Source organism: Mustela putorius, unplaced genomic scaffold (genome assembly GCF_011764305.1).
Source record: "Mustela putorius furo isolate JIRA1106 unplaced genomic scaffold, ASM1176430v1.1 tig00001009_pilon_pilon_pilon, whole genome shotgun sequence".
In the NCBI taxonomy this organism is placed as follows: domain Eukaryota; kingdom Metazoa; phylum Chordata; class Mammalia; order Carnivora; family Mustelidae; genus Mustela; species Mustela putorius.
Genome location: NW_025421529.1, coordinates 1919755 through 1991843, shown reverse-complemented (window position 1 = coordinate 1991843; position 72089 = coordinate 1919755). Strand labels below are relative to the sequence as shown.

Here is a 72089-nt window from a genome sequence, read left to right as displayed (position 1 = left end):
GGTTCATAGGGAAACTCTATTTGCAATTTCTTTTTTTTTTTTACTTATTTTTAATTTACAGCATAACAGTATTCATTATTTTTGCACCAAGTCCAGTGCTTCATGAATCCGTGCCCTCTATAATTCCCAAAACCTGGTACCCCAACTTCCCACCCCCTCACCAATTCAAACCCCTCAGATTGTTTTTTAGAGTCCATAGTCTCTCATGGTTCACATCCCCTTCCAATTTCCCCCAACTCCCTTCACCCCTCTAACTCCCCATGTCCTCCATGCTATTTGTTATGCTCCACAAATAAGTGAAACTATATGATAACTGACTCTATTCTTGACTTATTTCACTCAGCATAATCTCTTCTAGTCCTGTCCATGTTGCTACAAAAGTTGAGTATTCATCCTTTCTGATGGAGGCATAATACTCCATAGTGTATATGGACCACATCTTCCTTATCCATTCATCCGTTGAAGGACATCTTGGTTCTTTCCACAGTTTGGCGACTGTGGCCATTGCTACGATAAACATTGGGGTACAGATGGCATTTCTTTTCACTACATCTGTATCTTTGGGGTAAATAACCAGGAGTGTAAAGGCAGGGTCATAGGGAAGTTCTATTTTTAATTTCTTGAGGAATATCCACACTGCTCTCCAAAGAGGCTGCACCAACTTGCACTCCCACCAACAGTGTAAGAGGATTCCCCTTTCTCCACATCCCCTTCAAAACACGTTGTTTCCTGTCTTGTTAATTTTGGCCATTCTAACAGGTGTAAGGTGATACCTCAATGTGGTTTTAATTTGAATCTCCCTGAGGGCTAGTGATGCTGAACATTTATTCATGTCTCTGATAGCCATTAGTATGTCTTCATTGGAGAAGTGTCTGTTCATATCTTCTTCCCATTTTTTGATATGATTATCTGTTTTGTGTGTGTTGAGTTTGAAGAGATCTTTATAGATCCTGGATATCAACCTTTTGTCTATACTATCATTTGCAAATATCTTCTCCAATTCCGTGGGTTACCTCTTTGTTTTCTTGACTGTTTCTTGGCTGTACAGAAGCTTTTGATTTTGATGAAGTCCTAAAAGTTCATTTTCGCTTTTGTTTCCTTTGCCTTTGGAGACATATCTTGAAAAAAGTTGCTGTGGCTGATATCGAAGAGGTTACTGCCTATGCTCTCCTCTAGGATTCTAATGGATTCCTGTCTCATGTTGAGGTCTTTTATCCATTTTGAGTTTATCTTTGTGTACGGTGTAAGAGAATGGTCGAGTTTCATTCTTCTACATACAGTGGTCCAGTTTTCCCAGCACAAGTCATTGAAGAGACTGTCTTTTTTCCACTGTATATTTATTCCTGTTTTGTCGAAGATTAATTGACCATAGAGTTGAGGGTCCATATCTGGGCTCTCTACTCTGTTCCACTGGTCTACGTGTCTGTTTTTATGCCAGTACCATGCTGTCTTGGTGATCACAGCTTTGTAGTAAAGCTTGAAATTAGGTAGTGTGATACCCCGCGTTTTATTTTTATTTTTCAACATTTCCTTAGTGATTCGGGGTCTCTTCTGATTCCATACAAATTTTTGGATTATTTGCTCCAGCTCTTTGAAGAATACTGGTGGAATTTTCATCGGAATGGCATTAAAAGTATAGATTGCTCTAGGCAGTATAGACATTTTAACAATGTTTTTTTCTTCCAATTCAAGAGCATGGAATGGTCTTCCAACTTTTTGTGTCTTCTTGAATTTCTTTCATGAGTGTTCTGTGGCTCCTCGAGTACAGATCCTTTACCTCTTTGGTTAAGTTTATTCCCAGGTATCTTATGGTTCTTGGTGCTATAGTAAATGGAATCGATTCTCTAATTTCCCTTTCTGTATTTTCATTGTTAGTGTATAAGAAAGCCACTGATTTCTGTACATTGACTTTGTATCCTGCCAGGTTGCTGAATTGTTGTATGAGTTCGAGACAAGATGGCTGGGAAGTAAGAGGAGGTGCCCCTTCAACCTGTACCCTAAGGTGAGCTGATTACCTTCCAAAGAACTCCAATCACACAGGAAATCAGCCTGAGATCATAATTATACACGTCTGGATCTTTACTGGAGCAGAAGACACCAGTGGGCAGGTAAAGCAGAGTGGGAAAGTTGGACAGATATCAGAAGATAAACAAAAGGGGGAGGGAGCCACTAGAGGTGACGCATTTAAAAGTAATATCCCAATATGAGAGTGCCCTGCGCCTGGGGACCAGCATTAACTCGGGAGTCTAGTAGAAAGCACTTAAAAAGAGAAAAGGATCACTGGGGGGCGGGGGCGGAATTGCAAGAATCTGGGTGAAAGGGTCAGGGGCTTAAATCCCCAGACCCAAGGCAGCCAACCCTGGCCAAGAGCCAGAGAGAGTGCAGCAGAGAAACAAGGTTTGGTCCCTGAACCACCAGCATGCCTGAAAGTGCTTGGCGCCTGGCTCCTGTGAGGGGCTAGGAGCCTCACAGCCAACAGTAGCACAGCCTTTTTGCAGTCCCCTTGTGAGTGCCTTGCCTTGCCATCAGAGTAGAGTCCTGCTCCCCACCCTCCCCTGAGAGAGGTGAACACAAGTGCCAGCCCGGTGCTCTCGGAAGGGACCAGAAAGACCAGGCACTCCCAGCCCGGCTAGTGGGAAACTCTCAGTGTGCGATCCCTGCTTGGAACTTCTCTGGCAGGCTGGAGCTTCCCAAACTGCCACTGCCATGGTTTGGGGTACAAGCAAACAATTCTGAGTCCCCAGGGACCGCTACTGGGAACCTGCTCTGCCAGCGGCCAAGGGGGGATTTATTTGGGCTCTGCAGCAAAACTGAGGTTTCTCTCTGAGAGGGAAGTCAGGGTGCAATTTACTTTCCTCTAAACCTACAAAAACCATCAAAAGTGGTCAAGGCAATAGAGAAAAACAAAAGTGAACAAATATAAAAACCTCCAGAGAACAAAAGCCTGAAAAAACCAGTTTCCTCAGAGCCCACTCCCTTGAGGGGGGCGAGAGGACTTAACTCAGAGAACATCATTGACTGAAAACCCACGTGGCAGGCCCCTCCCTGAGAAGACCAACCACGAAAGGAAAAAAAAAAGATGAAGACACTACAAGACAACAACCACCACTACCTCATAGGACAACTTTTATTATTAATTCAATCCCACTACTCTGGCTCATTTTTTTATATAGATAATTTTTTATTATTATATAGATAATTTTTTAACCTATTTACCGTCATAGTGAGATGTCCAATACATCAAATTCCATAATAACCTTCTAACCTGAAGTTTTGATACATACACCTGTGTATTCCTTTTGCATCTCTATTTTTTAAATTTCATTTTTTAATTTTAATTTACTTTAGTCGAGTTTATTCCTTTTTAAATTTTTATTTTCTAATATTCATATAGAGTTAAACTTCCCCAATCAATGCCACCCCTATAGGTAAACGAATTCCTAATCTCACTTTATCTTAGGAAAGTTGAGTCCTTTAATAAAGTTATCAAGATAAATCCAGGAAGAGCCAAAACAACCTTCCACACCCACACTGAGAATTTACAACCACTCTCCCATCTTTTTCTTCTACCAGCATTTCTATGTTTTTGTTTTTGTCCTGATAGTATAGAAATCTTAAACGCGGGGTTCCATTGAGGAATTTCTTCCATTATTTGAATATATATATATATATATATATATATATATATGCAAATATATATATATTTTTGTCTTTTGTTATATACTTTTTTTCATTTATTTATTTTCAGCTTAACAGTATCATTATTTTTTCACCACACCCAGTGCTCCATGCAATCCATGCCCTCTATAATACCCACCACCTAGTACCCTGACCTCCCACCCCCCCCCGCCACTTTTCAAACCCCTCTGATTGTTTGTCAAAGTCCATAGTCTCTCATGATTCACCTCCCCTTCAATTTACCACAACCCCCTTCTCTCTAACTCCCCATGTCCTCCATGCTTTTAGTTATGCTCCACAAATAAGTGAAACCATATGATAATTGATTCTCTCTGCTTGAATTATTTCACTCAGCATAATATCTTCCAGTCTCGTCCATGTTGCTACAAAAGTTGGGTATTCATCCTTTCTGATGGAGGCATAATACTCCATCATGTATATGGACCACATCTTCCTTATCCATTCATTCATTGAAGGGCCTCTTGGTTCTTTCTACAGTTTGGCGACCATGGCCATTGCTGCTATAAACAGTGGGGTACAGATGGCCCTTCTTTTCACTATATCTGTATCTTTGGGGTAAATACCCAGGAGTGCACTTACAGGGTCATAGGGAAGTTCTATTTTTAATTTCTTGAGGAATCTCCATACTGTTCTCCAAAGAGGCTGCACCAAGTTGCATTCCCCCCAACAGTGTAAGAGGGTTCCCCTTTCTCCACATCCCCTCGAACACATGTTGTTTCCTGTCTTGCTAATTTTGGCCATTCTAACTGGTGTAAGGTGATATCTCAATGCAGTTTTAATTTGAATCTCCTTGATGGCTAGTGATAATTAATATTTTTCATGTGTCTGATAGTACATCAATCTTAAACTCAGGGTTTCTTTATTGGAAAAGTGTCCATATCTTCTGCCCATTTTTTGATATGATTGTCTGTTTTGTGTGTGTTGAGTTTGAGGAGTTCATTATAGATCCTGAATATCAACCTTTTGTCTGTACTATCATTTGCAAATATCTTCTCCCATTCCATGGGTTGCCTCTTTGTTTTCTTGACTGTTTCCTTGGCTGTGCAGAAGCTTTTGATTTTGATGACGTCCCAAAAGTTCATCTTCGCTTTTGTTTCCTTTGCCTTTGGAGACCTATCTTGAAAGAATTTGCTGTGGCTGATATCAAAGAGATTAATGCCTACGTTCTCCTCTAAGATTCTAATGGATTCCTGTCTCACTTTGAGGTCTTTTATCCATTTTAAGTTTATCTTGGTGTACGGTGTAAGCGAATGGTCGAGTTTCATTCTTCTACATATAGCTGCCCAGTTTTCGCAGCACCATTTACTGAAGAGACTGTCTTTTTTCCACTCCGTATTTTTTCCTGTTTTGTTTAAGATTATTTGACCATAGAGTTGAAGGTCCATATCTGGGCTCTCTACTCTGTTCCACTGGTCTATGTGTCTGTTTTCATGCCAGTACCATGCTGTCTTGGTGATCACAGCTTTGTAGTAAAGCTTGAAATCAGGTAGGGTGATGCCCCCAGCTTTATTTTTGTTTTTCAACATTTCCTTAGCTATTCGAGGTCTCTTCTGATTCCATACAAATTTTTGGATTATTTGCTCCAGCTCTTTGAAGAATACCGGTGGAATTTTCATCGGAATGGCATTAATAGTATAGATTGCTCTATGCAGTATAAACATTTTAACAATGTTTATTCTTCCAATCCAAGAGCATGGAATGGTCTTCCATCTTTTTGTGTCTTCTTCGATTTCTTTCATGAGTGTTCTGTAGTTCCTTGAGTACAGATCCTTTACCTCTTTAGTTAGGTTTATTCCCAGGTATCTTATGGTTCTTGGTGCTGTAGTAAATGGAATCGATTCTCTAATTTCCTTTCTGTATTTTCATTGTTAGTGTATAAGAAAGTCACTGATTTCTGTACATTGACTTTGTATCCTGCCATGTTGCTGAATTGCTGTATGAGTTCTAGTAGTTTGGGGGTGGAGTCTTTTGGGTTTTCCATATAAAGAATCATGTCATCTGCAAAGAGAAAGAGTTTGACTTCTTCATAACCAATTTGGATACCTTTTATTTTCCTTTGTTGTCTGATAGCTGTTGCTAGGACTTCTAATACTATGTTGAACAAGAGTGGTGAGAGTGGGCATCCTTGTCGTGTTCTTGAACTCAACCGGAAGGATGCAAGTTTTATCCCATTGAGGATGATATTTCTTTCATAGATAGATTTGATGAAGATCAGGAATGTTCCCTCTATCTCTATACTTTGAAGCTTTTAATCAGGAACAGATGCCGGATTTTGTCAAATGCTTTTTCTGCATCCATTGAGAGGACCATGTGGTTCTTCTCTCTTCTCTTATTAATTTGTTCTATCACATTGATTGATTTGCGAATGTTGAACCATCCTTGTAGACCAGGGATGAATCCCACCTGGTCATGGTGGATAATCTTTTTAATGTGCTGTTGAATCCTGTAGGCTAGGATCTTGGTGAGAATCTTAGCGTCCATATTCATCAGTGATATTGGTCTGAAATTCTCCTTTTTGGTAGGGTCTTTGCCTGGTTTGGGGATCAGGGTAATGTTGGCTTCATAGAAAGAGTCAGGAAGTTTTCCTTCTGCTTCAATTTTTTGAAACAGCATCGTGATATAGGTGTTATTTCTTCTTTGAAATTTTGGAAGAATTCTCCAGGGAATCCATCAGGTCCTGGGCTCTTGTTTTTTGGGAGGGTTTTGGTCACCGCTTCAATCTCGTTACTAAATATTGGTCTATTCAGGTTGTCAATTTCTTCCTGATTCAATTTTAGGAGTTTGTAGTTTTCCAGGAATGCATCCATTTCATCTAGGTTGCTTAGCTTATTGGCATATAACTGTTGATAATAACTTCTGATGATTGTTTCTACTTCCTTGGTGTTCGTTGTGATATCTCCCTTTCATTCATAATTTTATGTATTTGAGATTTCTCTCTTGTCTTTTGGATTAGTGTCGTCAATGGTTTATAAATCTTATTGATTCTTTCAAAAAAACAGCTTCTACTTTCATTGATACGTTCTACTGTTTCTCTGGTTTCTACCTCATCGATCTCAACTCTAATCTTGATGATTTTCCTTCTTATGTGTGGAGTTGCTTTGATTTGTGTTGATTCTCCAGTTCTTTCAGGTGTACAGACAGCTGCTGTGTTCTGGATTTTTCAATTTTTCTGAGGGAGGCTTGGATGGCTATGTATTTCCCCCTTAGGACCTCCTTTGCTGTATCCCATATGTTTTGGGCCGAAGTGTCTACATTCTCATTGGTTTCCATGAATTGTTTCAGTTCTTCTTTGATCTCCTGGTTGATCCAAGCATTCTTAAGCAAGGTGGTCTTTAGCTTCCAGGTGTTTGAGTTCCTTCTGAACTTTTCCTTGTGATTGAGCTCCAGTTTCACAGCATTGTGATCTGAGAATATGCAGGGAATAATCTCAGTCTTTTGGTATTGGTTGAGTCCTGATTTGTGACCCAGTATGTGGTCTATTCTGGAGAAGGTTCCGTGTGCTCTTGAGAAGAATGAGTATTCTTTTGTTTTAGGGTGGAATGTTCTGTATATGTCCATGAGGTCCATCTGGTCCAATGTGTCATGCAATGCTCTTTTTTCTTTATTGATTTTCTGCTTCGATGATCTGTCCTTTTCTGAGAGAGGCATGTTAAGTTCTCCAATGATTCGTGTATTCATATCAATATGATTATTTATCTTGATTAACAGTTTTCTTATGTAATTGGCTCCTCCCATATTGGGGGCATAAATATTTACAATTGTTAGATCATTTTGGTGGATAGTCCCTTTAAGAATAATGTAGTGTCCTTCTGGATCTCTGACTACAGTCTTTAGTTTAAAATCTAATTCGTCTGATATGAGAATCTCTACCCCAGCCTTTTTTGAGGCCCATTGGCATGAAAGATGCTTCTCCATCCCTTCACTTTAGTCTGGCTGTATCTTTAGGTTCAAAATGGGTCTCTTATAGACAACATATGGATGGGTCCTGTTGTTTTATCCAGTCTGTAACCCTGTGCCGTTTTATGGGCGCATTTAGGCCATTCACATTGAGGGTGATTATTGATAGATACGTTTTTTTTGACATCGTGTTACATTTGAAGTCTTTCTTTCTGTAGATTGTCTCTATATTTCTGTTTAATGCTATTCTTGGGCTTTTTCATCCTTTAAAGAACCCCCCTTAATATTTCCTGCAGTATCAGCTTGGTTGTTGCATAGTCTTTTAAGCCTTGCCAGTGCTGCAAACTCTTTATCTCTCCACCCATTCTGAATGTCAGTCTTTTGGATAAAGTATTCTTGGCTGCATGTTCTTCTCATTCAGTGCCCTGAATATATCTTGCCAGCCCTTTCTGGCTTGCCAGGTCTCTGTGGATAGGTCTGACGTTTTTCTGATGGGCTTTCCTCTGTACGTAAGGATCTTCTTTGTCCTAGCTGCTTTCAAGAGGCTCTGCCTACAATTATAATTCTTCATTCTTACTATTAGGTTTCTCCAGGACTTTTGAGAATCTGTATTCTTGGGGGGGAAACCTTTCGGCCTCTAGTACATAAACGCTGGTTCCATTCACGAGATTGGGAAAAATTTTCATGAAGTACTTGTTCTACTATATCTTCTAGACTTTTTTCTTTCTCTTCCCCTTCAGGGATTCCAATAATTCTGACCTTGGAACCTTTCATGGCATCATTTATTTCCCTGATTCTGTTTTCATGGCTTCTAAGTTGTTTGTTGCAGGCTTCCTCCTGATCCTTTCTCTCTATCTGTTTGTCCTCCAGATCACTAATTCTATCTTCTGTCTCAGTTACTCTAGCATTGAGAGAATTTAGATGTGATTGGAACTCCTTGAGAGCATCGTGAAACCCATCCCTGGTAGCTTTCAGCTCTTCCCTAATATTGAAAACATGATTGCTGGTCGTTTTCAGTTCGGCCTTAATCCATTCCGTTTGGTCACCCGTGGCTTTCTCCAACCTAGCTACTGCTTGGATAATTGTTAGCCTGAATTCTCTTTCTGACATATTGTCTATGTTGATAGCCATTAGCTCTGTTGCAGAAGGTCCATCCTCTGTATTTTTCTTCTCTTGGGCATTCCTCCTCCTAGTCATTTTGGTGAGAGATGGCTGAATGGGTGTAGCTGGGTATATTGACTGTGGTGCATTCCAGGTGCACCCTGGAATGCTTCTGAGCAATCAGGGCTCCCCACCCAAATGAGAGGAAAAAGAAAAGTACAAGAAAAAAAAGAGAGAGTGAGAGAGACAGGAAAGAAAGGTGAGATAAAAGAGAAGGTTTAGCCCAAATGGGCCCCAAGGTACGATTTATGAAGTATACAAACAGACACAGACAAACAAAATTACTGATAAACGTATATGACAAGAGTATATATATATATATATATATATATATGCAAATAAAAGAAGAACCTCCTTAAAAAGAACCCTGAGTGTAAACAAACACAAAAACACAGAAATACTGGTGGAAGAAAAAGTTGGGAGAGTGGTTGTAAATTCTCAGTGTGGATGAGGAAGGTTGTTTTGATTCTTCCTGGATGTATCTTGATATCTTTGTTAAAGGACTCAACTTTCCTAAGATAAGAGGGGATTAGGAATTGATTGACCTATAGAGGTGGCATTGATTGGGGAAAGGGGATTACCTTGAAGTTTAACTCTATATGAATATTAGAAAATAAAAATTTAAAAAAGGAATAAACTAAAGTAAATTTTAAAAAAATAAAGAAATTTTAAAAATAGAAATGCAAAAAGAAAACACAGGTGTATGTATCAAAAAGTTCAGGTCAGAAGGTTATTATGGAATTTGATGTACTGGACATCTCATTGTGACGGTAAATAGGTTAAAAAAATCTATATAATAAAAAAAATCTATATAATAATAAATTAACTATGTAAAAAAAAATGAGCCAAATTAGTGGGATGAATTTATAATAAAAATTGTCCTATGAAGTAGTGGTGGTTGTTCTCTTGTCTTTTTTTTTTTTTTTCCTTTCCCGGTTGGTTTTCTGGGAGAGGGGTCTGCCATGTGGGTTTTCAGTCCCTGAAGTTCTCTCAGCTAAGTCCTCCTGCCCCCCTCAAGGGGGTGGGATCTGAGGAAACTGATTTTTTCAGGCTTTTGTTCTCTGGAGGTTTTTATATTTGTTCTCTTTTGTTTTTCTCTCTCCTTGACCGCTTTTGATGGTTTTTTTAGGTTTAGAGGAAAGCAAACTGCACCCTGACCTCCCTCTCAGAGAGAAGCCTCAGTCTGGCTGCAGAGCCCATATAAATCCCCCCTTCATCCCTGGCAGAGCAGGTTCCCAGTCGCGGTCCCTGGGGACTTAGGATTTTTTGCTTGTACCCAAAACCACAGCAGCAGCGCTGTCTGGGCAGCTCCAGACTGCCAGAGAGGTTCTAAGCACACGGAGATTTTCCCGCTGGCCTGGGCTGGGAGTGCCTGGTCTTTCTGGTCCAAGAGCACCCAGCTGGCATTTGTGTGCACCTCTCTCAGGGGAGGGGGGGTGGGCACGACTCGGACTCCGATGGCACAGCAGGGCACTTGCGTGGGGACTGCAAAAAGGCTGTGCTTCTGTTGGCTGGCAAGGTTCCCATCCCTCAAGGGAGCCGGGTCCAAGCACTCTCAGGCTCACTGGTGGTTCAGGGACCAAGACCTGGTTTCTCTGCCACACTCTCTCTGGCTCTGAGCCAGTGGTGGCTGTCCTGGGTCTGGGGACTTAAGCCCTGACCCTAACACCCCGATTCCCGCAATTTACCCCCTCGTGATCCTTTGCTCTTTTTGAGTGCTTTCTACCAGACTACCGAGTTAATGCTGGTCCCCAGGTGCAGAGCATTCTCGTATTGGGATATTATTTTCCAATGGGTCGCCTCTGGTGGCTCCCTCCCCCTTTTGTTTATCCTCCTATATCAGTCCGACTTTCCCACTCTGCTTTACCTGCCCACTGGTGTCTTCTGCTCCAGTAGAGATCCATAGGTGTATAATTCTGATCTCAGGCTGATTTTGTGGGTGATTGGAGATCTTTGGAAGGTAATCAGCTCACTTTAGGGTGCAGGTTGAACAAGCGCCTTCTCCTATTTCCCCGCCATCTTGTCTCTCCAGTATTGAGTATTCTTGAATGTTGATATATTTCACTAGGAAAGCCATCTATTCCTGAACTTTTGTTTACTGGGAGGTTTTTTATTCTAATCCAATCTTCTTATTAGTAATATGCATATTCAGATTTTCTTTCTTCATGATTCAATCTGGGAAGATTGGAAATTTCTATGGACTCATCTTTCTAGGTTGTCTATTTTATTGTCTGTAATTTTTCTTAGTGGTCTCCCATGAAATTTTGTATTTCTGTGGTATCACATGTGCCTTGTTTTGCATTCCTGATGTTACTTATTTGGATGCTTTTATTCTTAGTCTAGGTAAAGGTTTGTTAATTTTGTTTACATTATGAAGCAACTAGTTATTAGTGATTTTTTTGTGTATTTTCTCTATTTTTAAAAAATATTTTAATTTTAAGTAATCTTTACACCCAACATAGAGCTAAAAGTCACAACCTTGACATGAAAAAATACATATTCCACAGACTTAGCCAGACAGTTGTCCCTCTATTTTTTATTATCTTATTGTATTTATTTCCATCCAGATCTTCATTACTTATTTCCTTCTATTACTCATTCCTTCATTATTCTTCTAGTTTATTTAGTTTTAAATTTATATGAACTTTATAAATTAAAAAACACATACATTTTATACTATTATATAAAATATATAAATTTTATATATAAATATAAAATATGTGTGTATATATATCATTGTTGTTGGTTTTTAAATAATTTTTGTTGTGTAATGTTACTCACCATAAAATTTATCATTAGTTTTTGATGTGGTGTTCCAAGATTCAATTTTATGTCATTGTCTTTTTGAACCAAGTTTGAATTATTATTAAATTCCCTGTTAGATCCACTTTTATTGTACCCCATAAATTTTGACATGCCAGCTTTTCTGTTTTAAATTGCTTCTATTTTTAACTTATTATTTCTGTTTTTCCATGGAGTTTATTTATCCCTCATATAGTTTGCATATTAACCCCTGATAAGCTGATGGTTTGCAAGTGTTTTCTTATTTCATGTGTCGTCTTGTACTTTTCTTGGTTCTTTCCATTACTTCATAGAATATTTTAAGTTTCACATAGCATCACTTGTTTATTTTTGTTTTATGGCCTGTATTTTGCTGTCATATAAAAAAGAAAGCCATCAAGACCAATGCAAAAGAGATATTTCACCATTTTCTTCAATGAGCTTTATACTTTCAAATCTTACATTTAATTCTTCAACCCATTTCATTTCAATATTTATGAGTGGTCCAAGCTAAAAGTCTAGTTTCTTTCTTTCATATGTGACCATTTAGTTTTCCATTTACCAGGGTTTTTTTATTAATTAATTTATTTTCAGAAAAACAGTATTCATTATTTTTTCACCACACCCAGTGCTCCATGCAATCTGTGCCCTCTATAATACCCACCACCTGGTAACCCAACCTCCCAGCCCCTCCACGATTTCAAACACCTCAGATTCTTTTTCAGAGACAATAGTCTCTCATGGTTCACCTCCCCTTCCAATTTCCCCCAACTACCTTCTCCTCTCTAACTCCCCATGTCCTCCATGATATTTTTTATGCTTCACAAAAAAGAGAAACCATATGATAATTGATTATCTCTGCTTGACTTATTTCACTCAGCATAATCTCTTCCAGTCCCATCCATGTTGCTACAAAAGTTGGGTATTCATCCTTTCTGATGGAGGCATAAGACTCCATAGTGTATATGGACCACATTTTCCTTATCCATTCGTCTGTTGAAGGGCATCTTAGTTCTTTCCATAGTTTGGCGACCGTGGCCATTGCTGCTATAAACATTGGGGTACAGATGGCCCTTCTTTTCACGACATCTGTATCTTTGGGGTAAATACCCAGGAGTGCAATGATAGGGTCGTAGGGAAGTTCTATTTTTAATTTCTTGAGGAATATCCACACTGTTCTCCAAAGACGCTGCATTCCCACCAACAATATAAGAGGGTTCCCGTCTCTCCACATCCCCTCCTTGTTAATTTTGGCCATTCTAACTGGTGTAAAGTGATATCTCAATGTCGTTTTAATTTTAATCTCCCTGATGGCTAGTGATGATGAACATTTTTTCATGTGTCTGATATCCATTTGTATGTCTTGATTGGAGAAGTGTCTGTCCAGTCCATATCTTCTGCCCATTTTTTTTATATGATTGCCTGTTTCATGTGTGTTCAGTCTGAAGAGTTCATTATAGATCCTGGATATCAGCCTTTTGTCTGTACTGTCATTTGCAAATAACTTCTCCCATTCCGTGGGTTGCCTCTTTGTTTTCTTGACTGTTTACTTTGCTGTGCAGAAGCTTTTGATTTTGATGAACTCCCAAAAGTTTATTTTCGCTTTTGTTTCCTTTGCCTTTGGAGACATATCTTGAAAAAAGTTGCTGTGGCTGATATCAAAGAGATTAATGCCTATGCTCTCCTCTAGGATTCTGATGGATTCCTGTCTCACACTGAGGTCTTTTATCCATTTTGAGTTTATCTTTGTGTACGGTGTATGAGAATGGTCGAGTATCATTCCTCTACATATAGCTGTCCAGTTTTCCCAGCACCATTTGTTGAAGAGACTGTCTCTTTTCCAATGTATATTTTTTCCTGTTTTGTTGAAGATTAATTGACCATAGAGTTGACATAGAGTTGAGGGTCCATATCTGGACTCTCTACTCTGTTACACTGGTCTATGTGTCTGTTTTTATGCCAATACCATGCTGTCTTGGTGATCACAACTTTGTAATAAAGCTTGAAATCAGGTAACGTGATGCCCCCAGCTTTATTTTTATTATTCAACATTTCCTTAGCGATTTGGGGTCTCTTCTGATTCCATACAAATTTCTGGATTATTTGCTCCAGCTCTTTGAAGAATACTGGTGGAATTTTGATTGGAATAGCATTAAAAGTATAGATTGCTCTAGGCAGTATAGACATTTTAACAATGTTTATTCTTCCAATGCAAGAGCATGGAATGGTCTTCCATCTTTTTGTGTCTTCTTCAATTTCCTTCATGAGTGTTTTCTCATTCCTCGAATACAGATCCTTTACCACTTTAGTCAGGTTTATTCCCACGTATCTTATGATTCTTGGTGCTATAGTAAATGGAATTGATTCTCTAATTTCCCTTTCTGTATTTTCATTGTTAGTGTATAAGAAAGCCACTGATTTCAGCACATTGACTTTGTATCCTGCCCATCCTGCTGAATTGCTGTATGAGTTCTAGTAGTTTGGGGTGGAGTCTTTTGGGTTTTCCATATCAAGAATCATGTCATCTGCAAAGAGAAAGAGTTTAAAGTCTTCATTGCCAATTTGGATACTTTTTCTTTCTCTTTGTTGTCTGATTGCTGCTGCTAGGACTTCTAATACTATGTTGAACAAGAGTGGTGAAAGTAGGCATTCTTGTCGTGTTCCTGATCTCAACGGGAAGGCTGCAAGCTTTTTCCCATTGAGGATGATATTTGCTGTGGGTCTTTCATAGATAGATTTGATGAAGTTCAGGAATGTTCCCTCTATCCCTATACTTTTTAAGTGTTTTAATCAGGAATGGATGCTGGATTTTGTCAAATGCTTTTTCTGCATCCATTGAGAGGACCATGTGGTTCTTCTCTCTTCTCATATTAATTTGTTCTATCACATTGATTGATTTGCGAATGTTCAACCATCCCTGTAGCCCAGGGATGAATGCCACCTGGTCATGGTGGATAATCTTTTTAATGTGCTGTTGGATCCTGTAGGCTAGGATCTTGTTGAGAATCTTAAAATCCATATTCATCAGTGATATTGGTCTAAAATTCTCCATTTTGGTAGGGTATTTGCTGGGTTTGGGGCTCAGGGTAATTCTGGCTTCATAGAAAGAGTCTGGAAGTTTTCCTTCTGCTTCAATTTTTTGAAACAGCTTCGGGAGAATTGGTGTTATTTCTTCCTTGAAAGTTTGGTAGAATTCCCCAGGGAATCCATCAGGTCCCAGGCTCTTGTTTTTTGGGAGGTTTTTGATCACTGCTTCAATCTCGTTACTAGATATTGGTCTATTCAGGTTGTTGATTTCTTCCTGGTTTAATTTTGGGAGTTTATTGTTTTCCAGGAATGCATCCATTTCATCAAGGTTGCTAAGCTTATTGGCATATAACTGTTGATAATAACTTCTGATGATTGTTTCTATTTCCTTGATGTTCGTTGTGATCTCTCACTTTTCATTCATAATTTTATGAATTTGGGCTTTCTCTCTTTTCTTTTGGATTAGTGTGGCCAATGGCTTATCGATCTTATTGATTGTTTCAAAAAACCAGCTTCTAGTTTCATTGATACATTCTACTGTATCTCTGGTTTCTACTTCATAGATCTCAGCTCTAATCTTGATGATATCCTTTCTTATGTGTGGAGTTGCTTTGATTTGTGTTGGTTCTCCAGTTCTTTAAGGTGTAGAGACAGCTGGTGTGTTCTGGATTTTTCAATTTTTTTGAGGGAGGCTTGGATGGCTATGTATTTCCCCCTTAGGACCTCCCTTTGCTGTATCCCATAGGTTGTGGACCGAAGTGTCTTCATTCTCATTGGTTTCCATAAATTGCTTCAGTTCTTCCTTGAGTTCCTGGTTGTTCCAAGCATTCTTAAGCAAGGTGGTCTTTAGCTTCCAGGTATTTGAGTTCCTTCTGAACTTTTCCTTGTGATTGAGCTCCAGTTTCAAAGCACTGTGATCTGAAAATATGCAGGGAATAATCTCAGTCTTTTGGTATTGGTTGAGTCCTGATTTGTGACCCAGTATGTGGTCTATTCTGGAGAAGGATCCATGTGCACTTGAGAAGAATGAGTGTTCTGTTGTTTTAGGGTGGAATGTTCTGTATATAACTGTGAGGTCCATCTGGTCCAATGTGTCATTCAATGCTCTTGTTTCCTTACTGATTTTCTGCTTCAATGATCTGTCTATTTCTGAGAGAGGCGTGTTAAGATATCCTACTATTAATGTATTCATATCAATATGACTCTTTACCTTGATTAACAGTTTTCTGATGTAATTGGCTGCTCCCATGTTGGGGACATAGATATTTACAATTGTTAGATCATTTTGGTGGATAGTCCCTTTAAGAATGATGTAGTATCCTTCGGTATCTCTGACTACAGTCTTTAGTTTAAAATCTAATTTGTCTGAGGCGCCTGGGTGGCTCAGTGGTTTGGGCTGCTGCCTTCGGCTCGGGTCATGTCTCAGGGTCCTGGGATCGAGCCCCACATTGGGCTCCCTGCTCCGCAGGAAGCCTGCTTCCCTCTCTCTCTCTCTCTCTCTCTCTGCCTTCCTCTCTGCCTACTTGTGATCTCTGTCTGTCAAATAAATAAATACAATCTTTAAAAAAAATCTAATTTGTCTGATATGAGAATCTCTACCCCAGCCTTTTTTTTAGGCCCATTGACATGAAAGATGCTTCTCCATCCCTTCACTTTCAGTCTGGGTGTATCTTTAGGTTCAAAATGAGTCTCTTGTAGACAACATATGGATGGGTCCTGTCGTTTTACCCAATCTGCAACCCTGTGCTGTTTTATGGGCGCATTTAGGCCATTCACATTGAGAGTGATTATTGATAGAAAAAATATATATATATGCTAATAAAGGAAGAACCTCGTCAAAAAAAACCCCAAGTGTAAGATTTATATACTATCAGGACAAACACAAAAACACAGAAACACTTGTGGAAGAAAAAGATGGGAGAGTGGTTATAAATTCTCAGTGTGTGCGAGGAAGGTTGTTTTGATTCTTCCTGGATGTATCTTGATATCTTTGTTAAAGGACTCAACTTTCCTAAGATAAAGGGAGATTAAAAATTAGTTTACCTATAGGGATAGTATTGAGTGGGAAAAGGGGATTACTTTGAAGTTTAACTCTATATTAATATTAGAAGATAAAAATAAAAAGGTACTAACTAGGCTAAACTAAACTAAATTTTTTTTAAAAATGAATTCAAAAAATAGAAATGCAAAAGAAAAACATAGGTGTATGTATCAAAAAGTTCAGGTTAGAAGGTTATTATGGAATTTGATGTCTGGACAGCTCGCTGTGATGATTATTAGGTTAAAAAAATTACCTCTATATATTAAAAAAAAAATGAACCAGAATTGTGGGAATGAATGAAAAATAAAAGTTTTCCTATGAAGTAGTGGTTGTTCTCTTGTAGTCCCTTTTTTTTTTTTCCCTCTTTTTTTTTTTTTTCTCTCTTTTTTCCTCTCTTTTTTTCTGGGGGACAGGCCTACCACGTGGGTTTTCAGTCCATGATATTCCCTGACTTAAGTCCTCCTAGCCCCCTCAAGGGGTTAAAAAAAAAAAACTGGTTTTTTTTATTCAGGCTTTTGTTCTCTGGTGTTTTTACGTTTGTTCACTTTTTTTTCTCACTTTTAGTGCTTTTGATGGTTTTTGTAGTTTTAGAGGAAAAGAGACAGCACCCTGATCTCCCTCTCAGAGAGAAGCCTCAGTCTGGCTGCAGAGCCTAAATAAGTTCCCCCTTGGCTGCTGGCAGAGCAGGTTCCAATTCGCGGTCCCTAGGGACGCAGGATCCTTTGCTAGTACCCAAAGCCAAGGCAGTGGCGGCTGTCTGGGATGCTCCAGACAAAGGTTCCCTCCAGAGAGTTTCCAAGCAGTTACCCAACACTGAGATTTTCCCGCTGGCCTGGGCTGGAAGTGCCTAGTCTTTGTGGGTCTAAGAGCGCCCAGCTTGCGCGCACCAATTACAGGGGAGGCTGAGGTTCGCACCCAGGTCTCAGGCTCTGAGGAAGGGGTGCAGGTCTGAGAGCACCAGGCTGGGCCTTTGTGCACTTCTCTGAGGGGAGAGTTTGGAGCAGGCTCTAAAACAATGGCACATATCAAAGGGCACCAGCTTGGCCTTTATACCTCTCTCAGGGGAGTATCTCAGGCTCTACAGCAGGGCTCTCCTGTTCTGCCCCCAGGCGCCTGGCATGGCTCTCATTCCCTCACAGGAAACAGACCCCATGCATTCTTGGGCATGCTGGCGGCACTAGAACTCATACAGCAATTCAGCAAAGTGGCAGGATACAAAGTCAATGTGCAGAAATCAGTGGCTAACAATGAAAATACAGAAAGGGAAATTAGAGAATCGATTCCATTTACTATAGCACCAAGAACCATAAGATACCTGGGAATAAACCTAACAAAAGAGGTAAAGGATCTGTACTTGAGGAACTACAGAACACTCATGAAAGAAATTGAAGAAGACACAAAAAGATGGAAGACCATTCCATGCTCTTGGATCAGAAGAATAATCATTGTTAAAATGTCTATACTGCCTAGAGCAATCTATACTTTCAATGCCATTCCGTATCGCCCTCGACCCACAAGGACGACAAGAAGTCCCAGTTCAGATGTATCTTCTCTCTCTTTATTTCCGCAAGTCTACACACTTATATACATTTACATTACCAATCAGCGAGCAGGGTACAGGAGGGAGCAAATCAGGCTGTGCACCTAAATGAACAACTTCGCTAGCAAACCAATGCTGTTTACTTCCTCTTTGGGCGTTCCGCTTAGTCTCACGAGGCAATCCTAACCTGGCAACTAGCCAGGCGCCATCTTTTAATGGCAGAGGCCGCCCTGGCCAGGGGCCTGCCTCCGACATCTCCCCCTTTTTCTTTTATGGCAGGGATGGTGCCTGTCTTAGGTTGTCAGTGGCAGGGAATATCCTTACCTGTCATCAGACGACAGATATCAATGATCTGCGTCCTGTCTTAGGTTGGTATATTTTCCCCACCAATCTTACCCGTCATTGACTACCAATCCAGCATACTTAGCCACACTTGGGATGTCCCAGCCTCTATGGCTAACAAGGCCTGCACCATGGCTTGCTGTTGCCTAGGTTGCTGTCACCTCCAAATTTGCAGTTTCCTTACTAGTAGAATCAAGCCCACTACGAGGATTATCAGACCAATTACGCTAGCCCATTGTTTCATAAAGGTTAACACATCTTGCAATGTTTTGATTATCTCTGGGAGGGTTGCAAGCTCAACTCTGGTGTTATTTATCCTTGTTATGCCTAGTAGCAGGTGCTGAGTGTAGTTTTGGAATTCTGCGGACTAATTTCCCCGCAAGTATTGGGAGAGCTGTCGGGAGACATTCTGCAAGTCACTCATATTAGTATAGGCTATGGGAGTTACACAAATTGCCGGGAAGGGTAATATACACCCCAGTCCCAAAAGGGCCCCCAATATGTCCACTTGTTCTTGAACCAAATCTACTCTCTGATTGACTATCAGGATTCCTGCTTACAGATGTGCATTGATCTGAGTCTGTGTTTGAAGGGCAGCCACCATTCCTTCTGCAAGGGTGTTCACAGCTTCCGAAGTGGGTATAGTTGCAGCAAGCGAGACTGTTGCTGCCATGGCAGCTGCTGTAGATATAGCCAATGCTGTCACAACTGTGGCTGTGAAACCAAAATCTCTCTTCTTTCTGGATAGCACCACCGGTAACTTGTCCTCTGGAATGGAAACTGGGATAGGAACATGGGTAGGGATACGCATAATCACAGCCAGCTTGAAGGCCGTGACATTCCAGCAATTCTTAGTGCAATTCAACGTATCATTCAGCTCGCTAGCATTTGTTACGAGGAAAAGGAACGGTGGCGAGACGCATATGGGAGTGGGCTGATAAGTAATATTATTGGGACAAGACACATTAACTGTTATCTCAAAGGTACTAGAGTCATTTTGTTTATAAGAACAGTTGAGGAATTTGCCAACAATTCCGATAAAAATTCCACCGGTATTCTTCAAAGAGCTGGAGCAAATAATCCAAAAATTTGTATGGAATCAGAAGAGACCCTGAATTGCTAAGGAAATGTTGAAAAACAAAAATAAAGCTGGGGGCATCACGTTACCTGATTTCAAGCTTTATTTCAAAGTTGTGATCACCAACACAGCATGGTATTGGCATAAAAACAGACACATAGACCAGTGGAACAGAGTAGAGAGCCCAGATATGAACCCTCAACTCTATGGTCAATTAATCTTCGACAAAACAGGAAAAAATCTACAGTGGAAAAAAGACAGTCTCTTCAATGACTTGTGCTGGGAAAACTGGGCAGCTATATGTAGAGGAATGAAACTGGACCATTCTCTTACACTGTACACAAAGATAAACTCAAAATGGATAAAAGACCTCAATATGAGACAGGAATCCATCAGAATCCTAGAGGAGAATAGGCATTAATATCTTTGATATCAGCCACAGCAACTTCTTTCAAGATATGTCTCCAAAGGCAAAGGAAACAAAAGCGAAGATGCACTTTTGGGACTTCATCAAAATCAAAAGCTTCTGCACAGCTAAGGAAATAGTCAAGAAAACAAAGAGGCAACCCACGGAATGAGACAAGATATTTGCAAATGACAGTATAGACAAAAGGTTGATATGCAGGATCTATAATGAACTCCTCATACTCAACACACACAAAATGGACAATCATATAAAAAATGGGCAGAAGATATGGACAGACACTTCTCCAATAAAGACATACAAATGGCTATCAAACACATGAAAAAATGTTCATCATCACTAGCCCTCAGGGAGATTCAAATTAAAACTACATTGAGATATCACCTTACACAACTTAGAATGGCCAAAATTAGCAAGACAGGAAACAACATGTGTTGGAGGGGATGTGGAGAAAGGGGAACCCTCTTCCACTGTTGGTGGGAATGCAAGTTGGTGCAGCCTCTTTGGAGAACAGTGTGGGGATTCCTCAAGAAATTAAAAGTAGAACTTCCTTGTGACCCTGCCATTGCACTCCTGTGTATTTACCCCAAAGACACAGATGTCGTGAAAAGAAGTGCCATCTGTACCCCAATGTTTATAGCAGCAATGGCCACGGTCGCCAAACTATGGAAAGAACCAAGATGCCCTTCAATGGACGAATGGATAAGGAAGATGTGGTCCATATACACTATGGAGTATTATGCCTCCATCAGAAAGAATGAATACCTAACTTTTGTAGCAACATGGACGGGACTGGAAGAGATTATGCTGAGTGAAATAAGTCAAGCAGAGAGAGTCAATTATCATATGGTTTCACTTATTTGTGGAGCATAACAAATAGCATGGAGGACATGGGGAGTTAGAGAGGAGAAGGTAAATTGGAAGGGGAGGTGAATCACGAGAGACTATGGACTCTGAAAATCAATCTGAGGTGTCAGAAGTGGCGGGGGATGGAGATTGGGGTACCAGGTGGTGGGTATTATAGAGGGCATGGATTGCATGGAGCACTGCGTGTGGTGACAAAATAATGAATACTGTTTTTCTGAAAATAAATAAATTAATTTAATTTTTAAAAAAAATTGGTTTACCTATAGGAGTAGTATTGTTTGGGGAAAGGGATTACTTTGAAGTTTAACTCTATATGAATATTAGAAAATAAAAATAAAAAGGAATAAACTAGACTAAACTAAAATAAAATAAAAAAAAGAAATTCAAAAAACATAAATGCAAAAGAAAAACATAGGTGTATGTATCAAAAAGTTTAGGTTAGAAGGTTTTTATGGAATTTGATGTACTGGACAGCTCACTGTAATGGTAAATAGGTTAAAATATTATCCATATGGAAAAAAAAATAAACCAGAATAGTGGGAACAAGTTAAAAATAAAAGTTTTCCTATTAAGTAGTGCTGGTTGTTCTCTTGTCATTCTTTTTTTGTTTCCTTTCTTGGTTTGTTTTCTCTGGGAGGGGCCTGCCTCGTGGGTTTTCAGTCAATGATGTTCCCTGAGTTAAGTCCTCCCCCCCTCAATAGGGTGGGCTCTGAGAAAACTGGGTTTTTTTCAGGCTTTTGTTCTCTGGCGGTTTTTATGTTTGTTCACTTTTTTTTCCTCTCCCCTTGACCGCTTTTGATGGTTTTTATAGATTTAGAGGAAAACAAGCTGCACCCTGACCTCCCTCTCAGAGAGAAGCCTCAGTTTGGGTGCAGAGCCCAAATAAGTTCCCCGTTGGCAGTTGGCAAACCAGGTTCTGAGTCACGGTCCCTGGGCATGCAGGATCTTTTGGTTGTACCCAAAGCCACAGCAGCGGCAGCTGTCTGGGCAGCTCCAGACTTCCAGAGAGGTTCCAAGCAGCAATCGCACACTGAGATTTTCCTGCTGGCCTGTGCTGGGAGTGCCTAGTCTTTCTGGGTCTAAGAGCATCCGGCTTGCAGGAACCTCTTTCAGGGGAGGCTGTGGGCCGTGCATGGGTCTCAGGCTCTGAGAACAGGGCGTAGGTCCAAAAGCACCAGGCTGGGCCTTCGCACACCTCTCTTTGGGGAGAGTTTGGTGCATGCTGTCTTAGGCTCTGAAACAATGGCGCATATCAAAGGGCACTGGCTGGGCCTTTGTACCTCTCTCAGGGGAGCATGAGGAGCACGCACATCTCAGGCTTTGTAGCAGGGCTCAATTGTTCTGCCATCTGGCATGGCTCCCAGCCCCTCACAGGAGCTGGACCCCATAGTTCTCGGGTGCGCTGGCGGCTTAGGGACCAAGACCTGGTTTCTCTGCCACACTCTATCTGGCTCAGCACCAGGGGAGGCTGTTCTGGGACCAGGGACTTAAGCCCCTGTCCCTAGCCGCCCTGATTCCCCATCCTTTGCTCTTTTGGAGTGCTTTCAACCAGTCTCCAAGTTAATGCTGGTTCCCAGACGCAGGGCACTCTTGTTCCTATTAGGGTTATTACTTTCCAACTGGTCACCTCTGGTCACTCCCTCCCTCTTTGTTTATCTTCTGATATCAGTCCGCCATTCCCACTCCACTTTACCTGCCCTCTGGTGTCTTCTGCCCCTTTGGAGATCCAGATGTGTATAATTCTGACCTCAAGCTGATTTCATGGGTGATTGGAGTTCTTTGGTAGGTAATCAGCTCACTTTGGGGTACAGGTTGAAAAGGTGCCTCCTCCTACTTCCCCGCCCTCTTGTCCCCCACTCCTTTGCTCTTTTTGAGTGCTTTCTACCAGACTCCAAGTTTTTGCTGGCCCCCAGATTCAGGGTACTCTCAGACTGGGGTATTACTTTCCAATGGGTTGCCTCTGGTGGCTCCCTCCCCCTTTTGTTTATCTTCTGATATCAGTCAGATGTTCCCACTCTGCTTTACAAGGCCACAGGCATCTTCTGCTCCTGTAGAGATCCAGGCATGTATAATTCTGATCTCAGGCTGATTTCGTGGGTGATCGGAGTTCTTTGGTAGGTAATCAGCTCACTTTAGGGTACAGGTTGAAAGGGCACCTCCTCCTACTTCCCCACCATCTTGTCTCCCCCTCCTATTATCTCCCATCTTTTTTTTAGTGAAAGCTTCACTGTGTGATTTGTTCTGGCAAATGGAATATGAATAAGATATGAGTAAAAGTAAAATATCTCAAATTCAAACAAACTTTAAGAGCCATTACATAGTCCCTCTATTGTTCTTATTCCTCTGCTGTGGTATTAGTGGGCCAGATAGATTTCAACACATAAAAAAAAAAAAAAAAAAAGACATGACCTGTGTTTCGCTTTATTCAGACCCAACAGGTCATGTAAGAAAAAAGTTGATGAGAACATTGTGAGGCACTGACATTTGGAACTTGAAACCTAACTAATATAGAGTTTGGAGTCAATTACAGGGATGTGTGCTAATCACTAGATGAATAATAGTAACCCATTATTCATGATTATTTCAGAAACATGCATTCTATAAAATATTGTCCAATTTAGTCAGTTGTTATTTGGGGGAGGATTTCAAGAAAGGATTTTCCTTTCCTGTCCTATTAGACAACTTGAATTGCACGTTTGTCCTGCTTATGCTGTTTTCATATTTTCCAGCCATAACATCCATACTTACAATTAAGCTAAAAGTAATAAAAGCATTGGAAAAATAAATGATAAGAATTTAATGATCTTATAAATTCACTAAATAAAATCATGTTATAACTAGAACACCAAAATCAATCTTTAACAATCTTATAAGGTTGAATTGAATTTTTAAATTATTTATAAAAAAGCGAAATTTTAATTAAGTTTATAATACTGAGATTATATTCTTTTTTAAAGATTTTATTTATTTATTTGACAGACGGAGATCACAAGTAGGCAGAGAGGGAGGCAGAGAGAGAGATATGGAAGCAGGCTTCCTGCTGAGATTATATTCTGCTGCTGGTGGTAATATTGTAAGCCCATTCCAACATATGTGTAAATAATATAATACTTACTTAAATGTGCCTAGGTGAAATGTTGATCTATTTTGCAGGACATGACAGTAGGTCAAAGAGATATTACAGATATGTCCTATGAATGATACTCCAAATATCTATTATTTGTTCATATTCAACAAACTTAAATGTATCTCTGTACTTTTTACATCAAAAATCTATTCTACTTATATGAAGAAATCTATGACGTGTCTAGGCATTTATATTCTTTAATCTGGACATTGTTGGTAATAAATAAAGAAACATTAATATATTTTTAAAGTATTCCTTCAGTGATTTTTTTACTACATTTTAATTAAATGTCCTATTATTCTGGGTGAATCATAGCTGGCACAATATTTCAAATTGCCTTTACTTACTCTTTATCAGTAACCATGAAATGATCCAACTAAGTGTATTCCAATAGCTTTGCAACACAGCTCCCTTTAATGTAATTGCACAATAAAATTGAACACTATTCAACTTTGAGAGTTTTTAGTCCCTCCTTATTTCTCAAAAAAAAAAAAAAATCTTCAGTTGCTATCTAAAAACTTTTGCATGTATTTGTGTTCATACTTTTAAGTTCATTCCTTTGTCTCATGTTTACCCAAATCTTATTAAACTCCTTGCATTCTTCTCCAGGGGAATATTCAAGTATGTTCAAGGACTTTGTAACAATTTTACAGTTGTCTTCAATTAGGCAGTCCTGTTACCTACTCATTTCTCTATGACCAAAATCCTACTGGAGATGATTCAGAAGGACCAATCATCAGAAAATAATAAAAGTCCCATGTTTACACATCCTCAAGTTTAAATTACTTTCTTTAGTGTTTATTTTCTGGTGCCATATGCAAGTGAATGCACATTAAGACATTCTTTATTAAAAGGAATTCATATGAATGAAGTAGAAATCAAAAACCTCCCAAAAAACAAGAGCCCAGGAACTGAAAGATTCCCTGGGAAATTCTATCAAACAGTCAAATAAGAAATAATACCTATTCTCCTAAAGCTGTTTCAAAAAATTGAAGCAGAAAGAAAACTTCCAGACTCTTTTTATGAAGCCAGCATTACCCTGACCCCAAACCAAACAAAGACATCATCAAAAAGGAGAATTTCAGACCAAAATCCCTGATGAATATGGACGCTAAGATTCTCAACAAGATCCTAGGTAATAGAATTCAACAGTACATTAAAAAGATTATCCTCCATGCGCAGGTGGGAATTATCCAAGGGGTGCAGGGGTGGTTCAACATTCGCAAATCAATCAATGTGATAGAACGAATCAATAAGAGAAGAGAGAAGAACCACATGGTCCTCTCAATTGATGAAGAAAAGACATTTGACAAGACACAGCATCTGTTCCTGACTAAAATGCTCCAAAGTATAGGGATAGAGGGAACATTCCTCAGCTTCATAAAAACAATCTATGAAAAACCCACAGTGAATATCATCCTCAATGGGGAAAAGCTGACAGCCTTCCCTTTGAGATCAGGAACATGACAAAGATGTCTACTCTCACCAATCTGTTCAACGTAATATTGGCAGTCCTGGCAACAACAATCAGACAACAAAGAGAAATAAAAGGTATTCAAGGGATGCCTGGGTGCCTCAGTCTGTTAAGCCACTGACTTCAGCTCAGGTCATGATCCCAGGGTCCTGAGACCGAGTACCACATTGAACTCCTTGCTCACCAGGGAGACTGCTTTTCTCTCTGCCGCTACCTGCCACTCTGCCTGTTTGTGCACTCACTCTCTCTCTCTCTCCCTGATAAATAATATATTAAAAATAAATAAGTAAATAAATAAAATCTTTAAAAGGTATTCAAATTGGCAAGGAAGAAGTCAAACTCTCTTTGAAGATGACATGAGACTTTGGAAAACCCAATAGGCTCTACCTCCAGACTACTAGAACTCATACAGCAATACAGGAATGTGGCAGGATACAAAATCATAGTACAGAAATCAGTGGCTTTCTTATACACTAACAATGAAAATACAGAAAGGGAGATAGGAGAATTGATTCCATTCACTATAGAACCAAGAACCATAAGATACCTGGGAATAAACCTGGCTAAAGTGGTAAAGGATCTGTACTCGAGGAACTACAGAACACTCATGAAAGAAATCGAAGAAGACACAAAAAGATGGTAGACCATTCCATGCTCATGGATCAGAAGAATAAGCATTGTTAAATGTCTATACTACCTGGAGCAAGCTATACTTTCAGTACCATTCTGATCAAAATTCCACTGCTTTTTTTCAAAGAGCTGGAGCAAATAATTTTAAAATTTGTATGGAATCAGAAGAGATCCCGAATTGCTAAGGAAATGTTGAAAAACAAAAATAAAGCTGGGGGCATCACGTTACCTGATTTCAAGCTTTATTACAAAGTTGTGATCACCAAGACAGCATGGTACAGGCATAAAAACAGAAACATAGACCAGTGGAACAGAGTAGAGAGCCCAGATATTAACCCTCAACTCTATCGTCAAATCATATACGACAAAGCAAAAATATATATACAGTGGAAAAAAGACAGTCTCTACAATAAATGGTGCTGAGAAATTGGACAGCTATATATAGAAGAATGAAATTCGACTATTCTCTTACACCATACACAAAGATAAACTCAAAATGGATAAAAGACCTCAACGTGAGACAGGAATCCATCAGAATCCTAGAGGAGAACATAGGCAATAACCCTTCAATATCAGCTACAGCAACTTTTTTCAAGATATGTCTCCAAAGGCAAAGGAAACAAAAGCAAAAATGAACTTCTGGGAATTCATCAAGATCAAATGCTTCTGCACAGCAAAGTAAACAGTCAACAAAACAAAGAGGTAGCCCATGGAATAGGATAAGACATTCGCAAATGACAATACAGACAAAGGGCTGATATCCAGGATATATAAAGATCTCCTCAAACTCAACACACACAAAACAGAGGATCACATCAAAAAATGGGAAGAAGACATGAATAGACCCTTCTCCAAAGAAGACATATGAATGGATAACAGACACATGAAAAAATGTTCATCATCAAGAGCAAACAGGGAGATTCTAATCAAAACCACATTGAGATGCCACCGTACACCAGTTAGAATGGCCAAAAGTAACAAGACAGTAAACAACATGGGTTGGAGAGGGTGTGGAGAAACTGCAACCCTCTTATGCTGTTGGTGGGAATGCAAGTTGGTGCAGTCACTTTGGAAAACAGTGTGGAGATTCCTTAAGAAATTAAAAAGAGAGTTTCTACAGTCGCCAAACTGTGGAAAGAACCAAGATGCCCTTCAACGGATGAATGGATAAGGAAGATGTTGTCCATATACACTATGGAGTATTATGCCTCCATCAGAAAGGATGAATACCCAACTTTTGTAGCAACATGGATGGGACTGGAAGAGATTATGCTGAGTGAAATAAGTCAAGCAGAGAGAGTCAATTATCATATGGTTTAACTTATTTGTAGAGCATAACAAATAACATGAAGGACATGGGGAGATGGAGAGGAGAAGGGAGTTGGGGAAAATTGGAGGGGGAGACAAACCATGAGAGACTATGGACTCTGAAAAAACAATCTGAGTGTTTTGGACGGGCGGGTGGTGGGAGGTTGGGTGAGCCTGGTGGTGGGTATTATGCAGGGCACATATTCCATGGAGCCCTGTGTATGGTATATAAGCAATGAATTCTGGTACACTGAAAAGAAATTTTCAAAAAAAAAATAGAGTTTTCCTATCACCAAGCAATTACACTACTGGGTATTTACACCAAAGATATAGATGTAGTGAGAAGAAGGGCCATCTGTACCCCAATGTTCATATCAGCAAAGGCCATGGTTGCCAAACTGTGGAAAGGACCAAGATGTCCTTCAACAGACAAATGGATAAAGAAGATATGGTCCATATATATTATGGAGTATTATGCCTCCATCTGAAAGGATGAATACCCAACTTTAGTATCAACATGGATGGGACTGGAAGAGATTATGCTGAGTGAAATAAGGCAAGCAGAGAGAGTCAGTTATCATATGGTTTTGCTTATTTGTGGGGCATAAGGAATAACATGGAGGATATGGGGAGATGGAGAGGAGAAGTGAGTTGTAGAAAATTAGAGGGGGAAAACTCATGAGAGACTATGGGCTCTGAGAAACAAACTGAGGGTTTCAGAGGAGAGTGGGTAGGTGGCTGGGTGAGCCTGGTAGTGGGCATTATGGAGGGCATGTATTGGATGGAGCACCATGAGGTGCATAAACAATTACTTCGGGAACATTGAAAAGAAATGTTAAAACAAAACAAACAAAAAAAAAAAAGGTGGGGCCTCAGTGGCTCAGTGGGTTAAGCCTCCACCTCTGGATCAGGACCTGATCTCACAGTCGTGGGATCAAGCCCCGTATTGGGCTCAGTGCTCAGCAAGGAGCCTGCATCCCCCTCCCTCTCTCTGCCTGCCTCTCTGCCTACTTGTGATCTCTGTCAAATAAATAAATAAAATATTTTTTTAAGGGGACAAGATGGCGGGGAAGTAGGAGGAGGCACCTTTTCAACCTGTACCCCAAAGTGAACTGATTACCTACCAAAGACTCCGATCACCCATGAATTCAGTCTGAGATCAGAATTATACACGTCTGGATCTCCACAGGGGCAGAAGATGCCAGTGGGAAGGTAAAGTGGAGTGGGAATGGTGGACTGATATCAGAAGAAAACAAAAGGGGGAGGGAGCCACCAGAGGCGACCAGTTGGAAAGTAATACCCCCAATAGGAGCAAGAGTGCCCTGCATCTGGGGACCAGCATTAACTTGAAGACTGGTTGAAAGCACTCTAAAAGAGCAAAGGATTGCGGGGGGGGGGGGGGGAATTGTGGGAATCATGGGCGGCTAGGGACAGGGGCTTAAGTCCCTGGTCCCAGGACAGCCTCCCCTGGTGCTGAGCCAGAGAGAGTGTGGCGGAGAAACCAGGCCTTGGTCCCTAAGCCTCCAGTGCGCCCCAGAACATGTGGGGTCCATTTCCTGTGAGGGGATGGGAGCCATGCCTGGCAGCAGAACACGTGAGCCATGCTATAGAGCCTGAGATACTCCCCTGAAAGAGGTACAAAGGCCCAGCCAGTGCGCTTTGATATGTGCCATTGTTTCAGAGCCCAAGACGCCTGCACCAAACTCCCCCCCCCCCCAGAGAGGTGCAGAAAGTCCCAGCCTGGTGCTCTCAGACCTGCGCCCCTTTCTCAGAGCCTGAGACCCACGTGCAAACCTCAGTCTCCCCTGAAATCGGTGCACGCAAGCTGGGCGCTCTTAGACCCAGAAAGACCAGGCAATCCCAGCTGGGCCAACAGGAAAATCTCAGTGTGTGATTGCTGCTTGGAACCTCTCTGGCAGTCTGGTGCTGCCCAGACAACCACCACTGCCTTGGCTTTGGGTACAAGCAAAAGATCCTGCATCCCCAGGGACTGTGAATTGGAACCTGCTCTGCCAGCGGCCAAGGGGGAACTTATTTAGGCCCTGCAGACAGACACAGGATTCTCTCTGAGAGGGAGATCAGGGTGTGGTTTGTTTTCCTCTAAAACTACAAAAACCATCAAAAGCGGTCAAATTGAGGGAAAAAAAAGTGAAGAAACATAAAAACCGCCAGAGAACAAAAGCCTGAAAAAAAAAATGAGTTTCCTCAGAGCCCACCCCCTTGAGGGGGGTGGGAGGACTTAACTCAGGGAACATCATTGACTGACAACCCAGGTGGCAGGCCCCACCCCAGAAAACAAACCTATAAAGAAAAAAAAGAGAGAAAAAAAAAGGACTACAAGAGAACAACCACTACTTCATAGGAAAACTTTTATTTTTCATTCATTCCCAATAATCAGATTCATTTTTTTATATATATAGGTAATTTTTTTAACCTATATACCATGACAGCAAGCTGTCCAGTACATCAAATTCCATAATAACCTTCTAACCTGAACTTTTTGATACATACACCTATGTTTTTCTTTTGCATTTCTACATTTTGAATTCCTTTTTTTTTTTTTTTTTGTAAATAAGTGTATGTTTTATTGATTTTTTTCAGGTTATTTATTTTCAGAAAACCAGTATGCATTATTTTTTCACCACACCCAGTACTCCATGCAATCCGTGCCCTCTATAATGCCCACCACCTGGTACCGCAACCTTCCACCCCCCCACCACTACAAAACCCTCAGATTATTTTTCAGAGTCCATAGTCTCTCATGGTTCACCTCCCCTTCCAATTTATCCCAACTCCCTTCTCCTCTATAACACCCCTTGTCCTCCATGATATTTGTTATGCTCCACAAATAAGTGAAACCATATGATAATTGACTCTCTCTGCTTGACTTATTTCACTGAGCATAACAGTCCCGTCCATGTTACTACAAAAGTTGGGTATTCATCCTTTCTGATGGAGGCATAATACTCCATAGTGTATATGGACCACATCTTCCTTATCCATTTGTAGCATGGAAAGAACCAAGATGCCCTACAATGGACGAATTCCATTTCTTTTTTAATTTTAGTTTAGTTTAGTCTAGTTTATAGCTTTTTATTTTTATATTCTAATATTCATATAGAGTTAAACTTCAAAGTAATCTCCTTTCCCCAATAAATACTACCCCTATAGGGTAGTATTTTTAATCCCCCTTTATCTTTGCAAAGTTGAGTCCTTTAACAAAGATATCAAGATACATCCAGGAAGAATCAAAACAACCTTCTTCACAAACACTGAGAATTTATAACCACTCCCCCATCTTATTCTTCCACCAGTGCTTCTGTGTTTTTCTGTTTGTCGTGATAGTATATAAATCTTACACTTGGGGCTCTTTTTGACGAGGTTCTTCCTTTATTTGCATATTTTTTCTCTCATATACTTTTATCAGTCTTTTTGTTTGTCTGTTTTTGTTTGTCTACTTCATAAATCTTACCTTGCAGCCCATTTGGGCTGAAACTTCTCTTTCGTCTTCCCTTTCTTTCCTGTCTCTCTCTCTCTTTCTTTTATTTCATTTTCTTTTTCTTTTCTTTTGTCTCTCCTTTGGGTGGGGAATCCTGATTGCTCAGAAGTGTTCCAGGGTGCACCTTGACTGAACAAAGGTTGATACATCCATCTAAATCTGTTCATTCATCTCTCACCAAAATGACTAGGAGGAGGAATGCACAACAGAAGAAAAACACAGAGGATGGACCTACTGCAACAGAGCTAACGGCTATCAACATAGACAATATGTCAGAAAGAGAATTCAGGATAACAATTATCCAGGCAATAGCTACGTTGGAGAAAGCCATGGATGACCAAATGGAATTGATTAGGGCCGAGCTGTAAGTGATGAGAGATGATGTTCACAATATTAGGGCAGAGCTTAAAGCTATAAGGGAGGAGGTTAACAATGCTCTCAATGACTTCCAATCTAATCTAAACTCTCTCAAAGCTAGGGTAACTTAGACAGAAGATAGAATTAGTGATCTGGAGTACAAACAGGTAGAGAGAAAGGATCAGGAGGAAGCCTGGAACAAACAGCTTAGAAACCACGAAATAAATGATGCCATAAAACATTCCAATGTCAGAATTATTGGAATCCCTGAAGAGGATGAGAAAGAAAGAAGTCTAGAAGATATAGTGGAACAAGACCAACATAAAAATTTTCCCAATCTCGCAAAGGGAACCAGCGTTCATGTACTAGAGGCTAAATGGTCTCCACCCAAGATTATACATTCCAAAAAAACAACACGACACCTGATAGTCAAATTAAGGAATTATAATTGTAGGTATAATCTCTTGAAAGCTGCTAGGGAAAAGGGACTCCTTACTTACAGAGGAAAGCCTATCAGAATAATGTCAGACCTGTACGCAGAGACCTGGCAAGCCAGAAAGGGCTGGCAAGATATATTCAGGGCACTGAATGAGAAGAACATGCAGCCAAGAATACTTTATCCAGCAAGACTGACATTCAAAATGGATGGAGAGATAAAGAGTTTTCAAGACCGGCAAGGCTTAAAAGACTATGCAACCACCAAGCCAACACTGCAGGAAATATTATGGGGGGTTCTATAAAAGAGAAAAATTATAAGAATAGCATTGAGCAGAAATATAGAGACAATATACAGAAGAAGGACTTCAAAGGTAATTCGATGTCAATAAAAACGTTACTATTAATAATCACTCTCAATGTGAATGGCCTAAATGCGCCCATAAAATGGCACAGGGTTGCAGAATGGATAAAACGACAGGATCCATCCATATGTTGTCTACAAGAGACCCATTTTGAACCTAAAGATACACCCAGACTAAAAGTGAAGGGATGGAGAAGCATTTTTCATGCCAGTGGGCCTCAAAAGAAGGATGGGGTAGCGATTCTCATATCAGATAAGTTAGATTTTAAACTAAAGACTGTAGTCAGAGATCCAGAAGGACACTACATAATCCTTAAAGGAACTATCAACCAAGATTATCTAACAATTATAAATATCTATGCCCCCATTATGGGAGCAGCCAATTACATAAGAAACTGTTAATCAAGATAAAGAGTCATATCGATGTGAATACACTAATCATAGGAGATCTTAAAACACCTCGTTCAGAAATACAAAGATCATCGAAGCAGAAAATCAATAAAGAAACAAGAGCAATGAACGACACATTGGAACAGATGGACCTCATAGATATATACAGAACATTCCACCCTAAAACAACAGAACACTCATTCTTCTCAAGTGCACATGGAACCTTCTCAAGAATAGACCACATACTGGAAAATCCATCGGCAGATCGAAGAAAAGAAGAACAGCAATTCTGGAAACAGAAAAACAACCACTTTCTGAAAGGTAGGACCGGCGGAGAAGTAGATCCAAAGCGACGGGAAGATAGACCCCGGGGGGAGGGGCCGGCTCCCGGGAAGCAGCGGAGCAACCGCGCACAAAATCAGGACTTTTAAAAGTTTGTTCCACTGAGGGACATCGCTCCAGAGGCTAAACTGGGGCGAAGCCCACAAGGGGTCAGCGTGGCCTCAGGTCCCGCAGGGTCACAGAAGGATCAGGGGTGTCTGAGTGTCGCAGAGCTTGCGGGTATTGGAACGGGAAAGCCGGCTGCAGAGACAGAGCCGACAGTAAGCTCACAGCTCGGTGTTACCTTGAACCGGTCGCAGGCTCGGTGAGCTCGGAGTGCGGCCGGAGGTCAGGCAGACGGGAGTGACTGGGCGCTGTTCTCTGAGGGCGCACTGAGGAGTGGGGCCCTGGGCTCTCGGATCCTCCGGGCCGGAGACAAGGAGGCCGCCATTTGTATTCCCGTCCTCCGGAACTCTACGGAAAGTGCTCAGGGAACAAAAACTCCTGAAAGCAAACCCGAGCGGATTACTCACCCCAGCCCGGGTAAGGGCAGTGTAATTCCGCCTGGGGCAAAGACACTTGAGAATCACTACAACAGGCCCCTCCCCCAGAAGATCAACAAGAAATCCAGCCAAGACCAAGTTCACCTACCAAGGAGTGCGGTTTCAATACCAAGGAGAGCAGCAGAATTCCAGAGGAGGAGAAAGCCAAGCACGGAACTCATGGCTTTTTTCCTGTGATTTTTTTTAGTCTTGCAGTTAATTTAATTTTTTCTTTTTCATTTTTTGTTTTTTTTTTTTTTCTTCTCGCCTTCGGGTAAAGTTTTTTTTTTTTAACTATTACCTTTTTCTTTTTTAATGATTTTTTACTAGTTTATCTAATATATATAATTTTTCTTTTTTACATTTTTCTTAGGTGTTTTCTTTTTTAAAAAATTCTTTTCTTTTCTTCGTTTTTCATTTCTTTTTTCTTTTTTTTCTTTATTCCTTTTTGAACCTCTTTTTATCCCCTTTCTCCCCACTCACGATTTTGGATCTCTTCTAATTTGGTTAAAGCATATTTTCCTGGGGTTGTTGCCACCCTTTAAGTATTTTACTTGCCCCTTCATTTACTCTTATCTGGCCAAAATGACAAGACGTAAAAATTCAACACAAAAAAAAGAACAAGAGGCAGTACCGAAGGCTAGGGACCTAATCAATACAGACATCAGTAATATGTCAGATCTAGAGTTCAGAATGACAATTCTCAAGGTTCTAGCCGGGCTCGAAAAAGGCATCGAAGATATTAGAGAAACCCTCTCGAGAGATATAAAAGCCCTTTCTGGAGAAATAAAAGAACTAAAATCTAACCAAGTTGAAATCAAAAAAGCTATTAATGAGGTGCATTAAAAAATGGAGGCTCTAACTGCTAGGATAAATGAGGCAGAAGAAAGAATTAGTGATATAGAAGACCAAATGACAGAGAATAAAGAAGCTGAGCAAAAGAGGGACAAACAGCTACTGGACCACGAGGGGAGAATTCGAGAGATAAGTGACACCATAAGACGAAACAACATTAGAATAATTGGGATTCCAGAAGAAGAAGAAAGAGAGAGGGGAGCAGAAGGTATACTGGAGAGAATTATTGGGGAGAATTTCCCCAATATGGCAAAGGGAACGAGCATCAAAATTCAGAAGGTTCAGAGAATGCCCCTCAAAATCAATAAGAATAGGCCCACACCCTGTCACCTAATAGTAAAATTTACAAGTCTCAGTGACAAAGAGAAAATCCTGAAAGCAACCCGGGAAAAGAAGTCTGTAACATACAATGGTCAAAATATTAGATTGGCAGCTGACTTATCCACAGAGACCTGGCAGGCCAGAAAGAGCTGGCATGATATTTTCAGAGCACTAAACGAGAAAAACATGCAGCCAAGAATACTATATCCAGCTATGCTATCATTGAAAATAGAAGGAGAGATTAAAAGCTTCCAGGACAAACAACAACTGAATGAATTTGCAAATACCAAACCAGCTCTACAGGAAATATTGAAAGGGATCCTCTAAGCAAAGAGAGAGCTTACAAGTGGTAGATCAGAAAGGAACAGAGACCATATACAGTAACAGTCACCTTACAGGCAATACAATGGCACTAAATTCATATCTCTCAATAGTTACCCTGAATGTGAATGGGCTAAATGCCCCTGTCAAAAGACACAGGGTATCAGAATGGATAAAAAAACAAAACCCATCTATATGTTGCCTCCAAGAAACACATTTTAAGCCCGAAGACACCTCCAGATTTAAAGTGAGGGGGTGGAAAAGAATTTACCATGCTAATGGACATCAGAAGAAAGCAGGAGTGGCAATCCTTATATCAGATCAATTAGATTTTAAGCCAAAGACTATAATAAGAGATGATGAAGGACACTATATCATACTCAAAGGGTCTGTCCAACAAGAAGATTTAACAATTTTAAATATCTATGCCCCCAACGTGGGAGCAGCCAACTATATAAACCAATTAATAACAAAATCAAAGAAACACATCAACAATAATACAATAATAGTAGGGGACTTTAACACTCCCCTCACTGAAATGGACAGGTCATCCAAGCAAAAGATCAGCAAGGAAATAAAGGCCTTAAACGACACACTGGACCAGATGGACATCACAGATATATTCAGAATATTTCATCCCAAAGCTACAGAATACATATTCTTCTCTAGTGCACATGGAACATTCTCCAGAATAGATCACATCCTCGGTCCTAAATCAGGACTCAACCGGTATCAAAAGATTGGGATCATTCCCTGCATATTTTCAGACCACAATGCTCTAAAGCTAGAACTCAACCACAAAAGGAAGTTTGGAAAGAACCCAAATACATGGAGACTAAACAGTATCCTTCTAAAGAATGAATGGGTCAACCGGGAAATTAAAGAAGAATTGAAAAAAATCATGGAAACAAATAATAATGAAAATACAACGGTTCAAAATCTGTGGGACACAACAAAGGCAGTCCTGAGAGGAAAATATATAGCGGTACAAGCCTTTCTCAAGAAACAAGAAAGGTCTCAGGTACACAACCTAACCCTACACCTAAAGGAGCTGGAGAAAGGACAAGAAAGAAACCCTAAGCCCAGCAGGAGAAGAGAAATCATAAAGATCAGAGCAGAAATCAATGAAATAGAAACCAAAAAAACAATAGAACAAATCAACGAAACTAGGAGCTGGTTCTTTGAAAGAATTAATAAAATTGATAAACCCCCGGCCCGACTTATCAAAAAGAAAAGAGAAAGGACCCAAATAAATAAAATAATGAATGAAAGAGGAGAGATCACAACTAACACCAAAGAAATACAAACTATTATAAGAACATACTATGAGCAACTCTACACCAATAAATTTGACAATCTGGAAGAAATGGATGCATTCCTAGAAACATATAAACTACCACAACTGAACCAGGAAGAAATAGAAAGCCTGAACAGACCCATAACCAGTAAGGAGATTGAAACAGTCATTAAAAATCTCCAAACAAACAAAAGCCCCGGGCCAGACGGCTTCCCGGGGGAATTCTACCAAACATTTAAAGAAGAACTAATTCCTATTCTCCTGAAACTGTTCCAAAAAATAGAAATGGAAGGAAAACTTCCAAACTCATTTTATGAGGCCAGCATCACCTTGATCCCAAAACCAGACAAGGATCCCACCAAAAAAGAGAGCTATAGACCAATATCCTTGATGAAAACAGATGCGAAAATACTCAACAAAATACTAGCCAATAGGATTCAACAGTACATTAAAAAGATTATTCACCACGACCAAGTGGGATTTATTCCAGGGCTGCAAGGTTGGTTCAACATCCGCAAATCAGTCAATGTGATACAACACATCAATAAAAGAAAGAACAAGAACCATATGATACTCTCAATAGATGCTGAAAAAGCATTTGACAAAGTACAGCATCCCTTCCTGATCAAAACTCTTCAAAGTGTAGGGATAGAGGGCACATACCTCAATATCATCAAAGCCATCTATGAAAAACCCACCGCAAATATCATTCTCAATGGAGAAAAACTGAAAGCTTTTCCGCTAAGGTCAGGAACACGGCAGGGATGTCCATTATCACCACTGCTATTCAACATAGTACTAGAGGTCCTAGCCTCAGCAATCAGACAACAAAAGGAAATTAAAGGCATCCAAATCGGCAAAGAAGAAGTCAAATTATCACTCTTCGCAGATGATATGATACTATATGTGGAAAACCCAAAAGACTCCACTCCAAAACTGCTAGAACTTATACAGGAATTCAGTAAAGTGTCAGGATATAAAATCAATGCACAGAAATCAGTTGCATTTCTCTTCACCAACAGCAAGACAGAAGAAAGAGAAAATAAGGAGTCAATCCCATTTACAATTGCATCCAAAACCATAAGATACCTAGGAATAAACCTAACCAAAGAGACACAGAATCTATACTCAGAAAACTATAAAGTACTCATGAAAGAAATTGAGGAAGACACAAAGAAATGGAAAAATGTTCCATGCTCCTGGATTGGAAGAATAAATATTGTGAAAATGTCTATGCTACCTAAAGCAATCTACACATTTAATGCAATTCCTATCAAAGTACCATCCATCTTTTTCAAAGAAATGGAACAAATAATTCGAAAATTTATATGGAACCAGAAAAGACCTCGAATAGCCAAAGGGATATTGAAAAAGAAAGCCAACGTTGGTGGCATCACAATTCCGGACTTCAAGCTCTATTACAAAGCTGTCATCATCAAGACAGCATGGTACTGGCACAAAAACAGACACATAGATCAATGGAACAGAATATAGAGCCCAGAAATAGACCCTCAAATCTATGGTCAACTCATCTTCGACAAAGCAGGAAAGAATGTCCAATGGAAAAAAAACAGCCTCTTCAATAAATGGTGCTGGGAAAATTGGACAGCCACATGCAGAAAAATGAAATTGGACCATTTCCTTACACCACACACAAAAATAGACTCAAAATGGATGAAGGACCTCAATGTGCAAAAGGAATCCATCAAAATCCTTGAGGAGAACACAGGCAGCAACCTCTTCGACCTCTGCCGCAGCAACATATTCCTAGGAACAATGCAAAAGGCAAGGGAAGCAAGGGCAAAAATGAACTATTGGGATTTCATCAAGATCAAAAGCTTTTGCACAGCAAAGGAAACAGTTAACAAAATCAAAAGACAACTGACAGAATGGGAGAAGATATTTGCAAACGGCATATCAGATAAAGGACTAGTGTCCAGAATCTATAAAGAACTTAGCAAACTCAACACCCAAAGAACAAGTAATCCAATCAAGAAATGGGCAGAGGACATGAACAGACATTTCTGCAAAGAAGACATCCAGATGGCGAACAGACACATGAAAAAGTGCTCCATATCACTCGGCATCAGGGAAATACAAATCAAAACCACAATGCGATATCACCTCACACCAGTCAGAAGGGCTAAAATCAACAAGTCAGGAAATGACAGATGCTGGCGAGGATGTGGAGAAAGGGGAACCCTCCTACACTGTTGGTGGGAATGCAAGCTGGTGCAGCCACTCTGGAAAACAGCATGGAGGTTCCTCAGAATGTTGAAAATAGAACTGCCCTATGACCCAGCAATTGCACTATTGGGTATTTACCCTAAAGATACAAATGTAGTGATCTAAAGGGGCACATGCACCCAAATGTTTATAGCAGCAATGTCCACAATAGCCAAACTATGGAAAGAACCTAGATGTCCATCAACAGATGAATGGATCAAGAAGATGTGGTATATATACACAATGGAATACTATGCAGCCATCAAAAGAAATGAAATCTTGCCATTTGCGACAACATGGATGGAACTAGAGCGTATCATGCTTAGCGAAATAAGTCAAGCAGAGAAAGACAACTATCATATGATCTTACTGATATGAGGAAGTGGTGATGCAACATGGAGGCTTAAGTAGGTAGGAGAAGAATCAATGAAACAAGATGGGATTGGGAGGGAGACAAACCATAAGTGACTCTTAATCTCACAAAACAAACTGAGGGTTGCTGGGGGGAGGGGGTTTGGGAGAAGGGGGTGGGATTATGGACATTGGGGAGGCTATGTGCTTTGGTGAGTGCTGTGAAGTGTGTAAACCTGGTGATTCACAGACCTGTACCCCTGGGGATAAAAATATATGTTTATAAAAAATAAAAATTAAAAAAATAAATAAATAATAAATAAATAAATAAATAAAATTAAAAAAGAATAGACCACATACTGACTGGGTCACAAATCAGGACTAAACTGATACCAAAAGACTGAGATGATTCCCTGCATATTCTCAGATCACAATGCTTTGAAACTGAGGCTTAATCACAAGGAAAAGTTCAGAAGGAACTCAAACACCTGGAAACTAAAGGCCCCCTTGCTTAAGAATGCTTGGATCAACCAGGAGGTCAAAGAAGAACTGAAACAATTTGTGGAACCAATGAGAATGAAGACACTTCGGTCCAAATCCTATGGGATACAGCAAAGGAGGTCCTAAGGGGGAAATACATAGCCATCCAAGAGTCCCTCAGAAAAATTGAAAAATCCAGAACACAGCAGCTGTCTGTACACCTGAAAGAACTGGAGAATCAACACAAATCAAAGCAACTCCACACATAAGAAGGGAAATCATCAAGATTAGAGCTGAGATAAATGAGGTAGAAACCAGAGATACAGTAGAACGTATCAATAAAACTAGAAGTTGGTTTTTTGAAACAATCAATAAGATCAATAAGCCACAGGCCACACTAATCCAAAGGAAAAGAGAGAAAGCCTAAATTCATGAAATTATGAATGAAAAGGGAGAGATCACAACGAACACCGAGGAAGTAGAAACAATCATCAGAAGTTATTATCAACAATTATATGCCAATAAGCTTAGCAACCTAGATGAAATGGATGCATTCCTGGAAAACTATAAACTCCCAAAATTGAACCGGGAGAAATCGACAACTTGAATAGACTCATATCTAGTAATGAGATTGAAGCAGTGATCAAAAACCTCCCAAAAAACAAGTGCCCAGGACCTGATGGATTCCCTAGGGAATTCTACCAAACTTTCAAAGAAGAAATAACACCTATTCTCCTGAAGCTGTTTCAAAAAATTGAAGCAGAAGGAAAACTTCCAACTCTTTCTATGAAGCGAGCATTACCCTGATCCCCAAACTAGGCAAAGACCCTACCAAAAAGGAGAATTTCAGACCAATATCACTGATGAAAATGGATGCTAAGGTTCTTAACAAGATCCTAGCCAACAGGATCCAACAGCACATTAAAAAGATTATCCACCATGACCAGGTGGGATTCATCCCTGGTCTACCAGGATGGTTCAACATTCGCAAATCAATCAATGTGATAGAACAAATTAATATGAGAAGAGAGAACACCACGTGGTCCTCTCAATCGATGCAGAAAAAGCATTTGACAAAATCCATCCTCTTTTCCTTACTAAAACACTTCAAAGTATAGGGCTAGAGGGGGTATTCCTGAATTTCATCAAATCTATCTATGAAAGACCCACAGTAAATATTATCCTCAATGGGAAAAAGCTTGCTGCCTTCCCGTTGAGATCAAGAACACGACAAAGATCCCCACTCTCACCACTCTTGTTCAACATAGTAGTAGAAGACCTAGCAACAGCAATCAGACAACAAAGAGAAATAAAAGGTATCCAAATTGGCAATGAAGAAGTCAAACTCTCTCTATTCACAGATGACATGATTCTTTATATGGAAAGTTCAAAAGACTCCACTCCCAAACTACTAGAATTCATACAGCAATTCAGCAACATGGCAGGATACAAAGTCAATGTGCAGAAATCAGTGGCTTTCTTACACTAACAATGAAAATACAGAAAGGGAAATTAGAAAATTGATACCATTTTCCATAGCACTAAGAACCATAAGATACCTGGGAATAAACCTAACCAAAGAGGTAAAGGATCTGTACTTGAGGAACTACAGAACACTCATGAAAGAAATTGAAGAAGACACAAATAGATGGAAGTCCATTCCATGCTCTTGGATCGGAAGAATAAACATTATTAAAATGTCTATGCTGCCTAGAGCAATCTATACTTTTAATGCCATTCCAATCAAAATTCCACCAGTATTCTTCAAAGAGCTGGAACAAATAATCCAGAAATTTGTGTGGAATCAGAAGAGACCCCGAATGGCTAAGGAAATGTTGAAAAACAAAAATAAAACTGGGGGCATCACATTACCTGATTTCAAGCTTTATTACAAAGCTGTGGTCCCCAAGACAGCATGGTACTGGCATAAAAACAGACACATAGGCCAGTGGAACAGAATAGAGAGCCCAGATATCAATGTTCAACTCTATGGTCAATTAATCTTTGACAAAACAGGAAAAAATATACAGTGGAAAAAAGACAGTCTCTTCAATAAATGTTGCTGGGAAAATTGGACAGCAATAAGTAAAAGAAACTCGACCATTCTCTTACACCGTGCACAAAGATAAACTCAAAATGGATAAAAGACCTCAATGTGAGACAGGAATCCATCAAAATCCTAGAAGAGAACATAGGCAGTAATCTCTGTGATATCTGCCACAGCTACTTCTTTCAAGATATGTCTCCAAAGGCAAAGGAAACAAAAGCAAAGATGAACTTTTGGGACTTCATCAAAATCAAGAGCTTCCGCACAGGAAAGGAAGCAGTCAAGAAAACAAAGAGGCAACCCTTGGAATGGGAGAAGATATTTGCAAATGACAGTACAGACAAAAGGTTGATATCCAGGATCTATAATGAACTCCTCAAACTCAACACACACAAAACAGACAAGCTTATCAAAAAATGGGCAGAAGATATGAACAGACACTTCTCCATTGAAGACATACAAATGGCTATCAGACACATGATAAAAATGTTCATCATCATTAGCCCTCAGGGAGATTCAAATTAAAACCACATTGAGATATCACCTTACACCAGTTAGAATGGCCATAATTAACAAGACATGAAATAACATGTGTTGGAGGGGATGTGGAGAAAGGGGAAACCTCTTACACTGTTTGTGGGAATGCAAGTTGGTGCAGCCTCTTTGGAGAACAGTGTGGAGATTCCTCAAGAAATTAAAAATAGAACTTCCCTATGACCCTGCCATTGCACTCCTGGGTATTTACCCCAAAAATACAGATGTCGTGAAAAGAATGGCCATCTGTACCCCAATGCTTATAGCAGCAATGGCCACGGTCACCAAACTGTGGAAAGAACCAAGATGTCCTTCAACGGATGAATGGATAAGGAAGATGTGGTCCATATACACTATAAAGTATTATGCCTCCATCAGAAAGGATGAATACCCAACTTTTGTAGCAACATGGACGGGACTGGAAGAGATTATGCTGAGTGAAATAAGTCAAGCAGAGACAGTCAATTATCATATGGTTTCACCTATTTGTGGAGCATAACAAATAGCATGGAGGACATGGGGAATTAGAGAGGAGAAGGGAGTTGGGGGAAATTGGAAGGGGAGGTAAACCATGAGAGACTGTGGACTCTGAAAAACAATCTGATGTGTATGAAGTGGCGGGGAGGTGGGAGGTTTGGGTACTAGGTGGGGGTATTATAGAGGGCATGGATTGCATGGAGCACTGGGTGTGGTGAAAAAATAATGAATACTGTTTTGCTGAAAATAAATAAAAAATAAATTTAAAAAAATAAAAATTAAAAATATATATTATATGTTTATAAAAATTTTAAAAATTAAAAAATATAAAACACTATGAAATACCACTTACACAATTTAGACTAGCAATAATTTAGAAAAAGGGAAACAACAAATGTAAGGATGTGGAAAAAGAAGAACCTCAACACTCTTGGTGGTGATGCAAGCTCTTACAGGCAACCCTAGAAAACATATGAAAATTCCTCAAGACGTTGAAAATGGAGCCACCCTAAGTCCAAGTAATTGCACTGGTATATAGTTACCATAATGATACAGATTTTGTGAAAAGAAGAGGCACATGCACCCCAGTGTTCGTAGAGGCAATGCCCACAATAGCCAAACTGTGGAAGGAGTCAAGATGATCTTCAAAAGATGAATGGATTAAGAGGATGTACTTCACATATACAATGGAAATTACAGAATCACCCGACAGAACTGGAGGGGATTGTGTTAAATGAAATAAGTCAAACAGAGAAAAATAATTGTCATATAGTTTCACTCATATGTGGAACATGAGGAAATTTTGTGGAGGACCATAAGGGAAAGGAGGAAAACTAAAAGGGAAAAAATAAGAAATGGAATTAAACCATGAGAGACTATGGACTCTGGGAAACAAACTGAGGGTTACAGAATGGAGGGATGTGGTGGTAACCAGGTCATGAATATTAAGGAGGACATCTCTTGTGGTGATCCTTGGTTTTCATACACAATTAATGAATTGAACAGTATAACAAAAACGTGTGATATACTGCATATTGGTTAACAGAATAATAATAACATAATAATAAAAAATAAAAAGTGAGAGTCAATGTTTTTAACTAAGTGTTGCATGTTGAATAACTAGAAGAAATAAAAATAGGATATATGTACTCACTGTAGTAGGAACCCTCTAAAATACTTTATATTCAAACATGGCAAAGGTTAAATTACATAAGTGTATATTTTCTTTGAGCTCTAAACTAACTTACCTTGACTTTCTAGTTATTGTGATTCTCTTTTCCTTTTTTGAGTTTAAATTCAGTTAGCCAACATATAAAACATCAATGGTTTCTGAAATAGAGTTCAATAATTCATTGGTTGCATATAAGTCCCAGTGCTCATCACATCATGTGCCCTCCTTATAACCCATCCCCCAGCTTCCCAAACTCCACCCACTTCCACTCCAGCAACCTCAGGTTGTTTCCTATAGTTGAGAGTTTCTAATGGTTTGTCTCCCGCTCAGATTTTTTTCTCATTCAGTTTTCCCTCCCTTCCCCTATGATCTTCTGTGTTGTTTCTTATATTCATCATATGAGTGAATCCATATAATTTTCTTTCTCTGATCCTCTTATTTCACTCCGTTTTCTACCTTCCATTTCCATCCTCATTGATGTAAATGATAAGATTTCATACTTTCTGATCTGATGGCTGAGTAATATTCATATATATATAGAGAGAGAGAGAGAGTTATTTTTCTTCTTTTTTCATTTCTATGTCAATGGACATCTGGCTCTTTCTGGAGTTGGGCTATGTTAGACATTGCTACCAAAAAAACCGGAATTCTTCCTTTGGAACACTGCATTTCTATATTTGGAATAAATGCCTAGTAGTGTAATTGTTGGGTCATAGGATAGCTCTATTTTTAAAACCTTGAGGAACTTCCAAACTGTTTTCCAGAATGGCTGCACCAGCTTCTATTCCCTCCAACAGTGCAAGAAAGTTCCCTTTTTCTGATATCCTCAGCTATGTAATGTAGTTCCCAGTCTTGTTAATTTTAGCTTTCTGACTGGTATAATATGGTATCTCATTGTGGTTTTTGTTTGTATTTTCCTGACTTCTAGTGATGTTGGGGCTTTTTTTTTATGTGTTTGCTGCCCATACGCATGTCTTCTTTGGAGAAGTGTGTCTTCTGCCCATGTCTTCTGCCCATTTAATGTGTTCTGCCCATTTCTTGACTGGACTGTTTTTTTGGTGTTGAGATGGATAAGTGCTTTATAGATCTTGGATATAAGCCCTTTATCTGTCATGTCATTTGCAAATATTTTCTCCCATTCTGTGCCTTACCCTTTAATTTTGTTGACTATTTCCTTTATTGTCCAGAAGCACTTAATCTTGAAAACATCCTATAGTTCATTTTTGCTTTTGTTTCCCTTGCCTTTAGAAACATGTCTTGCAATAAGTTTCTTGGATGAAGTAGAGCAAGTTGCTACCTGTGTTCTCTTCTAGGATTTTGATGGATTCCTGAATCACATTGAGGTCTTTCATCCATTTTGAGTTTATCTTTGTGTATGGTGAAAGAGAATGTTTTCCTGCATGTGGCTCTGCAGTTTTCCTAAAGCCATTTGTGGAAGAGACTTTTTTTTTCCCCAATGTATACTCTTTTCTGTAGTAGAATTCTCTTTAGCCTTCAAGTATTTGAGTTCCTTCCACATCTCATCTTCTGATTGAGTTCCAGTTTCAAAGCATTGTGCTCTGAAAACATGCAGGGAACAATCCCAATATTTTGGTACTGGTTGAGACTTGATTTATGACCCTGTATGTGACCTTTTCTGGGGAATATTCCATGTGCACTTGAGAAGAATGTGCATTCTGTTGCTTTTAGGATAGAATGTTCCATATATATCTGTGAAGTCCATCTCACCCACTATTTCATTCTAAGTACTTGTTTCCTTGTTGATTTTCTGCTTAGATAACCTGCCCATTGCTGTCAGCAGGCTTTTAAAGTCTTTTGCTATCACTGTGTCATTATCAATGTTTTTCTTTAATTTGGTTATCAATTGGCTGATATAATTGGCTGTTCCCAAGTTAGGAGTGTATTTAGAATTGTTATATCTTCTTGGATAGTTCCTTTAAGTATGATGCCATGTCCCACATCATTTCTTATTACAGGCTTTGTTTTAAAATCTAATTTTTCTGTTATAAGGATTGCTATCCCAGCTTTCTTTTGATGTCCATTAGTATGATAAATGGTTATCCACTCACTTTCAATCTGGAGGTGTCTTTGGGTTTAAAATGATACTCTGGTAGACAGTAAATGGACAGGGTTTTTTTTGTTGTTGCTGTTGTTTTGGTTTGTTTTGTTTTGCTTTTAATCCAGTATGATACCCTGTGTCTCTTGATTGGAGCATTTAGCCCATTTACATTCAGAATAAATATTGAAATATATGAATTTCGTGCATTGTATTAAGTATAAATTCCATTATCACTGTTCGTTTCTGGTCTATGTTAATTTTGGGCTCTGTTTTTGCTTAAAGGAACTCCTTTTATATTTCTTGCAGGGCAGGTTTATTGATCATTATTTAGTTAATTAGTTTCTGTTTTTCCTGAAAGCTCTTTAGATCTCTCCTTCTTTTCTGTAAGTTATCCTTGCTGGGTAAAGTACTGTTGGTTGCATGTTTTTCTCATTTAGCACCCTGAATATATCATGCCAGTCCTCTCTGACTGGGTATCTGTGGTTAGGCCTTCTGCCATGTCTAATGTTCTTACCCCTATAGATTAAGGGCCTCTTTCCCAAGCTCTTTCCAGGATTTTCTTTTTGTCTCTGAAATTTGCAAACTTTGCTATTATAAGGCAGGATGTTTATCTATTTTTATTGATTTGAAGGGGGGTTCTATTGTGCCTCCTGGAGCTTAATGCCTGTTTCCTTCCCCAGATAAGGGAAGTTCTCAGCTATTATTTGTTCAAATGTATCTTCTGTTCCTCTCTCTTTCCTCTTCCTCCAGGAACCCAATTATTATATATTGATTTTTCTTATGATGTTGCTGATCTTTCAAATCCTCCTATGAACCAGTATTTGTTTCTCTCAGTTCCTTTGTCCCCCCTCATTTTATCTTCTATATCACTAAATCTCATTTCTGTTTCATTATCCTAGCAGGAAGTTCCTCCATTGTTATTGAATATCAGGAAAACCCTCTTTTAGTTTTACCTGAGTAGGTCTTAGTTCTTTTATTTCTCCATTAAAGGATTCTTTAGAGATTCCTATGCTTTTTTCAAGTCCAGCTAGTATCTTTATAATCATTATTCTGAATTCTAACTTGGAAATTTTAGTAATAGCCATAATTATTAAGTCTCTGGCAATTATCACTGCCTTTGCTCTTTTTTTTCTGGGAACTTTTCCATCCTTTTATTTTGTTCAGAGAAGAATAGAAGAACAAGAAAGCAGAATACAAGAATAAGAACCATGACTCCACTGAAATATACACTACACAAATCAGAAGAGATCAGGAACCAAAAAAGAAAAAGAAAAGGAAAAAAGGGATAATATAATAAAACAGGTGGACAGAAGATATGATACCCCAGCTCCTGAGTGTATTTTGTTCCATTTGTTAGAAGACACTATATCTCAAAATTGTTAAGAAAGAAAATCTTACATGTATTTGGCTATAGATAGAGACATTCAAAAATAAAATTGAATACAATAAAAGGCTGCCAAATATTTAAAAATATATAAAATGTAAATGTAAAAATGAAAATTAAAAAAATACTTTAAAAAAGTCAATAGAGGGACGCCTGGGTGGCTCAGTGGGTTAAGCTGCCTTCGGGGTCCTGGGATCAAGTCCCGCATCGGGCTCTCTGCTCAGCAGGGAGCCTGCTTCCCTCTCTCTCTCTGCCTGCCTCTCTGTCTACTTGTGATTTCTCTCTGTCAAATAAATAAATAAAATCTTTAAAAAAAAAGTCAATAGAATTAGAAATTATTTGAAAGTGGAAAAAATAAAAGAGGAGAAAAAGGAAAATGATATTTTAAACTGAAAGGCTAAAGAATCACTAGAAGAAACCCCAAATTCTATACACTATTTTCCCCTAGCACAGGAGTTTCTCAATCCTGAGTGGTCTATAAACTTGGTATTCACCTGACGATCTTTTTGGTCTTCTGGAGTTAGGACTGTTGCACTGATTTTCAGGGCTTTTTCCTGGAGTCAGACCTGTTTCACTGATTCTCAGGTGCCTTTCCTAGCTGCAGTTGCACTGTCCTTGCCAGAGGCCCAGGCTCAGTGTAAGTGGCTCTGTGTTGCTCTAAGTGCCTTTTGTTCCCTGAAGGCATTCAGCACTGCTTTAGAAGATGATAATACAAATGGTGGCTCCCTCATCTCCAGACCTGGAGCTGAAGTATCACACACCCAGTCTTTGTGTGTCCTCAGGGAAAAGCAGTCAGTTACTTTTGTCTCCCTTGTTTCTGTCTTCATTCTTTGTTCACTCAGCCTGTGAAAAAGCATTTTTATCTGAGACACATAACCCCAATTTGAGTCTCCAAATTCTGAAGACCCTTGAGGAACACATCTGCACCTCCTTCCTAGGGAATGAAGAGGTTCTCACTATGATTCTGCCACTTGCTGGGCTCCTGCTAGGAGAGTAGTTGACCAATCCTGCACTGGTTCATGGTTTATGGCATCACTGAGCTAAAAGCCCACTTCTGGCCTTGCTAATTGCAACCAGGTTCCCTACTCCAATGCCTGGGAACTCTGGCACACTCAGGAACTCCATTCTTTCTTTGACCCAAGGGATCCAGAGATCACACAGTTCTCCCTAGGATTCTGCCCCACATTGGCACCTAAGAACCTTTCCGGCTGGGACATCCCTTACCAGAGCAGATTTCTAAAAGTTCCAATTTTGCACTCTCCGATGATATCACTTTCCAGTAGTCAGCTTATGGAGGCTCGCTCCCCCTAAAGTTTATCTTCCAATATATCCGCTCATACTCACTTTTCTGCATCTCCCACCTTTCTGCAAAAAGTGGTTGCTTTTCCATTTCTAGAATTGCAGCAATTCTTTTCTTAGATCTCAGGTTGTATTCGCTGATGTTCAGAATGGTTTGATAACTATCAGGCTGAATTCTGGGGACCAGATGAAATGCAGGGACCCCTACTATTCTGCCACATTCCCATGATTCTCTTTTCTATTAGTTTTTCTTGTATGTCTCAAATCTGAGCACAGGTGTTGCCATATATTATCCCATAAAATTAGTTAAGGAGATTGACTAGTTAAAATCCAACCTCATTTTAATTTCTGACAATTAACTATTATTGGCATAGCAAAAATATTAAGTGACTATCTTGCTATTATTTAAATTTCTGTCTCTGAACATGGGCACAAATAGCACCTTAAGAACTTTAAAAAACCTAATCCTAATTCTGTAAGCAAGCCTATATTCTTAAGATTTCTGTATCAAAAAAAAAAAAAGAAAGAAAGAAAGAAAGAAAAAGCACTAGTTAACAGGTAATATTTCTTATGTCATGTAAATCCTTAGAAATTCTTACCTATTTTTACACACAAAAAATCCAACTCTATATCAGTTAGTTATTAATAATGTAGAATTTGGGACACCTGGGTGGCTCAGTTGACTAAGCATCTGCCTTTGGCTCAGGTCATGATCACTGGGTCCTGTGATGTAGCCCCACATTGGGTTCCCTGCTCTGTGGGGAGTATGCTTCTCCTGCTCTCTCTGTCTCTCCCCAACTGCTAATGCTTTTTCTCTCTCTCAGTTGCTTCCTCTCTGAAACAAATAAATAAAATCTTTCTTTAAAAATAATGCAGAGTTCAGGGTGCCTGGGTGGCTCAGTGGGTTAAGGCCTCTGCCTTTGGCTCATGTCATGATCCTGGGGTCCTGGGATCGAGCCCCACATTGGTCTCTCTGCTCGGCGGGGAGCCTGCTTCCTTCTCTCTCTCTGCCTGCCTCTCTGCCTACTTGTGATCTCTGTCTGTCAAATAAATAGATAAAATCTTTAAAAAAAAGAGAATGCAGAGTTCAAATCCATGTGTATATTCTGAAGGCAAAATTAAGTTAATTAATACTTTTTAAAACACTATCAGATAGGACTGGCAATGTCATTGTTTTTCATTTTTACAAATATATGAAAATATTTGGCTAAGTCTTATCTTTTTTTTTCTTCTTTTTCTTTTGGAGCACTGACATCAGCTCTAATGAAGCAAAAAATGGAATGGGTAGTATGTGCTTAATTGTGGACTAGAGACCAAGTTTTCCCAAAAGGGCTGTTGAAATCAAAATGAGTTTCCACCATCATTAGGCAGTTAGTCCATTTTCCTTAAGAGGTTAAAAATCTTACATAAAGGGAGCCAAATGTCTGTGTGTATTTAAGTTATTTTTTCTACTAAATTTATTATGCTAAATGATCAAAGTTTTTTTTCCTATGGCAAAAAATAAAATAAAATTGTATAGACTTAGGGTACATTAACAGTTCCTAAAGTAAGTTTCAAATTAGAGACTTAAGTATGAAATATATTTGAATTTCTCTCCGAATCACTTTTTTTTTTGCTGTTTTTCAGATGAGTCACACTAAATAGCTTGGTTATTCAAAGTATATTTTTTTCTGCCTGTGTAACTACATATTACATATAATACATATATAATATATAAAATATATATAATGTAGTTTTACTACATTACTACATTTTACATACATTACTACATTTCCTACCTTTACCATATTTTTCATACAAATCATGTAGTTTTACTAAAATTCCTTTTTCTTTCTTTCTGTCTTCCTTTCTTTCTTTCTTTCAATTGCTGTGATTGCAACCCTCACATAGGTTTTAGGGATCCTTCCTATATACACTATTGCACACACATCTTTCATTCTTTTTTAATGCTTAACTTTAAAAACAAAATTCTAGAAGAATGAGACACAGCTCCACATGAGGGTATATATTTCAAAAGAAATGACCTTTAGATTATTTTATAAAAGTAAAGAAAAATTTGTTTGTTCATCCAGGAGAAAATGTACGATTTTAAGGAAATATTTTTTTCTTTAGTTTCAAAGACATGACTTGGTGGAGAGAAAAAAATCTTCATAGTATCAGTCACTCAACTGTCAAACGAGTGTTTAATCTGCTGAGTTCTCTGAGGTAAGTGAAAAGAATTTGGTGTGCCTTGATGAGTTTAATACAACCTATATAGAAAAGGAAAATATGCAATTAGTATCAGACATACTATTTAAAGTAATGCATTTCATTTTGAAGTTTATGCAGTGTGAATTCTATTATGCATCTCACATGCAGACTTTCTCAATGGGACTATTTTTGAGTTGGCTATGTTATCAACATATTACTAAACAAGAGGTAAGTATCTGAGATTTGTTTGGTCTTATACTGAACTTGAATCATCCCAGGCTTAATGGACAAAGGAGATGAAGGATATTTTGATGCAATGAGATAGGACCATAGTCTGGTAGCACTGTATACCACTTACTTAAAGAGTATGACTTTGAAGGGGCTATATTTTTTTTTCTTTCTTCTTGAAGCTCTAACATTTTACATTATGTTTAGCATAAATTTATATGCGACATTTTTGAAATAATTGAACTATGAAAAAGAAGTAAAGTATTTCAGGAAATAAAAAAATACATGGTGAAAATTTAATGTGACTCAATTAAATTTCTTGTACATTTTATGGTTCTGTACAGGTCATGATTATAATTAGTAGTTATATTTTGAAAAAATCTGTCTTCATACTTATCTTCTTACTGACTGAAAATATGAAGGCGATAACACATTTTCTAAATGTATGGCTTCCATTTCTACTCATTGTTTTAATGTATATCTCCTATGAGTTACCTAATTCCTTTACTTAAAATAAAATTTACACTAAAAATTTTAATCAAAGCAGAATTCAAAATTCAAGGAAAGTGTGGAAAATGCCAATAAAAATATGTGTGGACTGTAAGAATCATGAGGTTTTTATTAGTATGAAAATAACGGTAGATAGAATTACTTATTTTATAAAATTGTTTAGGTAGAAATTTCTGACTTTCAGTTTATGGACCTAATAATATTAAGCTTGTTCTGAATTCAACTATGATAAACACACTCTTTAATTTTGCTTCCCTTCTCCTGTCAAGTTTCCAGTTTGGGTGTAAAACAAACTTAAAGATGATGCTATTTTAAATTTCCTACTTTATGTTGAAATTTTAAGATGTTGAAGGGCATCTTGGCTCTTCCCAAAGTTTGGCGATTCTGACCATTGGTGCTTTGAAAGTTGTTACTTAAGTCATCAGAGCTACCTGATAGAGTTGTTTTAATATTGGGAATTGTAATTTTTAAATTATATTGGTGAACATAATATAAGAGTTGTCAGGCTTTAATGTATTTATTTTATGTTAATGTAATTTGAAAAATTTGCAAAATTTTGAAAAATTACATGGAGTGTAACTTCACATGTGGAATTTCATCCATTCCTGAAAAGCGTTTTTGGTTGTTGGAAGTGGAGTCTGGGTGTTAGAGAATTTCATTTTGGAGGAAAGTAGATGCAGGATACCTTTCAGGTGATTCTCATCTTAACACATGCTTTTGTCTTATTTTCCTCTTTTATTGAGTGAAAAAATTTTTTATTATTTATAATACATTACTGTGGAAGAAACTAAAATTAATTTCTTGAGCTTTATGGAAGAGTTTTACAGAATTTAATCTTTTTAACGCTTACCATATTATTACCTTTTGGAATCAGAGGTGCAGAAAAAGAAAAATAAAACTGAATAGATAACTTTGTATATGCTTTAGAAATACCCATATATTCTGGACTTAACGACAGGAAAAAAGAGAAGAAAATATGTATTTTTCAAACTGGATGGAAATTTACAGTGTGTTTAGTACTGTCATAAATTAATTGGTATATGAAGTGTGATTAATGTATTTGATTATCAAAAAATATAGAGCTTGAGGAGAGTATGTGTTGTAACAATTACTGGGTACTATATAAGACTGATTAATCACAGATCTGTACCCCTGAAACAACTAATACATTGTATGATAATTAACTGAATTTAAATTTTAAAAAGGAGCTAAGAAAAGTGAGTAAGAAATTCTCTAAAAGTCACCCTGTGTGTAAAAACTTTGATTTATTTCTGATCATAAGGAGTTTGTTATCTGAAAGTTACCAAATTAAGATAATTTTGTTTTCTATTCATTTTGGGTAGAAAATCAAAGTAATGTACCATCTAGATACTTTACTTGGCTGAGGAAATGGTCTGGATGCAATTCAACTCATTTAATAATCTTTCCTTTTTTATTAAAGGGCAGTCCTTCTCTTTGCATGGAATCTTTAGATAATATCTGCTCTGATATTGGGAATCAAACTATGAAGACAGGAAATCAAAGTGCTGAAACAGATTTTATACTCTCTGGTCTTTTCCAGTTTGGTCAAAAGGATGCTTTCCTCTTTATTGCCATTGTAATTATCTTTGCAGTGGCTCTGATGGGGAATATCATACTGATTCTTCTCATTCGACTGGACACCAGACTCCACACTCCAATGTACTTTCTACTCAGTCAACTCTCCTTCATGGATATAATGAACATTTCCACCACAGTGCCCAAGATGACCACTAACTTTCTGTCAAATAGTAAGACCATTACTTTTTTAGGCTGTGTGATTCAAACATTTTTGTTCATGGTCCTTGGTGGGACTGAAGCCCTTCTTCTTGGTTTCATGTCTTATGACCGATATGTAGCCATCTGTCACCCTTTACACTATCCCATACTCATGAGCAAGAAGATCTGTTGGTTCATGGTTACATGTGCATGGACCAGTGGTTCTATCAATGCTTTAATACACACATTGTATGTATTTCACCTTCCATTTTGCAGATCACGGCTCATCAACCACTTTTTCTGTGAACTTCCGTCTCTATTACAACTGGTGTGCCAGAACACTTCCATGTATGAGTATACAGTCATTCTGAGTTCTCTTATTATTCTGCTGCTACCATTCATGGCCATTCTAGCATCCTATGCATGTGTACTTTCTGTCGTTTTTCAGATGAGCTCAGGCAAAGGACAGACAAGAGCTGTTTCCACTTGCTCCTCTCACCTGATTGTGGCAAGCCTATTCTATGTGACTGGTCTCTCCACCTATACAAGACCACACTCCTTGCATTCTCCAGAGCAAGATAAGGCAGTGGCAGTGTTTTACACCATTATCACACCCCTTTTGAACCCTTTTATCTATAGCCTAAGGAATAAGGACGTTATTGGGGCCATGAGAAGATTGTTGTCATAATGGATATTTGCATATGAAATGTCACATTGGGAACCCCTTATTGATTGAGATCGAACAACATAGATTACTTTGCCTGGATACTGCTTTGGAGCATTAAAACCCTGAAAAATATTTTAAAAATAAATAAATTGATAAATTTATTGATCCCTGATGTATTCAGAATGGGTTAATTATATGTATTGAAACTGGATAAATTTCCAATCTGGAAGCAGGAAAAATGGTGCTGTTGTCAACATTATCTAGCTTCTGAAACTATAGATTTCATGATCATCAACTCAATGTTTGTGTCTCATGACTATTTTTCAGTGTGTTCCTTAGTATCTGAAATGCAATGAAAAGAAAATATAACCTATTCAAACATGTAACATTAAAAGGATCAATGCAAAGGGCGCCTGGTTTGTTCAGTGGGTTAAGCCTCTGCCTTCGTCTCACGTCATGATCTCAGGGTCCTGGGATCAAGTCCCGCATTGGGCTCTCTGCTTAGCAGGGAATCTGTTCCTTCTCTGTCTCTCTCTGCCTGCCTCTCTGCCTACTTGTGATCTCTCTGTGTCAAATAAATAAATAAAAATCTTTTTAAAAATAAATAATAAAGGATCAATGCAAAAAAATCTTATGTAGAAAGAGTACTTCATTCATTCATTCATTCATTCATATGTACACTCAAAACTGATTTATTACTTCATGTGTGTGTAACTGCTACAGGCATTTTTGATACGGAAGTAAAAAAAGATAAGAACCAACAGAAATCTTTGAACTCATCAGGTTTGCATTTCAATACAGGGAGATATAAAATTAATAAAATAAATGCAAATAGTTTAGATTATGTCAAATGTAGTAACTAATAGAAAAAATGCTGGATATGGGAAAGGGCTAAGCCAGAGAGTTTTGTAATTTTATATAAAATAGTCCAATAGAGAAAACTATGAGAGTGATACTTGGTGAAAATTTAACTGAGATGAAGAAATAATTAAAATGGGTATGTCATAGAGAATGTTCTTGATGTAGAAAAGAGTAAATGAAACATTTTGAAGAGGGAATGTGACTAACAGGATGAAGAAAATGAAGGACTAAGTTGGTGGGCTCTAGGAAATGAGTAGTAACAGAGCCAGTACTGTGTTAAATAACAGCGTTAACAATAGACATCCCTGTCTTGCTCCTGATCATAGAGGAAAACCTCTCAGTGTTTCCCTATTGAAGATGATACTAGCTGTGGGTTTTTCATATACAGCCTTTATTATGTTGAAGTGTGATCTTTGGAAACTTACTTTGTTGAGGATTTTTATCATGAATGAATACTGTACTTTGTTAATTTTTTTTTCTGCATCTATTAGGATGATCGTATGGTTCTTATCCCTATTTTTATTATTGTGGTCTATCTCATTGACTGATTTGTGGATATTGAATCACCCTTGCAACAAAGGAATTAATGCCACTTGATCAGGATAAATGATTCTTTAATGTACTGTCAGATTCAATTGGCTAATATTTTCTGAGCATTTTTGCATCCATATTTGTCAAAGATGTTGGCCTGCAGTTATCTTTGGTGGAATCATTCTCTGGTTTTGGAATTGTGGTAATTCTGGATTTGTAGAATGAGCATGGAATTTTTCCTTCCATTTCTATTTTTTAATAGTTTGAGAGAATATATATTATCTTTTGGGGGGGAATTTTTCTTTTTTATTTCTTTTCTTTGCCAAAAGAATTTCTTTGCCAAACATAGGTCTGTTCATGTTTTCTATTTTTTTTCCCTATATAAATTTTTGGTAGTTCATATATTTCTAGAAATTTATGCATTTCTTCCATTTTTCTAAATTTTTTGGCATAATCTTTCTGTGCAATATTTTCCTATAATTATTTGTATTTCTCTGGTGTTGTTATTTCTCCTGTCTCATTTGTGATTTTATTTATTTCTGTATTCTCTTTTTCTCTGCTCTTTGATAATTCTAGTGGTGATTTATTCATTTTTTTTAAGTTTTTCAAAGAACAACCTCCTGGTTTTATTTATCTGTTCTAGTCTGTTTTTTGTTGTTGTTGTTGTTGTTTTTGGTTTTGGTTTTTTGTTTTGTTTGTTTGTTTGTTTTAGTTTCTATACCATTTATTTTTTGTTGTAATCATTAGTATTTCTCTTTTATGATGGCTTAAGGATTTTTCTTTTTTCATTTCTAGTTTCTTTAGGTGTAAGGTTAGGTTATTTGAGATTTTTTTTTTTTGCTACTTGTCATAGCCCTGTATTACTACACATTTCCCCACTAGGACTACTTTTGCTGCATTCCAGTGGCTTTTGACCATAATATTTTCATTTTTATTTTTCCGTGTATTTTTTTTAGTTTCTTCTTTGATTTCTTGGACAACCCATTCATATTTTAGTAGGATGTTCTTAAAACTCCATATTTTGTGCTTTTCAATTTTTTTTTTTTGTGATTGACTTCAAATTTCATAGAATTGTGATAAGTAAATATACATGATCTGATTGCAATCTCTTTGTGTCTCTTAAGACCTGATTTGTGACCTAGTGTGTGATCTTTTCTGGAGAATGTCCCATGTGCACTTAAAAAGAATCTGTAGGGGCACCTCAGTGGCTCAGTCATTAAATGTCTGCCTTCAGCTGAGGTCATGATCCCAGGGCCCTGGGATTAAGCATTTTATGGGACTCCCTGTTCAGTGGGAAGACTGCTACTCCCTCTCCCACTGCCTCTGCTTATGTTCTCTTTTGCTGTCTTTCTCTCTGTCAAAAAAATAAATAAAATATTTAAAATGAAGAGAGAGAAAGCAAGAAAGAGTATTCTGCTGTTGTGAAATGAAATGTTTTTAATGTATCTTTTAAGTCCACCTAGCCCAGCTTGTCATCCAAAGCCATTATTTCCTTGTTAATTTTCTCCTTAGATCTATCCATTGATATTAGTGGGGTAAGCAAGCCCCATACTATTATTTTATCATTATCAATGATTTCCTTTATGTCTGTTATTGTTTTATATATTTGTGTGCTCCCACGTTAAGGGCGTAAATATTTAAAATTGTAAGATCTTGTTAGATAGTCTGCTTAGTTGATATAGCACCCTTCTTCATCTCTTGTTACAGTCTTTGTTTTAATATCTGATTTATCTAATATAAGTATTGCTATTCAGTCTGTTTTTTTAATGTCCATTTGCATGATGGATCTCTCCCCCCCATACATTCAATCTGCAGGTGTTTTTTTTTAGGTCTAAAATGAGTCCTTTGTAGGCCAACTACGGATAAGTCTCCTTTTTAAACCCATTCTGAAATCCTGTGTGTTTTGATTGGAGTGCTTAATCCATTTATATTAAGAGTAATTTTTTGAGGTTTTATTTATTCATTTGACAGACAGAAATCACAAGTAGGCAGAGAGCCAGTCAGCGAGAGAGAGGGGTAAGCAGATTCCCCCCTGAGCAGAGAGCCTGATGCAGGCCCCGATCCCAGGACCCTGAGATCATGAACTGAGCTTAAGGCAGAGGCTTAACCCATGAGCCACCCGGGTGCCTCTATATTCAGAGTAATTTTTGATAGATATGTATTTCATGTCATTTTACTACTGTTATGTTATTATTTCTGGATATTTTCTCTGCTCCTTTCTAGTCATTGCCACTTTTGGTCTTTGCTTCCCACTCAAAGTTTCCCCTTTAGTATTTCTTTCAGGGCAGGTATAGTTATCACAAACTTTTAATTTTTATTTGGGAATCTCTATCTCTCTTTCTATTCTGAATGATAGCGTCGGTGGGGAGAATATTCTTGGCTGCAGATTTTACTCATTATCTACAGTAAACAGATTAAGCCACTCTCTTCCAGCTTGCCAGGTTTCTGAGGAGAGATCTGTGACTAACCATATTGTTGTTTCCCTGTAGGTTAGGAACTTCTTTTGTCTTCATCCTTTTAGAATTTTTTTTCTTTTAAACTGTATTTTGCAAATTTAACTACAATGGATCTTAGTGTTTTTTAGTGATTTTGATGGGAGTTGCCTGTGCTCCTGGATTTGGGTTTCTGTTTCCTTCACCAGATTAAGGAAGTTGTCAGATATAATTTCCTCAAATAATCCCTCTGTCCCCTTTTCTTTCTCTACTACCATGATGCCTATGATACAAGTATTATAATGCTTTATGGAATCACGGAGTTCCTCAGACTACCCTCATGAGCCATCATTCTTCTCTCTTTCATTGGTGCTCAATATTTTCCATAACTTCTCTTCTATATCACTTATTCATTCCTCTGGTTCTTACATTCTTGTGGTTGTTACATGCAATCAATTTCATACCAAAGTTGTTGCATTTTTCATTTCAGCCTGATTGGTTGTTTTTCTTTTTTAACTCTTTTATCTCTGCTACAGTTGTGTCCCTGATGACTTCCATGCTTTCCTCAACCCCAGAGAGCATTTTTATGTTTGTGGCTTTAAATTTTCCATCAGGCATATCACTTATATCTCCTTTAGGTATATCTCTGGCTGTGATCTTTTCTTGTTTCATTCTTTTTCAGATGCTTCTTCTATTTTGGAATATTGTCTGGGCTTGTTTCCTCCTCTGTGTTAGAAAAGCCTTTTACACTTCCTGCTTTTGAGAGTGATGGTTTTATGAAGAAGAACAAGGCCATTTAGTCTCCAGGGCCTGCCATTTTAGGGGATCTTTGATAGGTGCTGTAATCACTCTTCTGCCCTATTTTAGCTGTTCTATCCCTCAGGTCAGTTGTCTGCTGAGATTCTCCTTGTCTCCAGTCGGCAGTGTTTTGTCCTTGGCCAGAGGGTGGTAAATTTTAGACACGAGAGTTCTGGTTGGCTTGTTAAATGAGACCTGATGCTACTTCCTCTGGACTTGCAACCTGCCCAACTCTGTGGTTGGTAGATGTGGTGTATATGGATGTTGGTGCTGGTTTTCAATATGCCCACCACCTTAGTACTTAGGCACAATTGCCTGGGAAAAGCCTCCCCAGCAGAGGCAGGGGTGGGATTTTGTCCAAGTAGATTAGGCAGCTACTGTTGGCTCTGTGCTGTTAACTGAAGTTGGTTTACGCTGAGGGGCCAGGGAAGGGAAAAGACTCTAGCCAGCTCCTTCATTTCCAGAACGGGGACTCAGTGTTTTCTCAGTTAATATGCACAGTGGATTGGATAATTCTCCCTGGAGCATCTCAGGCATCTTTCAGATCCTCTTCTTCACACTCTCTGTCCCCAGGTTAGTTACCTGTCTGGAGAAGCACAATGCACTCTGGGCTCTATCCCAGCCAAGTCTGCTGACTCCAAATCTTAATTACCCACTGTGGAGGGGACTGCCCTGATCTTCTGAGGGAGGGTCTCACTTCAGTGGGACTGATGTGGGTTTGACCAGGGAGGCAGTCTTGTCAGAGTGCAGGGTCCTGGGATTTGTAGCAAAGCAGACTAAACATTGTCTAATTTACCCACCCCAGCAGGTGTCTCTGTACCTATGTTGAGGTGTGGAGGAGTGAAATGGCACCTGATGGCTCTTTTGTCCCCTGACAGGGGAATTTGTGAATGTCTTCTCTGAGATGCACTAGAAGAATAAGGAACAGTCTTGCACTGGGTGCTTTAGGGGATCCTCTAATTATACTGTCTGCCCCTGTGTTGCTTGCATGTCTTTCTCCAGGAGTATGGTAGCATTCACAGGACCTCTAATACTATAGTGCTTGAGTCCTGCTATTTGCAGAAACTCACAAAATTCAGCCCTTCTCATTTACTTTCTGGAAATATTCTCCTTTTATTTAGCTTTGTACATCCCTCTCTCTCACACATTTCTCTGTTACCAGGGCTCAGTCCTCAGATGGATTTCTTGGTTATTTAGAATGATTTTCTATTATCTAGCTGTGTTCTAGAGATGAGGCAAGACCACGATGCTCAACTACTCTGCCATCTTAGCTCCTTTTCCATAAAGGGATTCTAAGCTGTTAATAAGCATTCTCAGTAGTTTACTTCTGTTGGTTCATAATTCACTTAAAATATTTTTCTCACACTCTTTCAAGTGCATATAACAAAACAACAAAGTTTGCCACTATTAAAATGTATTAGATAAATTTAGAAGTTGATCATCCTGAAAATAAAGAAGTCAGCTTCAGTGCCTTTCACTTGCATAGGACATTCAAGGCCATATCTTAATTGTGTATTTTATATTTTTCATAGATAAGAATCCAAGACTATATATATCATGCTACCAAAATTATGATTTTGACCCGTGAAATTTTAACATGTTTACATTATTTCCACCAGTGACTAACCTGAAGGTCAGTGTTGATTATTTTTGGAACTCAAACGTTACTTAAAATCTGAGATCTGGATTCTATCATTACTTTTTTTTTTTTTCCTTGAAGACTGGCATCCAATGAATACTTCCAAGAACCCCCTGCCTGGAGAAAGTCTTTTCACGATTAAAGTGCTTTATTTTATTTATTTGTTAAATTTTAATTCCAGTGTAATTGACATCCAGTATTATATTAATTTCAGGTAAACAATATAGTAATTCAACAATTTCATTTATCACATTTCCCATGTTGACAAATACAATTATGGTATTTTCAAGTAATGTGAGAGTCAATATTTTCAACTAAATTTTACATGTAAGATATTTGGGAGAAAGGAAGACAGGACATATGAACTCAATAGAAACTTTGTAAAAGGAAAAATACAAACAAGTTTTATTTTCTCTGAACTCTAAATTACTGTACCATGACTTTCAAATTATTACAATTTTCTTTCTTTTTTCTTCCATTCTTCCTTCCTTCTATTCTTTCCTTCAATTCTTCCTTCTTTCGTTCCTTCCTTTTTTCTTTCTTTCTTTTTTTCCCTATTTTCTTTTCTATGTCTCTTCTTCTCCTCCTCCTCCTCCTCCTTCTTCTTCTTCTTCTTCTTCTTCTTCTTCTTCTTCTTCTTCCTTCTCTTTTCATTCTCCCCCTCCTCTTTCTCATTCTCTTTTTTTTTCCTTTTTTTAAAGATTTTATTAACTTATTTGACTGGGAGATACAGGAAGAAAGGGAAAAAATAGCAAGGGAAGTGGGAGTGGGAGAACCAGGCTCCCTGCAGAGCATAGAGGCCCATGTGGGGCACAATCTGATGACCCTAGGATCATGACCTGAGCTGAATGCTGATGCTTAAAGACTGAGCTACCCAGGCACCCCTCATACTTTATTCTTATTCTTTTTATTCTTTATTCTTTATTCTTATTCTTATTCTTATTCTTACTGCTTGTTTCCAATCTCAGCAGAGAGGTTGCCAGTATTATCTCATTCAATTAGTTCAGAAGGTTGACTGGTTGAAACCCAACCTCATGTTAATTTCTACCAATTAACAAAGTATTTTGCTATAGAAAAAATAATTGAACATCAGGCCATTATTTTAATTACTTCCTCTGATCTTGACACAGGTTGCTTATGTTGAAATTTTGAACCTGAGTCCTATTTCTATAAGCAAGTCAATGTTCTTAAGACTGTTGAATCAAAAATGTGGATTAGGAAGGGACAAGATGGCGGGGAAGTAGGAGGAGGCTCCTTTTCAACCTGTACCCTAAAGTGAGCTGATTACCTACCAAAGAACTCTGATCACCCATGAAATCAGCCTGAGATCAGAATTATACATGTCTGGATCTCTACAGGGGCAGAAGATGCCAGTGTGCAGGTAAAGCTGAGTGGGAACAGTGGACTGATATCAGAAGATAAACAAAAGGGGGAGGGAGCCACCAGAGGTGACAAGTTGGAAAGTAATACCACAATCTGAGAGTGTCCTGTGTCTGGGGACCAGCATTAACTTGGAGACTGGTGGAAAGCACTCAAAAAGAGCAAAGGATCACCAGGGGGAAATTGTGGGAATTGGGGCAGCTATGGGCAGGGGCTTAAGTCCGTGGTCCCAGGAAAGCCTTCCCTGGTGCTGAGCCAGAGAAAGTGTGGCAGAGAAACCAGGTCTTGGTACCGAAGCTGACAGCGCACCTGAGAATGCATGGGTTCTGGCTCCTGTGAGGGGCTGGGTGCCACGCCTGGCAGCAGAACTCACAAGCCCTGCTACAAAGCCTGAGATATGCGAGTCCCTCATTCTCCCCTGAGAGAGTTACAAAGGCCCAGCTGGCGCTCTTTGACCCATGCCATTGTTTGAGAGCCTAAGACGCATGCCCCAATCTCTCCCCTGACAAAGTTGCCCAAAAGCCCCGCCTGGTGCTTTCGGACCTGCGCCCCAGTCTCAGTGCCTGAGATGCATGCGACCAATAGAATCCCCTGAAAGAGATGGGTACAAAGATCCTGCGTCCCCAGGGACCGCAACTCAGAACCCACTCTGCCAACAAGAAAGGGGGAATTTGTTTGGGCTCTGCAGCCAAACTGAGGCTTCTCTCTGAGAGGGAGGCCAAGGTACAGTTTGTTTTCCTCTAAAACTACAAAAACCATCAAAAGTGGTAAAGGTGAGAGGAAAAAAAAAGGAGTGAACAAACAAAAACCGCCAGAGAACAAAAGCCTGAAAAAAAAAAAAAAAAAAAAAAAAACAGTTTCCTAAGAGCCGACGCCCTTGAGGGGGGCGGGAGGACTTAACTCAGGAAACATCATTGACTGAAAACCCACATGGCAGGCCCATGCCCCAGAAAACAAACCAAGAAAGAAAAAAAAAAAAAAAGACTGCAAGATAACAACCACCACTACTTCACACTACTACTTCATAGGACAACTTTTATCTTCAACCTTTTCCCACTATTCTGGTTCATTTTTTTTATATAGACAATTTTTTAACCTATTTACCATCATAATGAGCTGCCCAGTACATCAAATTCCATAATAACCTTCTAACCTGAACTTTTTGATACATACAACTGTGTTTTTCTTTTACATGTCTATTTTTTGAATTTCTTTTTTTTAATTTTAGTTTAGTTTAGTCTAGTTTATTCCTTTTTATTTTCTAATATTCATATAGAGTTAAACTTCAAAGTAAACCCCTTACCCAATCAATACTACCCCTACAGGTAAACAAATTTTTAATCCTGCTTTATCTTAGGAAAGTTGAGTTCTTTCATAAAGATATCAAGATACATCCAGGAAGAATCAAAACAAACTTCCTAACCCACACTGAGAATTTATAACCACTCTCCCATCTTTTTCTTCCACCACTGTTTCTGTGTTTTTGTACTTGTCCTGATAGTATATAAATCTTACACTCGGGGTTATTTTTGACGAGGTTCTTCCTTTATTTACATATATATGTTATTCCTAGTGACATATACTTTTATCAGTCTTTTGTTTGTCTGTTTTTGTTTATATACATCATAAATCATACATTGGGGCCCATTTGGGCTGAACCTTGTCTTTCATCTTCCCTTTCTTTCCTCTCTCTCTCTCTCTCTCTCTCTTTCTTATTCTTTAATTTTGTCTCTCATTTGGCTGGGGAATCCTGATTGCTCAGAAGTGTTCCAGGGTGCACCTTGACGGCACCACGGTGGATACATCCAGCTACATCTGTTCAGTCACCTCTCAACAAAATGACTAGGAGGAGGAATGTCCAACAGAAAAAAAACACAGAGGATGGAACTTCTGCAACAGAGCTAATGGCTATCAACATAGACAATATGTCGGAAAGAGAATTCAGGCTAACAATTATCCAGGCAATAGCTAGGTTGAAGAAAGCTATGGATGACCAAATGGAATTGATTAGGGCTGAACTGAAAGTGACCAGAAACGATGTTCACAGGGTTAGGGCTGAAATGAAAGCTACCAGGGATGAACTTCACAATGTTCTCAATGAGTTCCAATCTAATCTAATTTCTCTCAAATCTAGGGTAACTGAGACAGAAGATAGAATTAGTGATCTGGAGGACAAACAGATAGAGAGAAAGGATCAGGAGGAAGCCTGGAACAAATAGCTTAGAAGCCACAAAAACAGAATCAGGGAAATAAATGATGCCATGAAACGTTCCAATGTCAGAATTCTTGGAATCCCTGAAGGGGAGAACAAAGAAAGAAGTCTAGAGATATAGTAGAATAAGTTCTTCATGAAAATTTTCCCAATATCACAAATGGAACCAGCGTTCATATACTTGAGGCCGAAAGGTCTCCACCCAATATTATAGATTAAAAAAAAAAAAACAAGGCAGATAGTCAAATAGAGGAATAATAATTGTAGGTATAATCTCTTGAAAGCCACCAGGGCAAAAAGGCTCCTTACTTACAGAGGGAAGCCCATCAGAATAACGTCAGACCTGTCCACAGAGACCTGACAAGCCAGAAAAGGTTGGAAAGACATATTCAGAGCACTGAATGAGAAGAACATGCAGCCAAGAATAATTTATCCAGCAAGACTGACATTCAAAATGGATGGAGAGATAAAGAGTTTCCAAGACCAGCAAGGCTTAAAAGACAATGCAACCACCAAGCTGATACTGCAGGAAATATTAAGGGGGGTTCTATAAAATAGGAAAACTCCTAAGAATAGTATTGAACAGAAATATAAAGACAATCTACAGAAAGAAAGAGTTCAAAGGTAACTCAATGTCAATAAAAAAGTATCTATCAATAATCACTCTCAATGTGAATGGCCTAAATGCACCCATAAAACGGTACAGGGTTGCAGATTGGATAAAACGACAGGACCCATCCATATGTTGTCTACAAGAGATCCATTATGACCCTAAAGATACACCCAGACTGAAAGTGAAGGGATGGAGGAGCATCTTTCATGACAATGGGCCTCAAAAGAAGGCTGGGGTAGTGATTCTCATATCAGATAAATTAGACTTCAAACTAAAGACTGTAGTCAGAGATACAGAAGGACACGACATAATCCTTAAAGGGACTATCCACCAAGATGATCTAACAATTGTAAATATGTATGCTCCCAATATGGAAACAGCCAATTACTTAAGAAAACTGTTAATCAAGATAAAGAGTCATACTGATATGAAGACACTAATCGTAGGAGATCTTAACACACCTCTCTCTGAAATAGATTATCAAAGCACAAAATCAATAAATAAACAAGAGCAGTGAATGACACACCGGACCAGATGGACCTCATAGATATATACAGAACATTCCACCCTAAAACAACAAAATACTCATTCTTCTCAAGTGCACACGGAACTTTCTCAAGAATAGACCACATCCTGGGTCACAAATCAGGACTCAAACCATACCAAAAGACTGAGATTATTCCCTGCACATTCTCAGATCAAAATGCATTGAAACTGGAGCTCAATCACAAGGAAAAGTTCTAAAGGAACTCAAACACCTGGAAGCTAAAGGAAACCTAGCTTAAGAATGCTTGGATCAACCAGGAGATCAAAGAAGAACTGAAACAATTCATGGCAACCAATGAGAATGAAGACACTTTGGTCCAAAACCTATGGATACAGCAAAGGCAGTCCTAAGGGGGAAATACATAGCCATCCAAACATCCCTCAAAAAAATTGAAAAATCCAGAATACACCAGCTATCTCTACACCTTAAAACTGGAGAATCAACAATAAATCAAACCAACTCCACACATAAGAAGGGAAATCATCAAGATTAGAGCTGAGATCAATGAGGTAGAAACCAGAGATACAGTAGAACATATCAATGAAACTAGAAGCTGGTTTTTGAAATAATCAATAAGATCGATAAACCATTGGCCAAGTAATCAAAAGAAATGAGAGAAAGCCCAAATTCATAAAATTATGAGTGAATTATTAGAAGTCCTAGCAACAACAATCAGACAACAAAGGGAAATAAAAGGTATCCAAATTGGTAATAAAGAAGTCAAACTCTCTCTCTTTGCAGATGACATGATTCTTTATATGGAAAACCCAAAAGACTCCACCCCCAAACTACTAGAACTCATACAGCAATTCAGCAACGTGGCAGGATACAAAGTCAACTTACAGAAATCAGTGTCTTTCTTATACGCTAATCATGAAAATACAGAAAGGGAAATTAGACAATCGATTCCATTTACTATAGCACCAAGAACCATAAGATACCTGGGAATAAACCTAACCAAAGAGGTAAAGGATGTGTACTCGAGGAACTACAGAACACTCATGAAAGAAATTGAAGAAGACACAAATAGATGGAAGACCATTCCATGCTCTTTGATCGGAAGAATAAACATTGTTAAAATGTCTATACTGCCTAGAGCAATCTATACTTTTAATGCCTTTCCAATCAAAATTCCACCAGTATTCTTCAAAGAGCTGGAGCAAATAATCCTAAAATTTGTATGGAATCAGAAGAGTCCCCGAATCGCTAAGGAAATATTGAAAAACAAAAATAAAGCTGGGGGCATCAGGTTACCTGATTTCAAGCTTTATTACAAAGCTGTGATCACCAAGACAGCATGGTACTGGCATAAAAACAGACACATAGACCAGTGGAACAGAGTAGAGAGCCCAGATATGGACCCTCAACTCTAAGGTCAATTAATCTTCGTCAAAAGAGGAAAAAAATATACAGTGGAAAAAAGACAGTCTCTTCAATAAATGGTGCTGGAAAAACTGGGCAGCTATATGTAGAAGAATGAAACTGGACCATTCTCTTACACCGTACACAAAGATAAACTCAAAATGGATAAAAGACCTCAATGTGAGACAGGAATCCATCAGAATCCTAGAGGAGAATAAGCATTAATCTCTTCGATATCAGCCACAGCAACTTCTTTCAAGATATGTCTCCAAAGGCAAAGGAAACAAAAGCAAAGATGCACTTTTGGGACTTCATCAAAATCAAAAGCTTCTGCACAGCTAAGGAAATAGTCAAGAAAACAAAGAGGCAACCCACGGAATGGGAGAAGATATTTGCAAATGACAGTACAGACAAAAGGTTGATATGCAGGATCTATAATGAACTCCTCAAACTCAACACACACAAAATGGACAATCATATAAAAAAATTGGCAGAAGATATGGACAGACACTTCTCCAATAAAGACATACAAATGGCTATCAAACACATGAAAAAATGTTCATCATCACTAGCCCTCAGGGAGATTCAAATTAAAACTACATTGAGATATCACCTTACACCAGTTAGAATGGCCAAAATTAGCAAGACAGGAAACAACATGTGTTGGAGAGGATGTGGAGAAAGGGGAACCCTCTTCCACTGTTGGTGGGAATGCAAGTTGGTGCAGACTCTTTGGAGAACAGTGTGGAGATTCCTCAAGAAATTAAAAATAGAACTTCCCTATTACCCTGCCATTGCACTCCTGGGTATTTACCCCAAAGATACAGATGTCGTGAAAAGAAGGGCCATCTGTACCCCAATGTTTATAGCAGCAATGGCCACTGTCGCCAAACTGTGGAAAGAACCAAGATGCCCTTCAACGGACGAATAAGGACGATAAGGAAGATATGGTCCATATACACTATGGAGTATTATGCCTCCATCAGAAAGGACGAATACCCAATTTTTGTAGCAACGTGGACGGGACTGGAAGAGATTATGCTGAGTGAAATAAGTCAAGCAGAGAGAGTCAATTATCATATGGTTTCACTTATTTGTGGAGCATAACAAATAGCATGGAGGACATGGGGAGTTAGAGAGGCAAATGGGGTTGGGGGAAATTGGAAGGGGAGGTGAACCATGAGAGACCTTGGACTCTGAAAAACAATCTGAGGGGTTTGAAGGGGCAGTGGGTGGGAGGTCGGGGTACCAGGTGGTGGGTATTATTGAGGCCTCGGATTGCATTGGAGCATTGGGTGTGTTGCAAAAATGATGAAATATTGTTCTGTTATGCTGAAATAAAAAATAAATTTAAAAAAAAATAAAAAATAAATACCTATATAAAGATAAAATTTTTAAGAACTTTTATTATATTTGTTTGGGACAATTCTACTAAAATTGAAGTTTATTTTAATTAAGGTAATACTACAAACATATGTTTTGAAAGTTACAAACCATTGTAATTATCTCCAGGTTTATGAAATTATTTGTTGCCAGGTTTTTTTTTATTTCCTTTCCTCATTACTATCTGTCAATAAGAAGAAAACATTTCTATGCTTGAGCAAAAAGAAAGGAAAAAGCAAGCATATATTTGACATATCTAGTGCCTCCTATTCACGGAATAAATTAAACTCAATGGATAACACTATGGGAGAGACATTATTATTTCCCTTTTATAGATGATTAACATGCAGCTTACATTGCACTATAACTTACCCTAAATACTTACCCTAAATCATATATCTAGGAAGTTTTTAGAATTTAAAGATATAATTTAGTCTCCCCTCTTGGGGTGATTTTTAACAGGGGGTGGGTTAAATTTCATTCTGTCCCCTATGTAATTGCGAGATTTTCTTGACACACTAGTCATTACTATAACACAGGCTAGCAGGATTGAAGGCACTCCTGGATAGTTTGCATACATTACCTCATTTAACACTGTTATGCAGCAGATGTCCCTTTCAAATTTGTCAAATCCTCATTTGATCATTATGTGAGCCAAACAGGACATTTCTTCAGGGATCAGCTACCCTGAGATTTAAAATAATCCACATGGAGATGGTAAACGTAGAAGGTGTTTGGTCATCTATATTATTTTAAATACCTTCCTACCGGCATTTCTAGAGCCTGGAACTCAGGACTCCTTCAGCTTTAGCCAGGTGACATGCACTTTATATTAGAACAGAAGTATTTTCTGAATTCCAAACAGTTATTTGGGTGTTGGAGCCCTGGATCTCTATGGTGGCTTCCCCTGAAGCGGGTGAGTCCAGGACTCCCAGATTGGTTGCATAAAACTTAAGGTCATGTTCTCCAGTGCTTTTCATTTTGTCCATTTAGTTCTATAATTTTAAAGACTAATAATCCATGGGAAATTATCCATAGAAAAACAAAGAAATTTAAATATCAGGATTTTACACAATGGCATTTTAACCATTTTCTTTGACTCTTTGCCAAAGAATTTTATAAATTTTTAAAACATGGATTTGCTTCTCAATTAACATATCATGGAGGACAAGGGGTGTTAGAGAGGAGAAGGGAGTTGGGGTAAATTGGAAAGAGAGGTGAATCATGAGAGACTATGGACTCTGAAAAACAATCTGAGGGGTTTGAAGTGGTGGGGGGGTGGGAGGTTGGGGTCCAGGCGGTGGGTATTATAGAGGGCATGGATTGCATGGAGCACTGGGTGTGGTGAAAAAATAATGAATACTGTTTTTCTGAAAATAAATAAATTAATTTTAAAAAACCAGCATAATATATAATGCCATTTTGGCTGCTATATTGTGTCTATAGCAATAATTTTGAAACTTTGATTATATAACTTCCCATTACACATTGTAAAGGAATGTGAAAAATCTTTGTGTATATAAGATGTTTTTCACATTCTTTTGGGTTATATTTTAGAATGATATCTAGAAGAGTACATATCAGTGATTCTAAGGGATAAGGGTGGTCTTACAGTTCTCACTTAACACTTTCAAATGGAAATATAGACAATTTTCATTATTATCCTATAATTATTTGTTACTCTAGTCTAACTGGTAACTTATGTTACAAAGAAAAACTTTAAAAATCTGGTAGTAAAGATATAAAAACAATTATTTTGTTTAATCTGTGCTTCTTTAATTTTGTCTGAGAGTGTACATTTTCTGTGATTATGTCAACCTGTATTTATCAAATATCAATTATGCACAATATATTGATGAATTTGTCAGGAAACTTGAAATTTGCTTCCTGTTCAACCTCCAAATTAGAAGGATGTATCTGATTTTATCAATTACCTCTTCTATTCATTACTTTTCTGTAGGAAAAATCACATTTTCTTGAGTACCTGAAAGTGGTAGTAGCTACTATTTACTGATTCTTGCTGTTTTCCAGTGATCAATTAAGTACTCTCTATATGCTAACTTATCTTATTTTTGTAGTAACCATGTAATATAATTAATGACTCACTTTAATTTTTTATTCATTTTCTAAGGACCCACTTTTAAAACACAAACTTGAGACCCATAGGATGTAAGAATGTGCTCTACTTTCCAGAACTTGCAATTGTTGGAATCCATCCTCGAGGTGTGCTCTGACTCAGCATATGTCCATACACTTAACCTCCTCAGTCCTCCCTGCTTGAATTGTGTGTGGCCTGGAACCTCTGAGAGGGTCCTTTATGTAACTTGAATTGTCAAGAGGACAGGAGTTCATGTTTTCCCTTGGCTTAATCAACATTCCTAGTTATTTTGTATGTTTTAATGTACTCACAAGTTTATTTAAAATGTATTTATTATTTATTTCCTGTATGTAATTATATTGGGTTTGTAGAAAGACTGAGTCCGGGAATGCATCCATCCAGAAAAATAGAAAGAACAGATCCCCTTTTTGAATGAATTTATCAATTACATGAAAGATAACCATTTAGTGTAGCCTATGACTTTGAGATCCATTACTTACTTTGATTGTTAATGTGCCAATCTTCCTACTATCAAGAGAATGGTTGGAATAAAAAACAGAACTAACACAAATGCTTGAAGTTAACTTCCAGAAGCTGGGTTTGGGATTGATGGTACTTCATTCGTAGGTTTCTCCCCTTGATTTTCCACATACAAATCATCTTCTCACATCTCAGCTACTCCATGTAAAATTTCAAGATAAAATAGTGTTTACTTCTTTTAGTTGTTGGTATATTGGATGAGACATTGTTTATTAACGGGGTTCTCATAGTCTGTGGAATACTATTTTCTAGTACATCTATAGCATGTACATCTATAGCATGTGCATGAAAATCAGGGTTATTTAGCTTTAATAGTTATGATATAATTGAAAAAAAGACCACATGAGGATGAGCCCAAAATATTGGTCAGTGAGGTATTTAACATTAGAACATAGAGATGGGAATGATGAAGCTTTGCTATTTTCAAGAAAACCAGTTTGAAGTGTGAATAGAAATGAAACAATGAATCTAAAGGGATGTTAGATTCTGTGTAATCATAGGTTTTATACAAACAGGATATGATAATATTATATCTTTTTTAATTAGTTTCAGAGATAGAATTTAGTGATTCATCAGTTGCAAAAAACACCCCGTGTTGTCATTACATCAAGTGCCCTCCTCAATGCCCATCACCCAGTTACCCCATCTCCCACCTGCTTCCCCTCCTGGTTTTAATGTGCAATAAAACAACACAGGTGGTTAGATATACTCTTGAATGGACACTACCATGTATTTTCAACCTATAGAATTAAACATAATTGAAATAAGCTGTTGATGGGAAATAACAAAGAATAAGTTTTTCTCTTTTGATTTTTATGCTTATTTTTTTAAGCAAAACATTATTTTATGTATTATAAATTCTATATCATAGTACAATTTTTAAAATATATTAAAACAGAAGAAATTTTCAAAATTAATAATCACAGTTTGATAATCAAAGAACATATTGCCTTGGAATGATTAATATTACCATAGTCATGTGTGTTTGCTCTGTTTTAAAAAATTCATAAATGATGTATTGAATGCAATATCCAATCCATTCTTATTATAAATATTATGTCACTGAAATTGTTCCTATACTTTAAAAAATGTGTAACTTCATTACACATTTGCTTTCAAATAAATATCCATTTTACTTGAAAACATTGGTCTGGTAAGTATCTTTTATAGCTAATAAATATAACAGTAAGGGAATTATTAAGAATAATCTTTGTATATATTTGTATTATGTGGTATGTGTGTGTATTGTATTGTATCATGTGCTATGCATTTATATGTATTATCTCTTAATTCTTAAAGAGAAGGATATTATATTTCATTCCATTTTTCACATACAAAGGTTTGTCATTTTATCAAATCTGCAACCCTGTGCCATTTTATGGGCGCATTTAGGTCATTCACATTGAGAGTGATTATTGATAGATACTTTTTATTGACATCGTGTTACCTTTGAAGTCTTTTTTTCTGTAGATTGTCTCTATATTTCTGTTCAATGCTATTCTTGGGTTTTTTTCATTTTTTGTAGAACCCCCCTTAATATTTCCTGCAGTATCAGCTTGGTGGTTGCATTGTCTTTTAAGCCTTGCTGGTCTTGGAAACTCTTTATCTCTCCATCCATTTTGAATGTCAGTCTTGCTGGATAAAGTATTCTTGGCTTCATGTTCTTCTCATTTAATGCCCTGAATATGTCTTGCCAGCCCTTTCTGGCTTGCCAGGTCTCTGTGGACAGGTCTGATGAAGGCTGAGAGGTAAAGAGATTTAAATTTAAATTATCTAAATGTATTCAACCACTAATCAGTAGAATAGGTACTCAAGCACGAGAAGTCTAGCCCTTAAGTCTGTACTTCAACACTGCTTGAATTGTGTTCAATTCAATTCAACATTGAAAATCATTGTATTGAGTCAGGGGGAACATCAGTGTTATCATTTCTCTGCCTTTCAAAATGTGCATTATTAAATGTCACAAACTCTCTAAAATTTAATTTCCTGCTGGATAAATGTTTATTGTAAACATTTATTTTTTTAAGATTTTATTTATTTGACAGAGATCACAAGTAGGCAGAGAGGCAGGCAGAGAGAAAGGGGAAAGCAGGCTCCCTGCTGAGCAGAGAGCCCAATGTGGGGCTTGACTCCAGGACTCTGGGATCATGACCTGAGCCGAAGGCAGAGGCTTAACCCACTGAGCCACCCAGGTGCCCCTAAACATTTATTTTTTTAACATGACTTTTCATTTGG

General features: G+C 38.4%; 1 protein-coding gene across 1 annotated transcript; it reads left to right on the top strand.

The window, feature by feature from the left end:
- The first annotated feature begins 52558 nt into the window (after positions 1-52558).
- LOC101691879 (olfactory receptor 2AK2-like) lies at positions 52559-53479 on the top strand. The gene has a single exon (XM_004780634.1). The coding sequence runs from the start codon at positions 52559-52561 to the stop codon at positions 53477-53479; it is 921 nt and encodes a 306-aa protein (XP_004780691.1).
- The last annotated feature ends 18610 nt before the right edge of the window (positions 53480-72089 follow it).

Excerpts from the sequence above, each read along its gene's own strand:
- LOC101691879 (XM_004780634.1), top strand. The coding sequence starts at position 52,559 with ATGAAGACAGGAAATCAAAGTGCTGAAACAGATTTTATACTCTCTGGT.